Source organism: Lolium perenne, chromosome 7 (genome assembly GCF_019359855.2).
Source record: "Lolium perenne isolate Kyuss_39 chromosome 7, Kyuss_2.0, whole genome shotgun sequence".
Classification (NCBI taxonomy): domain Eukaryota; kingdom Viridiplantae; phylum Streptophyta; class Magnoliopsida; order Poales; family Poaceae; genus Lolium; species Lolium perenne.
In genome coordinates, this window is record NC_067250.2 from 80,277,987 (window position 1) to 80,350,075 (window position 72,089).

At 44.4% G+C, this 72,089-nt stretch overlaps 1 long non-coding RNA gene across 1 annotated transcript; it reads right to left on the minus strand.

The window, feature by feature from the left end:
• Positions 1 to 24,688: 24,688 nt before the first annotated feature.
• Positions 24,689 to 27,222, minus strand: LOC127316905 (uncharacterized). The gene is made up of 3 exons (XR_007860701.2): positions 26,578 to 27,222; positions 25,422 to 26,484; positions 24,689 to 25,344 (listed from the first exon to the last, which is right to left on the minus strand). It is a non-coding gene; the product is annotated as an uncharacterized lncRNA (long non-coding RNA).
• Between the last annotated feature and the right edge of the window lie 44,867 nt (positions 27,223 to 72,089).

The following is a 72,089-nucleotide window of genomic DNA, read 5'->3' on the forward strand; positions in this document are numbered from 1 at the left end:
GGATACATAGATAACCAACTAAAGAGAGATACTTCCACACTGCAAACTATCTTATATGATAACTTCCCTACTCATGATATGACACTACTTGATAATAAAAAGATAAAAGATAATGATGATGTGATACCGCGGCACCCCCCCCCCAAAGCTTGGAACAAACCAAGGGGGTGCTAATACCAATGATGAATTACTCCTTAGGTGGTGATGAATTCTTCCCATCATCAGACTTCCAAGGAAGAGGCTCTCCATCAACAAACGACATCTTGGTCTCCGGAATCCTGAAACTAGCAGCATAGCTTATGTGTTTAAACCTGTTTTCATACTCACGGTTTTGATTCTGAACATCATAGAGTTGAGCTTGGAGTTTGTTGGTAGTGTCATGAAGCGAGAGGATATCGTCCCACAGCTTTGCAGTCTCCTTCTTGTGTCCATCAATAAGTTCAGACACAATTTTGTGGAAGATGTCCACTTCACGCTCAGCCATCTTCTTGTAGTTGAAGACCTCTTGTTCTAATTTCTCCATCCTGTCCTCCAAACTTTCTTCTCCTTCAGGACCTCAGACATCTTCAATCTGCAACTCTCCATCTATGAGCAGCAACTCCTTGGGGTGCATCTTCAGCTCATTCATGTACGGGTTGACGATGTCCTCAAAGAAGTTGTCCTTCGGGGTTCCCGACGAAGACATGCTGGCTCTAGATCCGAAGCAGATCCTGGCAGAAAACAGCTCGAAACAAAACACGACGAGAAAACGATATACCGACCTCCAGGGGTCCGGGGGATTATATAGCAGAAATTTTCACGATAGAAGGAAAGTACCAGGTCGAACCAGAGTCGGAGAGGGACACCAAGGGGCCGTCCTCATAGGGTGGCGCGGCCAGGCTGGGGCCCACGCCGGCCTATGGGGGCACGCCCTCGTGCGCCTCCTCCACTCCGTTTCGATCTCGTAATTTTCATATTTTCCGAAAATAGCAAAAACATTGTTCAGAAAGTTAAACGCGGACTTTTTATTACCAGTACTGTTACCTATTCAAAGTCGAACTCTGCAGAACTGTCAATTTGGCCTTTGATGAAAGCTTCCGGAGTTACCAATTGAATAACATCAACATCTTCATTATAAGAATCACCAGAGATATAATGCTTGAGTCTTTGTCCATTCACCACTTGTGTGGCATCTCCTTACAGAGAACTAATTTTCATTGCCCCTGAACGATACACCTCCACAATGACATATGGTCCTTCCCATTTTAAGAGTAATTTCCCTGCAAAAAATCTGAGACGAGACCGATACAATAGGACTTTATCTCCAACATTAAATTCTCTTTTGATAATTCTTCTATCATGCCATTTCTTAACTTTCTCTTTAAAGAGTTTAGCATTTTCATAAGCTTCACTTCTCCATTCATCTAGAGAACTCAATTGTAGCAATCTCTTCTTACCGGCAAGTTTAGGATCTTTATTTAGTTCTCTTACAGCCCAATAAGCTTTGTGCTCTAGTTCTAAAGGTAAATGACAAGCTTTCCCATCAACCATTTTATAAGGTGACATACCCATGGGATTTTTATAAGCAGTTCTATAAGCCCATAGTGCTTCCTTCAATTTACTAGCCCAGTTCTTTCTAGATTTATTAACAGTCTTTCCCAAGATAGATTTAATTTCTCTATTTGATAATTCTACTTGCCCACTAGTTTGAGGATGATAAGCGGAAGCAATCCTATGATTAATACCATATTTAGCAAGAGTTTTTCTAAAACCACCATGAATAAAATAAGAACCTCCATCAGTCATAATATATCTAGGTACTCCAAACCTAGGAAAAATAATATCTAAAAGCAATCTTAAAGAGGTCTCACCATCATCACTTTTTGTGGGTATGGCTTCCACCCATTTAGTAACATAATCAACAGCGACAAGTATATGAGTGTTACCTTCTGAAGAAGGGAAAGGACCCATGAAGTCAAATCCCCAACAATCGAATGGTTCAATAACAAGAGTATAGTTCATAGGCATTTCATTGCGTCTGGAGATATTACCAACCCTTTGACATTCATCACAAGATAAAATAAACTTTCTTGCATCTTTGAAGAGAGTTGGAAAATAGAAACCTGATTGTAGAACTTTTTGAGCGGTTCTATCTCCGGCGTGATGTCCTCCATAAACACTACCATGACACTTACTCAATATGTCTTGTTGTTCATATTCGGGAACACATCTTCGCATAATACCATCCACTCCTTCTTTATATAAGTGTGGGTCATCCCAAAAATAATGCCTCAAGTCATAAAAGAATTTCCTCCTTTGCTGAGCTGAAAAGGTTGGAGGCAAGTACTTGGAAACAAATAAAGTTAGCATAATCAACATACCAAGGACTATCTCGCGAGCTCACCTTTATTACAGCCAATTGTTTGTTTGGAAAACTATCATTAACAGGAACAGGATCATAAGCAATATTTTCCAATCTAGACAAATTATCAGCAACAGGATTATCAGCACCTTTCCTATCTACAATACGCAAATCAAATTCTTGCAAAAGAAGCACCCATCTAATAAGCCTAGGCTTAGCATCTTTCTTTTCCATAAGGTACCTAATTGCAGCATGATCAGTATGAATTGTGACTTTTGAATCAAAAATATAGGATCTAAACTTGTCACAAGCAAACACTACAACTAATAATTCTTTTTCAGTTGTAGCATAATTTCTTTGAGCAGCATCAAGAGTTTTGCTAGCATAATGAATAACATTCAATTTTTTATCTACTCGCTGTCCAAGAACAGCACCTACAGCAAAATCACTAGCATCACACATAATTTCAAAAGGTAAATTACAATCAGGAGGTTCAACTACATGAGCAGTTGTTAAGGCTTTCTTTAGAGTTTCAAAAGCTTCCTTACAATCATCATCAAAAACAAAAGGTACATCTTTTTGAAGAAGATTAGTAAGAGGCTTTGAAATCTTGGAGAAATCTTTAATAAATCTCCTATAAAACCCAGCATGACCAAGAACACTATGAATACCTTTAATGTCCCTAGGATAGGGCATCTTCTCAATTGCTTCAACTTTAGCTCTATCAACTGTAGGATAACGTTGCATAGAAAACAAAAAATTTCCTACCGCGAACACGCAATCCAAGCCAAGATGCAATCTAGAAGACGGTAGCAACGAGGGGGTATCGAGTCTCACCCTTGAAGAGATTCCAAAGCCTACAAGAGGAGGCTCTTGTTGCTGCGGTAGACGATCACTTGCCGCTTGCAAAAGCGCGTAGAAGATCTTGATCACGATCGGTTCCGGCGCCACGAACGGGCAGCACCTCCGTACTCGGTCACACGTTCGGTTGTTGATGAAGACGACGTCCACCTCCCCGTTCCAGCGGGCAGCGGAAGTAGTAGCTCCTCTTGAATCCGACAGCACGACGGCGTGGTGTCGGTGGCGGTGTAGAAGTCCGGCGGAGCTTCGCTAAGCTATGCGGGCAATATGGAGGTGAAGAGCTTTGGCCAGGGTTTGGGAGGGGGTGGCCGGCCACTCAAGGGGGGCGGCCAGCTTGTGGTCTTGGGGTGGCCGGCCCCCTCCCTTGGCCCCTCATTATATAGGTGGATCCCAAGTGTTGGTGTCCAAGTCTTCGAATAAGACCCGAAACCAAAACCTTCCATAGGAGGGGGAAACCTAGCCCAACTAGGACTCCCACCCAAAGGTGGGATTCCCACCTCCCATGTGGGGGGTGGCCGGCCCCCTATGGTGGAGTCCACTTGGGACTCCACCCCATCTAGGGCTGGCCGGCCATGGAGGTGGAGTCCCATGTGGACTCCACCTTCCTTGGTGGTTTCTTCCGGACTTTTCTAGAACCTTCTAGAACCTTCCATAGAACCTTCCGCGACATTTTATTTCACATAAAATGACATCCTATATATGAATCTTATTCTCCGGACCATTCCGGAACTCCTCGTGATGTCCGGGATTTCATTCGGGACTCCGAACAAATATTCGAACTCCATTCCATAATTCAAGTGCTACCATTTCAACATCCAACTTTAAGTGTGTCACCCTACGGTTCGAGAACTATGCGGACATGGTTGAGTACTCACTCCGACCAATAACCAATAGCGGGATCTGGAGATCCATAATGGCTCCCACATATTCAACGATGACTTTAGTGATCGAATGAACCATTCACATACATTACCAATTCCCTTTGTCTCGCGATATTTTACTTGTCCGAGGTTTGATCTTCGGTATCACTCTATACCTTGTTCAACCTCGTCTCCTGACAAGTACTCTTTACTCGTACCGTGGTATGTGGTCTCTTATGAACTCATTCATATGCTTGCAAGACATTAGACGACATTCCACCGAGAGGGCCCAGAGTATATCTATCCGTCATCGGGATGGACAAATCCCACTGTTGATCCATATGCCTCAACTCATACTTTCCGGATACTTAATCCCACCTTTATAGCCACCCATTTACGCAGTGGTGTTTGGTGTAATCAAAGTACCTTTCCGGTATAAGTGATTTACATGATCTCATGGTCATAAGGACTAGGTAACTATGTATCGAAAGCTTATAGCAAATAACTTAATGACGAGATCTTATGCTACGCTTAATTGGGTGTGTCCATTATATCATTCACACAATGACATAACCTTGTTATTAATAACATCCAATGTTCATGATTATGAAACTAATCATCCATTAATCAACAAGCTAGTTTAAGAGGCATACTAGGGACTTCTTGTTTGTCTACATATCACACATGTACTAATGTTTCGGTTAATACAATTCTAGCATGATATATAAACATTTATCATAAACATAAAGATATAAATAATAACCACTTTATTATTGCCTCTAGGGCATATCTCCTTCAGTCTCCCACTTGCACTAGAGTCAATAATCTAGATTACATTGTAATATACCTAACACCCATGGCATACTGGTGTTGGTCATGCTTTGCCCTAGGGAGAGCTTTAGTCAACGGATCTGCTACATTCAGATCAGTGTGTACTTTGCAAATCTTTACTTCTCCATCTTCGATGTACTCGCGAATCGAGTGGTAACGCAGCTTGATATGCTTCAGCCTCTTGTGTGACCTTGGCTCTTGTGCATTGGCGATGGCACCCATGTTATCACAGTAAATGATTAATGGGTCCAATGCACTAGGAACCACACCGAGCTCTACAATGAACCTCTTCATCCATACCGCTTCGATGAAGCCTCTGAAGCCGCTATGTACTACGATTCTGTTGAAGACTTCGCCACCGTGCACTGCTTCGAGCTTGCCCAGCTTACTGCAGCACCATTCAATATAAACACGTACCCAGATTGTGACTTAGAGTCATCTGGATCAGTGTTCCAACTTGCATCGGTGTAACCGTTTACAACGAGCTCTTGGTCACCTCCATAACAAAGAAACATATCCTTAGTTCTTTTCAAGTACTTCAGGATATTCTTGACCGCTGTCCAGTGTTCCATTCTGGATCACTTTGATATCTGCTAGTCAAACTAACAGCATGTGCTATATCCGGTCTAGTACATAGCATGGCATACATGATAGATCCTACTGCCGAGGCATAGGGGATGTTACACATCCTTTCTCTTTCTTCTGCTGTAGCCGGTCCTTGAGTTTTACTCAATACCTTGCCTGGTAACATAGGTAAGAACCCTTTCTTACTTTCGTCCATTCTAAACTTCTTTAGAATCTTGTCCAGATATGTACTCTGTGATAGCCCTATTAGGCGTCTTGATCTATCTCTATAAATCTTGATGCCTAATATATATGATGCTTCACCAAGGTCTTTCATTGAAAAACTATTATTCAAATAACCCTTAACACTGCTTAATAGTTCTATATCATTCCCGATCAATAATATGTCATCTACATATAATATCAGGAATGCTACAGAGCTCCCACTCACTTTCTTGTAAATACAGGCCTCTCCATGACACTGTATAAACCCGAAGTCTTTGATCACCTTATCAAAACGTCGGTTCCAACTTCTCGATGCTTGCTTCAGTCCATAGATTGAACGCTGAAGTTTGCATACTTTGTTAGCATTTTTAGGATCGACAAAACCTTTGGGTTGTACCATATACAACTCTTCCTCAATGTCTCCATTAAGGAACGCCGTTTTGACATCCATCTGCCAAATCTCATAATCGAAAAATGCAGCTATTGCTAACAAAATCCTCATGATTTTAGCTTCGCTACGGGTGAGAAAGTCTCATCGTAGTCAACTCCTTGAATTTGTCGGAAACCCTTTGCGACAAGTCGAGCTTTATAGACAGTAATATTACCATCAGCATCTGTTTTTCTCTTGAAGATCCATTTATTCTCGACAGCCTTTCGGCTATCAGGTAAGTCTACCAAAGTCCATACTTTGTTATCATACATGGATCCCATTTCGGATTTCATGGCTTCTTGCCATTTGTTGGAATCTGGGCTCATCATCGCTTCTTCATATGTCGCAGGGTCCTCATCATTGTTATCCACAATCATGACATTTAGACAAGGATCATACCAATCAGGAGTGGCACGTTCCCTTGTCGATCTGCGAGGTTCAGTAGTTTCCTCGTTCGAAGTTTCATGATCATTATCATTAGCTTCCTCTGTTGCCGGTGTAGGCGGTACAGGTACAACTTCGAGTACTTGCGCTACTACGATCAACGAGTATAGATTCATCAATCTCATCGAAGTTCTACTTTTCTTCCAGTCACTTCTTTAGTGAGAAATTCTTTCTCAAGAAAGGTTCCGTTCTTAGCAACAAAGATTTTGCCTTCGGATCTGTGATAGAAAGTGTACCCTATAGTTTCCTTAGGGTATCCTATGAAGACGCATTTCTCCGCTTTGGGTTCTAGCTTGTCCGGTTGTAACTTCTTTACATAGGCTTCGCAACCCCAAACATACACGAACGACAGCTTAGGTTTCTTATTAAACCATAATTCATACGGTGTCGTTTCTACGGATTTTGATGGTGCTCTATTTAAAGTGAATGCGGCTGTCTCTAATGCATAACTCCAAAATGATAACGGCAAATCAGTAAGAGACATCATACTACGAACCATATCTAAGAGAGTTCGATTACGACGTTCGGACACACCGTTTCGTTGAGGTGTTCCCGGCGGTGTCAATTGTGAAAGTATTCCGCATTTCTTTAAATGCATGCCAAACTCATAACTCAGATATTCACCTCCACGATCAGATCGTAGAAATTTGATCTTCTTGTTACGTTGATTTTCTACTTCACTTTGAAATTCCTTAAACTTCTCGAAAGTTTCGGATTTATGTTTCATGAAATAGATATACCCATATCTACTCAGATCATCTGTGAAGGTTAGAACATAACGATAACCACCGCGCGATGCTACGCTCATTGGTCCACATACATCGGTATGTATGATTTCCAATAAGTCAGTAGCTCGCTCCATCATACTGAGAAAATGGAGTCTTTGTCATTTTTCCCATTAGACATGCTTCGCCTCTATCAAGTGACTCAAAGTCAAGTGATTCAAGTTATCCATCAGGATCGAGTTTCTTCATGCGTTTCACTCCAATATGACCAAGACGACAGTGCCACATATAAGTAGAATTATCATTAAGTTTAATTCGCTTAGCATCAATGTTATGTATATGTGTATCACTACTATCGAGATCTAATAGAAATAAGCCATTCTTTTGTGGTGCTCGACCATAAAAGATATTATTCATAAAAATAGAACAACCATTATTCTCAGACTTGAATGAATAACCGTCTTGCATTAAACAAGATCCAGATATAATGTTCATGCTCAACGCAGGTACATAATAGCAATTATTTAGGCTTAAAACTAATCCCGAAGGTAGATGTAGAGGAAGTGTGCCGATTGCGATCACATTGACCTTGGATCCGTTTCCAACGCGCATCGTCACTTCATCTTTCAGCGGTTGTCGTTTATTCTTTAGTTCCTGTTTCGAGTTACAAATATGAGCAACCGAACCGTATCAAATACCCAGGTACTAGAACGAGAACCAGTGAAATGAACATCTATAACATGTATATCAAATATACCTTCTTTCTTCTTCTTGACAAGGCCGCTCTTCGATCAGCCGGATACTTGGAGCAATTACGCTTCCGTGTCCCTTCTCCTTGCGTAATAGCACTCGGCATCGGGCTTAGGGCCGTTCTTAGGTTTCATAGGAGGCGTGGCAGCTTTCTTGCCACCCTTCTTGAATTTTCCCTTAGACTTGCCCTGTTTCTTGAAACTTGGTGGTCTTGTTGACCATCAACACTTGGTGCTCTTTCTTGATCTCAATCTCAGCAGCTTTTAGCATGCCAAAGAGTTCAGGTAACTCCTTGTTCATGTTACGCATATTGTAGTTCATCACAAAGTTCTTGTAACTTGGTGGCGGTGATTGAAGGACACGATTAATCCCGATCTGTTAGGAATCACTATTCCCAAGTCACTGAGTTTCTTCGCATGCCCGGTCATGGCGAGCATGTGCTCACTAACGGAGCTGCCTTCTTCCATCATACAGCTGAAGAAATGTTTCGATGCTTCATAGCATTCCACGGCCGCATGAGTCTCGAATATAGCTTTCAGCTCATTCATCAACTCATGAGGATCATGGTGCTCAAAACGTTTTTGAAGATCGGATTCCAGGCTGCACAGGATGGCACACTGAACTTGAGAGTACCGAGTTTTCCGAGTCGCGTAAACAGCTTTTACTTCATCGGATTCATCTTCTGCAGGAGGGTCACCTAGCGGTGCATCAAGCACAAATTGCAGATTTCCGCCAGAGAGGAAGATCCTCACATGACGGAACCAGTCGGTGAAGTTGCTACCGTTGCTCTTAAGTTTCTCTTTCTCTAGGAACTGATTAAAATTGATTGGGGACGCCATCTCTACAACATATATTTGCAATAGTTTAGACTAAGTTTATGACAAATTGAGTTCAAATTTTAATTCAACATAATTAAAAACCTAAGTGAACTCCCACTCAAAACAATATCCCTCGCATTGTCTTAGTGATCACACGAACCAAATCCACCGCACCTAAACCCGATCATCACGAGAAAAGGTGTGATTTCAATGGCGAACACTCATAGTGTTCATCATATCAACCATATGATTCATGCTCTACCTTTCGGTATCACGTGTTCCGAGACCATGTCTGTACATGCTAGGCTCATCAAGGCCACCTTAGTATCCGCATGTGCAAAACTGTCTTGCACCCGTCATATGTACTTATTGAATCTATCACACCCGATCATCACGAGGTGCTTCGAAACGACAAGACTTGGCAACGGTGCTACTAAGGATGAACACTTTATTATCTTGAGATTTTAGTGAGGGATCATCTTATAATGCTACCGTCGCGATCTAAGCAAAATAAGATGCATAAAAAGGATTAACATCACATGCAGTTCATATGTGATATGATATGGCCCTTTTGTTCTTGCGCCTTTGATCTTCATCTCCAAAGCACGGATATGATCTCCATCATCTTCGGGCATGATCTCCATCATCGTCGGCGTAGCGTCAAGGTCAATGGCGCCGTCTTCATGATTATCCTCCATGTAGCAACTATTACAACTACTTTGAAATACTACTCAACATGAAATTTAAAGACAACCATAAGGCTCCTGCCGGTTGCCACAATACAATAATGATCATCTCATACATATTCATCATCACATTATGGCCATATCACATCACCAAACCCTGCAAAAACAAGTTAGACGTCTCTAATTTGGTTTGCATATTTTACGTGGTTTAGGGTTTTCGAGAGAGATCTAATCTACCTACGAACATGAACCACAACGTTGATACTAATGTTTTCAATAGAAGAGTAAATTGAATCTTCACTATAGTAGGAGAGACAGACACCCGCAAAGCCTCTTATGCAATACAAGTTGCATGTCGAACGAGGAACAAGTCTCATGAACGCGGTCATGTAAAGTTAGTCCGAGCCGCTTCATCCCACTATGCCACAAAGATGCAAAGTACTCAAACTAAAGATAACAAGAGCATCAACGCCCACAAACCATTGTGTTCTACTCGTGCAACCATCTATGCATAGACACGGCTCTGATACCACTGTAGGATAACGTTGCATAGAAAACAAAAATTTTCCTACCGCGAACACGCAATCCAAGCCAAGATGCAATCTAGAAGACGGTAGCAACGAGGGGGTATCGAGTCTCACCCTTGAAGAGATTCCAAAGCCTACAAGAGGAGGCTCTTGTTGCTGCGGTAGACGATCACTTGCCGCTTGCAAAAGCGCGTAGAAGATCTTGATCACGATCGGTTCCGGCGCCACGAACGGGCAGCACCTCCGTACTCGGTCACACGTTCGGTTGTTGATGAAGACGACGTCCACCTCCCCGTTCCAGCGGGCAGCGGAAGTAGTAGCTCCTCTTGAATCCGACAGCACGACGGCGTGGTGTCGGTGGCGGTGTAGAAGTCCGGCGGAGCTTCGCTAAGCTATGCGGGCAATATGGAGGTGAAGAGCTTTGGCCAGGGTTTGGGAGGGGGTGGCCGGCCACTCAAGGGGGGCGGCCAGCTTGTGGTCTTGGGGTGGCCGGCCCCCTCCCTTGGCCCCTCATTATATAGGTGGATCCCAAGTGTTGGTGTCCAAGTCTTCGAATAAGACCCGAAACCAAAACCTTCCATAGGAGAGGGAAACCTAGCCCAACTAGGACTCCCACCCAAAGGTGGGATTCCCACCTCCCATGTGGGGGGTGGCCGGCCCCCTATGGTGGAGTCCACTTGGGACTCCACCCCATCTAGGGCTGGCCGGCCATGGAGGTGGAGTCCCATGTGGACTCCACCTTCCTTGGTGGTTTCTTCCGGACTTTTCTAGAACCTTCTAGAACCTTCCATAGAACCTTCCGCGACATTTTATTTCACATAAAATGACATCCTATATATGAATCTTATTCTCCGGACCATTCCGGAACTCCTCGTGATGTCCGGGATCTCATCCGGGACTCCGAACAAATATTCGAACTCCATTCCATAATTCAAGTGCTACCATTTCAACATCCAACTTTAAGTGTGTCACCCTACGGTTCGAGAACTATGCGGACATGGTTGAGTACTCACTCCGACCAATAACCAATAGCGGGATCTGGAGATCCATAATGGCTCCCACATATTCAACGATGACTTTAGTGATCGAATGAACCATTCACATACATTACCAATTCCCTTTGTCTCGCGATATTTTACTTGTCCGAGGTTTGATCTTCGGTATCACTCTATACCTTGTTCAACCTCGTCTCCTGACAAGTACTCTTTACTCGTACCGTGGTATGTGGTCTCTTATGAACTCATTCATATGCTTGCAAGACATTAGACGACATTCCACCGAGAGGGCCCAGAGTATATCTATCCGTCATCGGGATGGACAAATCCCACTGTTGATCCATATGCCTCAACTCATACTTTCCGGATACTTAATCCCACCTTTATAGCCACCCATTTACGCAGTGGTGTTTGGTGTAATCAAAGTACCTTTCCGGTATAAGTGATTTACATGATCTCATGGTCATAAGGACTAGGTAACTATGTATCGAAAGCTTATAGCAAATAACTTAATGACGAGATCTTATGCTACGCTTAATTGGGTGTGTCCATTATATCATTCACACAATGACATAACCTTGTTATTAATAACATCCAATGTTCATGATTATGAAACTAATCATCCATTAATCAACAAGCTAGTTTAAGAGGCATACTAGGGACTTCTTGTTTGTCTACATATCACACATGTACTAATGTTTCGGTTAATACAATTCTAGCATGATATATAAACATTTATCATAAACATAAAGATATAAATAATAACCACTTTATTATTGCCTCTAGGGCATATCTCCTTCATCAACTTCAATACCTCTCTCAGAAATTTTATGTCCCAATACAATTCCTTCATTAACCATAAAGTGGCATTTCTCCCAATTAAGAACAATGTTAGTTTCTTCACATCTCTGCAAAACTTTATCAAGGTTTTGCAAGCAATTATCAAAAGAATTCCCATAGACAGAAAAATCGTCCATGAATACCTCTACAATATTCTCACAAAAGCCATGAAAAATAGCAGACATGCATCTTTGAAAAGTAGCAGGAGCATTACATAAACCAAAAGGCATACGTCTATAAGCATAAGTTCCATAGGGACAAGTGAAAGTGGTTTTCTCTTGATCTTTGGTTTTAACAGCAATTTGTGAGAACCCAGAATAACCATCAAGAAAGCAAAAATGAGTATTTTTAGACAACCTTTCTAACATTTGATCAATAAAGGGTAAAGGGTAATGATCTTTCTTAGTAACCTTATTAACTTTTCGATAATCAATGCACATTCTATACCCTACAACTACTCTTTGAGGGATGAGCTCATCATTATCATTAGGCACAACAGTCATTCCTCCTTTCTTAGGAACACAATGCAGAGGACTAACCCATCTACTATCAGCAATAGGATATATAATACCTGCTTCAAGAAGTTTCAATACCTCATTCCTTACCACATCCTTCATCTTAGGAATTAGACGACGCTGATGTTCAACAACAGGCTTTGCATCATCTTCCATATTGATGGCATGTTGGCAAATAGCGGGAGAAATCCCCTTCAAGTCATCAAGAGTGTAGCCAATAGCTCCTCGGTGTTTCTTCAATATTTCCAATAACCTTTCTTCCTCAAAATCTGAAAGCTTAGAACTAATAATAACAGGATATATTTTATTATCATCAATATGAGCATACTTAAGATTATCAGGCAATGGTTTTAAATCAAAAACAGGATCTTCATTTGGTGGTGGTGTTGTACCTAAATCTTCAACCGGCAAGTCATGTTTAAGAATAGGTTGACGAAGGAAAATTTCATCAAGCTCATTCCTTTCTTCCCTAAAGACTTCACTCTCACTATCCTCCAAATGTTGCTGCAAAGGATTATTAGGAGCAAGAGCAATAGACGCACACTGTTCAACTCTAAAATTATTATTAGGCAAATCAGCTTTATAAGGAGTTTTGGCAAATTTAGAGAAATTAAACTCATAAGATTCACCAGCAAATTTAGTCACAATTTTTTCCTTCTTGCAATCTATAACAGCTCCACAAGTATTTAGAAAAGGTCTACCAAAAATAATAGGACAAGTCTTACTAGCAGCAGAACCAAGTACCAAAAAGTCAGCAGGATATTTAATCTTACCACATAAAACTTCCACATCTCGAACAATACCAATAGGAGAGATAGTTTCTCTATTAGCTAGCCGAATAACCACATCAATATCTTCAAGTTCACAAGAACCAATTTCATGCATGATTTCCGTATAAAGCTCATAAGGTATGGCACTAATACTTGCACCAATGTCGCATAAACCATAATAACAATGATCACCAATTCTAACAGAGAGCATAGGAACACTGGCTTTCCTAGACTTATTAGGATGCGAAACAATATTAGAAGCATCTTCACAGAAAATAATATGACCATATTCTACATTTTCAGTCACAAGATCCTTAACTATTGCAATAGCAGGTTCAACCTTTATTTGTTCTTCAGGTTCTAAAGGTTTCTTTGCACTTTTATTAACCGCACTAGTTATAACAGAATACTCCTTCATTTTAACAAGGAAAGGAGTTTTTTCAATATAAGCTTCAGGAAGGATATGATCAACAGTTTCAATTACAGCACATTTATTTATAGATGAATCAGTTTTATCTTTGTACGGTTCATGATACTTATCAAAATTCTTCCTAGGCAATTCAAAATGAGAGGCAAAAGCTTTATAAAAATTTGCAACAAATTGAGAGTCAAGACCATAAGCAGCACTCATATTACGAAATTTATCAGTATCCATAAAAGTTTCAATGCATTCATAATCATAATTTATACCTGACTCTCTATCTTTGTCGTTCTCCCATCCTTCAGTATTCTCCTGAATCCGATCAAGAAGGTCCCTTTTAAACTCTTCTTTGTTGCATGTAAATGATCCAGAACAAGTAGTATCCAGCAAGGTCTTATCTTGAAAAGAAAGTCTTGCATAGAAATTATCAATGATAATATTACCAGGAAGCTCATGAATGGGGCATTTGAGCATTAAAGACTTCAATCTCCCCCATGCTTGGGCAATACTCTCTCCATCATGAGGCCAGAAATTATATATGCGGTTTCGGTCTTTGTGAATTTCACTTGGAGGATAGAATTTAGAATAAAATAGAGGCACAATATCCTTCCAATCAAGAGAATCCCCATTCTTCAGCAACTTATACCAATGCGCCGCTTTACCAGACAGCGATATAGAGAATAGTTTCTTCCTAACTTCATCCATAGCAATACCTGCACACTTGAATAACCCGCATAATTCATGTAAAAACAGTAAATGATCTCCAGGATGTACTGTTCCATCCCCTTCATAGCGGTTATCCACAACACGTTCAATAATTTTCATAGGTATTTTGTATGGAACCTCTTTCTCACCTGGCACCTCATCCACTACCTTTGTAGTAGTAGTAGATTTTCCAAATAGGAATTCAAGAGAACATCTCTCCATAGTGAATTATAGCAGCAGGCAGAAATAAAATCAGCACGTACAGTAAAGGTTTCCCTTACCAATTCCACTTACCAATAGCGCTTCACTCCCCGGCAACGGCGCCAGAAAATAGTCTTGATGACCCACAAGTATAGGGGGTGTATCGTAGTACTTTCGATAAATAAGAGTGTCGAACCCAACGAGGAGCAGAAGGTGTTGACAAGCAGTTTCGATGAAGGATTCACTGTAAATGCTCACAGACAAGTATTCATGCGGTTTTGATATTGCAGATAAATAAAGTACAAGTAAATAAAATGCGAGAGTAATAGTTGCAGCGAGTGGCCCAATCCTTTTTAGCACAAAGGACAAGCCGGTTTGTTTACTTATAATGACCAAACGTTCTTGAGGACACACGGGAATTTAGTCTAGTGCTTTCGCTTCATATAGCTGATTAATCTTCATTGTTTTGATAAGTGTTGTAGGGTGAACCTATGCTAATGCACCGCCCTTCCTAGGACTAATACATACTTGTGATTATACCCCTTGCAAGCATCCGCAAATACAAGAAAGTAATTAAGATAAATCTAACCACAGCCTTAAACTCTGAGATCCTGCTATCCCTCCTGCATCGATATACCAACGGGGGTTCAGGTTGCTGTCACTCCGGCAACCCCACAATTAGCAAACGAATACAAGATGTATTCCCCTAGGCCCATAAAGGTGAAGTATCATGTAGTCGACGTTCACATGACACCACTAGAAGAATAACACCACAACTTAAATATCATAACATTGAATATTACTCAACATAGTTCACTACTAACATTTAGACTTCACCCATGTTCTCAAGAACTAAACGAACTACTCACGAGACATCATATGGAACATGATCAGAGGTGATATGATGATGAATAACAATCTGAACATAAACCTTGGTTCAATAGTTTCACTCAATAGCATCAATAACAAGGAGTAATCAATACCGGGAGAGTTTCCCCTACCAAACAATCAAGATTCAACCCTAGATGTTACAGCGGTGACGAGGTGCAGCGGTGGAGATGGCGGTGACGATGGCGGAGATGATGGTGATGATGATCCCAATGAAGTCCAGCTCGATGACGGTGACGATGGCGTCGGTTTCCCCCTCCGGGAGGGAATTTCCCCGGCGGATTTCAGCCTGCCGGAGAACTCTTTTCTCTCTGGTGTTTTCCGCCCCGCAGAGGCGGCTGTGTCTCTTCGCGATTATTCTCTGGAGCTTAGGTTTTCGGGGAGAAAAAGTACGCGAAAGAGAGGCGGCCGAAGGGGGCTGTGGGCCCCCTCCCCACAAGGCGACGCGGCCAGGCTAGGGCCCTCGCCGGCCTATGGGGGGGCCCATGGCGGCCCTCCTCGGCTCCTCCTTTTGGCTGGCTCATTCTTTTGGAAGAATAAGATTTTCGGTGTAATTTTCGTCAATTATTGATCTCCAGAAATATTGCATTCTGACGGTGCCTTTTCCAGCAGAATCCTGACTCCGGTGAATGATCCTCCAATAATCATGAAACATGCAAAATAGATGAAATAACATAAGTATCATCTCTAAATATGAAATATATCAATGAATAACAGTAAATTATGATATAAAATAGTGATGCAAAATGGACGTATCACTTGCCACTCTTCTAACCGGTTCTCCACAAGGGCTTGAACAAGACTCCATATGAAATACTCACCAGCAACAAGCCTAATATCTCATACTTCAAGGTGTTCGGGTATAAGTGTTTCTATAAAATCAAAGGAGTTTGTTTATCTAAATTTGCTCCTAAAGCTTTGGAGGGTATATTTGTTGGTTACTGTGCCGAATCTCACACTTATAGAGTCTTTGATATATCTTCCAAGATTATCATCGAATCTTGTAGTGTGAAGTTTGAAGAAAATGATGGCTCCCAAGTGGGGCAAGTTGATTTTTGTGCAGGTGATAAAATACCTCAAGATGCCATAGTAAGAATGGGTGTCGGATTTTTCCGCCCCATTGAGGGACACGGTGTGGTGTCTCGGGAAGGACTATGCTCTACCACAGTGGAGCCCTCATCTTCTCAACATTAACAAACTCCATCTCTTGAAGCTAATGATGCACCAACCCAAGAACAAGAAGAAAACCCTCCCTCTCATGTACAAGATCAAGGACAAGATCAATCAAGGATTCATGATGGATCCGATGAATATCCATTCAATATTCTCCTCTCACCGGATAATGTCCAAGATCAAGCACATGATGTTGATCACTCTCAAGAAATTGAGGAAGCTCAAGTTGAAGGTCAAGACGGGGACCCAAATGATCAAGTTGATCAAGTGATACCTCCAAGGCCAAGAAGAACCAAGGAGGAGATCGAGGCCCGTCGTCTAGCAAGAAGAGATAGGAACTTGGAAATTCTTGGACACACTCATGAAAAGGTCCTAAGTGATGTAAGAGGAAGAGTTTCCACAAGAAGGTAATTGGCTAACTTTAGCAATCATCATGCTTATATCTCCTTATTGGAACCCAAGAAAGTATCTGAAGCCCTTGAAGATTCAGATTGGTTAGAAGCTATGCACGATGAACTCAACAACTTGAAGCGCAATAAAGTATGGACTCTAGTAGAGAAGCCAAAGGAGTGCCGCAATGTTATATGCACTAAATGGATTTTCAAGAACAAGAAAGATGAGTTTGGAAATGTTGTGAGGAACAAGGCAAGATTGGTGGCTCAAGGTTTCTCTCAAATTGGAGGAATTGACTTTGGAGAAACTTATGCTCCCGTGGCTTGCCTTGAGTCCATACGTATCCTTCTTGCTTATGCATCACATCATAACTTTAATTTACAATAAATGGATGTGAAAAGCAGAAACTCAATTCGGCTCCCGGGTGCATATGATCCCTCTAACATAAAAACATATTTCCAAGTGTTAAAAAAATTTGACAAAAAAACTTACATGTACATCTTCATAATATATGTGTATTCGTCAAGTTTCACGAAAAAATGATATTTTTTGTAGTCTAAGCAAAAAAGAGAAAATTTATCTTGTGACAAGTCTTTGTTTCAGCACCGACTTTTGTCTTTTTTACACACGCCACATGACATGTCGATTTTTTATGAAACGACTTTGTGAGCACGTAGCACATGAAGATGTACGTGAAAATTTTTTGTTTCAATTTTTTTGATATTTTAAAATGTGTCTAACATGTATTTTAAAATAAAGGGAGCATACGCTCCCATGTGCCAAAACATCACTCCCTCTGAAAAGTGCATTTCTTAATGGTCCTTTGCATGAAAAGGTGTATGTTAAACAACCCCCGGGGTTTGAGGATCTCGACTTTCCTAACCATGTCTATAAGCTTGATAAAGCACTTTATGGTCTCAAACAAGCTCCTAGAGCTTGGTACAAGGACCTTAAAGAATTATTGATAGACTGTGGATTTGATGTTGGGCTAATCGATCCCACTCTTTTTACTAAGAGGGTCAATGGGGAGCTTTTCGTTTGCCAATTATATGTTGATGATATTATCTTTGGCTCTACTAACAAAGCTTTCAATGATGAATTCTCAAATCTTATGACTGATAGATTTGAGATGTGTATGATGGGAGAGATGAGGTTCTTTCTTGGTTTTGAAATCAAGCAATTGAGAGAAGGGACTTTCATCAATCAAGCAAAATATCTCCAAGACATGCTCAAGAGGTTCAAGATGACGGAGATGAAGGGAGTAGCCACTCCAATGGTTACTAAATGTCATCTTGCACTTGATCCCATTGGTAAAGAGGTGGATCAAAAGGTATATCGCTCCATGATTAGATCTTTGCTTTACCTTTGTGCATCTAGATCGGACATAGTGTTGAGTGTTGGTGTGTGTGCAAGGTATCAAGCTTCTCCTAAGGAGAGTCACATGATGGCTCTCAAAAGAATCTTTCGATATTTAGTTGATACCCCAAGATATGGTCTTTGGTATCCTAAAGGCTCAAGTTTCTTTCTCAATGGATACACCGATGTGGATTGGACGGGAGACAAGGATGATAGGAAATCAACCTCCGGGGCTTACCAATTACTTGGTAGGTCACTGGTGTGTTGATCCTCTAAGAAGCAAAATTGTATATCTCTCTTCACCGCCGAAGCCGAATATGTTACCGCCGCAAGTGGATGCACTCAATTGTTATGCACGCAAGCCGAATATATCCATTTAGCCTTTTTCAAAAAATTAGAATATTTTAGTCATATATTACCAAAAGATAGGAAACTTATGACTCAAATACGATTTGTGATACAACTTACTCAACTATTCAAGGCAAACAAATATTCAATTATTCAATTCACAAGTTTTATCTAATTATATTGAACGCAAATTAGGAAAACAAGAAATAAAAAAGAAAAGAGAATAGAAATTTAAAATACAGGAGGTTTAGTGGCTAAATTTGAGGCTAAATAGGGCTATAGCCGGCTATTATCGATTTTTTCTCATTTAACCTACAACTGGCATAGCCGCAGCAGGAGGTCTCCCGAAAGGCTATAGCCGGGCTATAGCCGGCTATTTAAAACTTTGATTCTCCTCTTGAGTTCTTTAATCGGCTCAGGGAACGACAGGCAGTACTACCGAGATACGAGCATGGCAGAGCGACTGCTTACTTGGCCTGTTTCTGTTGTTTGAGTTCAAGAACCAAGACTGCGTACGAAATTTTCTCGATCGGTGATATTTTCCATCCTATCTCCTTGTCCGCGTTTGATTTCTGGCGCCGTACTGCAGATCGATATCTACATGGCAGATTTCGGCAAACCAAGAGTCGCCAAGGCTGCTTCCCTTCGCCTGTTTCTGTTTGAGTTTACCAACCATGACTGCTTAAGTGCTTCTGCTGCTTGCGCTGTTTTCTTCTGGATCGGTGATCGTTTCCGTTCATCTCCTTCTTGCCCGCGTTTGGTTTCTGGGACTGTACTGCTGCACATATATGATTGCAGATCGTTTTTCCTTGAAGCAAACCAACATCCTGATGCTAATTGTACCACTGATAGCATGATCGATCGTTTTTCCTTGAACCAAATCGGAAGCTGCACTGATTTGATTTCTAGCCAAGGCTGCTTCCGATCCCTTCTGCTGCGCCATATCTTCTTCCTTGTGCTATTTTTCTTCCCAACTCTTCACCGATCTGTGCTTGGAAATTCCCTGCGGATTCATTGTCCACTGATTGTTGATGTTCGTTGTCGTGGTGGCTGTGGCTTTAGGTTTGTGAGGGGGTCATGGAACCATTCGGAGTCTCGGAGAAGCCTTGGTCGCCCTTGTTAGCTGGATTCTTCTCATCCTTGGCTATGCTTTCTCGATCGGTCTCCTCTGCGTCCCTTTGTAAGTTCAAAGCAAGCTCTGTCCCCGTGCATGCGCTACTAGTTCGTTTCTGGTTTCTGAAATCGACATGCCAATCTGTTCCTCTTACGTGCGTATATATATGTTGCAGCATCAGGCTGAAGGAGATCTCCAGGGCAGGGAACCATGTGGATGGCGATCACCTGCCGGTGATGTATCTCATGTCACTCATCAACTCTATGGCATGGTTATCATACGGTTGCTTGGATCCACAGAGCAATGCTGTCGTTATAATTAATCTGGTCGCCTCTGTCGTTCACTTCTCCTACACTGTGTGGTACATCTGCCTTTGCGAGCATGGATCGTGGGGCTTCTCCACTGGTTTTGGACTTGTGGTCGTGCTGCTGTTCTTTGGTATCATGGCTTGCATTCACGCCTTCTTTCCTGCTGTGTTCTGTGGAGGGCGCGACTCTCTTAACACCCCCGTCACGATAACAGCAATCCTCATGTACATTGGTCCCATTCCTGACATGGTTAGCTATGTTTCAACTTGCAGTTTGAGCTCTACCTCAAAACGGAATTCTAATGCTATCACTTGTACCGGATTGTGTTGCATGTAGTTGATGGCCATGTGGAACCACGACGCTGCGAGGATGTCCTTCCCAGTTGTCCTTGCATCATTCGGCAACGCTCTCTTCTGGGGTGAATATGGAAGGTTGCAGCACCTGCAAGCCATTCGGGGAAGCACCTCCCTCGTTGCCTCCAAGATACGTAATGGAAATTGGTGTGCTTCTCGTTACTTTGGTAGTATTATTTTGTTTTCAGAACCTGTCCACATAGTTATTCTGAACTGCTGTGAAGCCTCCACCCCTGCCTAGCCGCATTGCAAATATTGATTGAAACTTTGAAAGCATAGAAATACACCATTCCCTCCTCTCCTTTTAGTCTTGTTACAGTCTTCTCTGATAGTGCAATGCAGTCCTCAAGGCATTGTATACTTGTTTCGTTTTGGCACATGCCTGTGCATGTGATGCCTGTTGGCTCTGCACCTGCGTGTGCTGTCTAAATGGAAGGAGGAGGATACTGATACTTCTAAAATTGCCTTTTCTTTTGTTCTACTTCTTGTATTCCTGTACTTGTAACGCTGCTGGTTGTAGGACCCCAGCTTAACTGACTTGTACTATAAAAAGCAAGTCCAGATGGCACATTCTCAAAAAATGTTGATCCAATGTATCATGTATCCCTGTTCTGTTTCATACTACTCTACCAATATCTTGTTAATTCACGATGTTAACTGCTCAGTTACGGTTCTTGTATAGCTTGTTATTGCTGGTTGGGCAAATAGCCTTGATAAGTGATGTATCTCCATTCCAGCTGATTGGGAAATTGTATTGTTTAAAGTCACATATATATCTTCTTGTTTGTAGATGTCAAACGAATTGGGCATCCTCAGCCCTATCCTTCAGCTCGCCGCCTACCACTGGCTCAAGCGGAACGACATTCCAGCGATATACAGGGAGGAAATACCCCAGCTTTTCCACCAGTTCACCGAGACCTTGAAGTACGGATAGACTCTACTCCGTAGGGACGAGGAGGAGAAGGAAGACGATTAACGGTGAGTGCACTAGATGGGAATCTGTCTGTTCTTTGTTATGCTCATCTGAAGGACAACTCTTGAGGCCCAGAACAGATTCATGCTTAGTTATGTTCTTTGCATGTTTTAATCTTGCGTTGTTCCTTGGCTAAATCAACAAGTGGGTACTCAACTTGTCAATCATGTGGTACCTACTGACATACATTTTGTGATGATGTTCTGCAGCCGAAGAAGTGAATTAGAGATCGAGGGTCAAGAGGAAGGAAGGAAACGTTGAAGCGTTCAGAGTTCAGACTGGAAGTATTAGGATGAGAGATGTTAGGGCATGAACAATGGTTGATAAGACGGTCTTATCTTAATCCCGCCACGTAATCTAGATATAACAAGAAAACATGGTGTACAATGGGTTGTTTTTTAGTCTTATCTCTAGTAATGAGACATCACTAAATAAGTGGTGAGAGAGTTAGCTAAGAGAAGACAAACCTCATTTTCTATTTCTCTCTCCTCCACATCATCAATTATCCTAGATGGCAATGCTAAGATATAACCATTGTACATGCCCTTACAATGCTTTTATTTAATTAGGGATAATGGGGCCTTGTGATTCCTGATGCTAATTATTTAAGTCATGTTCTGTGAGTGGATTATTCTACCTTATTATAGTATGCAACAAGGATGTTGGTTTATCACTGAGTTTTCATGAAATTTGAGGCGCTAGCCTTTTCTGATCTTGCATTGGTCATTCTGTATGTGACTTTGGTACCTATGTTGCTTATGGTAACAGGTCGGTACATATACTTGTACCTACGTTGCTTTGTAGATTGGTCGCTGCACAGATATATATAGCGTCCCGAGAATAGAATAGCCAGGGGCAACTCTCCCGACCCCAACCCTCCCGACCCCAACCCTAGCCGCCTCCCGCCGCCGCCACCGGCAGCGCCGCCGGGGCAAAGACCTCGGGGCGTGGCGGCGGCGGGGGCCTCCCCTCGTGACGCATTGAGGACGGCGGCCATGGAGTCTCTCGCGGCGGCGGCCCTCCCGCCTCCCGGGGCGGCGGTGGTCTGATGAAGATGGAGGGGCGACGGCGGCCCTCCCACCTCCCGCATGGGTGGATGGGGGCGGCGGCCATAGCCTGTGCTGCGGCCTCCCCGCCTCCGATCGCCGGCACGCCGGTGGTGGCTGGTGGTGGCGGACAGCGCCTTTTCCTCCGCCTCTCGCCGGCGAGGGGCGATGATCTTGGGCTTCTCCCGCGGTACGAGGTCGCCCGGGGCAGCAGCCTTGGGTTCGATGGTGGAGGTGGCCTTCTTCTTCGCCGGAGGAGGCCGGCTGGTTGCTGGGGTGGCAGATCACGAGATCCCTCTACCTCGGCGATGAAGATCTAGTCGATGACGAGCTAGCGGCGAAGGGGCTACCGGTGAACACCGAGCCTTGACTTCGTTCTTGGCGGATGATGGCGGCGGCTATTGGCATCGTTCCCCTGCGAAGGCATCATCTTTGTTGGCCTCTCCGTTTGTTCTCGACGAGTTGGGGACTCGCGGCTGTCGGTGAAAACCGTGTCAAGATTGGCGGGCGATGGCGGCGTTAAGCGTCGCTTCCTTCTTGAAGGCATCGTCGTCGCAGTCCGCGGGAACTCACTCGTGCTGCTCCGGGGGAAACCCTAGATCCAGCCAGGATCGGACGATGGCGGCGCTTCCTGCGTCGTGCTACCTCTTGGGGCATCGTTTTTGGAGCAGCGGCTAGATGAAGGTGGTTTTTGGTGGAGTGGTGTTCATATACCACGTTGTCGTCGATGATTCTCAGCAGCGTGGAGCTGCGGAGTATCGAAGACGGGCGAGGATTGCTGGACGCGGGCAGGATGGTGGAGCTGTTTGGTGTTTTGGTGACATCGACGGCAGGCCTGGCATGGTCAATACGTTGATCTCGCTTGGAGATGGGTTCGAGATAGATGGCGGTTGCGAACTCTGCGATGTGTGCAATGGCACACCCTCAGGGTTTTGCTTTTTGGATGATGTGTGTTGGTGTACCGTCAGGGAGTATGGCCTTGTTCATGGTCCCCCCTTCATCGTAGGTATAGCGAGTTGTCGCTAGTAAGGAGGCTTCGAGATTGATCTTTGTATTCCCCTTGTAAGGCATTGCGAATAATTTAATAAAGAAAAAAGCTGTGTGCATCCTTTGGATGCAGAGGCTGGGGCTATGCTCCTTGATCGAAAAAAAAAAGGTCTTGTGCTTGCGGAATTGGTGGAACAAACGGTAACAAAATCCTTAAAACCAGGTGCTCAAGCAGATCAATATATAGCCAAAGCCAAACTGCCCAAGGGCTATCTACCCCCTGCCTTGCGCAACAGCAGAAAGCAGTCAATCTGGCTGTACGCGTCAGAGAGCAAAGCGATGGTCGCCGATATTGAGAACCCCGACGGCGGAGATTATGTCGCTGCCGCTGCAAAGGTGGACGCCAACGCCATGACAGGAAGAAGGTATCCCGACGAGGCGATCTGGTTGACTTGTGCCTTTGTGTGCTGCTACGCGTTGGCACTGCTCTTGTACGTCGAGTACGAGGCGGTTAAGGTCGATCCGACGACGATTACACTCTTCATCAGGGCCAATCTGTGCCTGCTCCTGTTAGTGTGCTTCGCCTTCATTCTCTTCTACCTTATCTGGCACTACTGTTTTGGCACTGGTCCCTTCAAGGAAGAAGAAGCCTAGTCAAGAGGAAGCATGAGGGAAGTCGTCCTAGCTGCTTGTTAGCCTGGTTAAGATTTATTTTTTCTTGAAATAATTGCTCCTGACAGTTCGATCGACCCCTTATTATTGTACTAGCAGAAGTGCCCGTGCGTTGCTACGGTGCGTCATAACGTTAATAAAACTTTAAAAAGAGATTTAAAAACTCTACTAAGAAAAACTGATAATTTACGAAAAACCTAAACATAAAGGATGTGTGTGTACCTTCGTGTGTTTTGCCTACGGGTGCGACTCATACATGGTTTATAGGGGTTTTGGTGGCGAGCCCTGACAACTTGCCAACATGAAAATTATTTTATATAAAAAATGCCAATTCTCACATAATTTTCAGTAAAAAAATAGCTTGCAAAGCAATCTCTAATAAAATAGCACATACATCCAATTAAAAAATTGAAATTTGCATCCACACTGCTGTTTTATTTAACTGTAAATTAAGTTGTCTTCAAAATAGAAAATGAAATGACTCCCAATCTTGTCCGAAGACCATAAAATGAAAGATCCAACGTCAAACTGTTTTTCTTTTTTCTTAACCACATCCTTGCATGGGACACTGAACAAAAGGATTGCCATTTTCCACTGATAAGTTCAGAAAAAGTTCACAATACCACATCGAGGCATTATCGATTTGTTTCACAGCTCTGTAGTCGATTTGAGAACAACACCAGTCAACACTGTACCTCTCCACAAAAATAAAATACATGAATTGCTGCTACTTTATTGTCAACTTAGTTAAGTCTGATTTTCCATCGGCAAATAGCTGTAAGCAAATCAGGATCTTCTAGATAAGAAGGCAGTCCTTGCTCAACCTCAGTACTCTAATAAACGTGGCACATTCAGTTAGCACATTACAGTTAGATATCAGAGCATTGCAGTGCTTTAGTGCTTCCTCCCTATACACATGATCGATTTACGCAAATAATAAGAAGTATAAGCTGCCAAGCTCCAAGTTATCTAGAACGTTTGTCAAGCAAATACATGGATCTTGAGCGTTGAGGTTTGCCAATTACCACAAGATTTCCAGGCCACTGCTTGTTTTCATCAACGGCAAGAGTGGGAGCCGAAATTGGCCTTCTCTAAGAAGAAGACTGACTCCGCTCATCTCCTCTAGTCATCCCTATTTTTTTGGTTCAAGTCCAAGATTTCGGAAAGATCACAACAATAGTAAAATTTATAGTGGAATGCACTCTCCTGAATTCAAGCATAGTTCTGCATCAAATAAAAATATTAACTTTTGAGTTTCCCCTCCTAGAAACACATCAAGATGGAAGTATTCAACACTGTACCTCCCAGCAAAAATAAAAACCATGAAGTGCTGCTCCTTTGTTATCAACTTTAGTTATCTGCAAGTGTGGTTTTCCATTGTCAAATAGATGTAAGCTAATCAGGATCATAATCATGCAGTCCTTACTCAACCTCAGTATACTAATCAACGTGGCATATTCAGTCAGCAAATTAAGCATTCAAATCTTGCAGTCTGCGCACCAATATAGCAAACTACAACACGAGCTTCAAGCATTGATAAAATTCAGCAATGGACACCAGGTACGGTAAACTATGAGGTTTTATCTGATGATAGAAGATGGAGGGCCTCTAGGTTTATGCCTTACAGGTATTTTGCAGATTCAAGCTTGTTATATGATATCAGATTCCTTCCAAAACTTGTTATGCTGCATCAAAAATTTCCAGGTCAATTATAATGATACCTGGATTGGAATAAAATAGTATAGATCGTGTCAGACTCCAGGTCACTTTCAATAATGCCTGGATTTCAAATAAGTCTTCAAACTCTGAAAATCTAGAAAGAAATCAAGTATAATAATTTCCGCTCCGTCAGTAGTCTGATAGCTTCATATTTACACTGCAGCATCTGTTTTCGCGGTTCTAATTGTTCATAGATAAATCATATGAAAGAAGCCAATATATCCATCATAATAATGATGAATTCACGGACAAAGAGTCAACAATGATAATCTGAACAACAATAAGTTGTAGGGGGGAAATATTAGATCTGTATTTGCTGCCCAGATGCCAAAGGCAGGACCACAAGACCTGTACTAATATATGCCTGCAAAAAGGTCAAGGAAATAATCCAGTCCTTCATTTAATTCAGAAAGAAATTGGTCACCCCAATAAAAGCAGGCAAACGAAGAGATCCGCAATTGTCCAGAACCTGAAACACTACCTTCCTGTGAATTTCCGGCATTGCCTAGACTGGCAAATTTGGTGCATAGAGAGAGGCGCGGTTAGCCCTGGTCCTGGACGAATAGCATTGCACAACATCCAGCAGGCATGGCCAGAGCACCGGACTCCAATTCCTTACGCGTCGTATGTTACTGACCAATTCGACTGGCAAATTTGGTGCAGAGCGAGAGAGGCGCAATTAGTCCTTTCAAGCAGAGCTCCTTGGCCACATGAATCGAGTTGACTTCTCGTCGTTACCTGCAGAGGACACCGGGTTGTGGACCAACTCCAGTCTCTAGGACGGCCTTGTCGGAGGGAGGCGAGGACGACGGGCAATATCCTCGGTCGCGAGGCGCTCTGGCTTCAGACGACGAAATCCACGGCGAGCCGGATCTCCTTCACCAGCTGACGGTGCAGCGCGTCTCTAGCCTTCGGCGCCATCTCAGCCGGGTGTGCCAGCACCACCTGCCTGAAGCCGAAGAAGGCCCCGAAAGACAGATGTCGTCGCCCATCGATCTGGACGGACACCGCGGCCATCGATCTGCCCCCAAACAGGGCGGCGAAGCAGGACGGCGGGAGGCCAGAGACGGAAGATCAGGGGATGCCCCAAAGACCAGATCAGAGTTTGAAAGAAATCGGGAAGGATTTGATTTGATCTGCTCGAGTGCTCGTTTGATTGGACGCGTCTTGATCGTGACGTCCTCTTGTGATCTTCCGCCGTGGCCGAGCTTCCACAGCTCGCCGCCCCGATTTCAGGAGCCGATTCCAATCGTATCGACAGCAAGGAAGGGAGGGATAAATTGACGGGACTGTGTATAAGTAGAGGAGAGACCGGGTGTGGCACGAGAGGAGATTGGGTCGAATCAGGGCTGGATCGAATTAGGGTTGAGCATGAACACGGGGTGGTTCGGAAGGGCGGAAATAAACGAACCGGTAGGATGGCAATTGGCAGTAGTATGGGATTTGGTGGGAGGGCAAAACGGTCCAAAAAAAAGCGTTGACGAAACTTTTTGGCAGAAACTTTAGCGTTGACGGACGAAACCAAGAAAACATTAGCTCCTTTATTATTAGGTATAGGTATAGATTTCTTGTTGAATTAATCGCTACAGCGGCTCCTTTATTATATTTTGCCAACACCTGATTGCGCTTGTACTCAAAACTAGCCATCTCAAGAAATTATTGATGGATTTGTTCGGAGGAAGACGCTGCTCTCCTGTTTGGAGCCCAATTAGGTGCTTTCAGTACACTTTTGCTTGCCTTCAGGTAACACAAGCTCTAAGTGGACGAATGTCACGTGGGGATAATTCAGGTGACACGCATAGTGCGGCATCATCGAAACAAATGTCAGTAGAGAAAAGTTATCAGAATCACGGCTTCATAAAAAATAACGAAAGAACATTTGCCAGAGCCGTCTCCCTTGTTCAGCCCCAAAAGAGATCATCTGGGTACCTCGCTGACAACAAGATTTCCTATGCCGTAGTGTTTTGTGTGCTTAGAGCATGTCTAACAGATCCCCTAAACTTCTGCCCCGTATAACATGAGTAGAGGGCCCTGTATTTGATTTCGATCGGCCGAAAACTCGTTCAAGCTAGCAGATCCCGTATCCCTAAACTGTAAAAGGGCATATTCCTAAAATATGCCAAATCATTTTTTTTCTTTTTTTCCTCTTCTTCCTCCTCTACTTCTTCCTCCTCCAGTCCCACTGCCCCTGCCCCGCCCTGGGCGCCGCCCTTGCCCACCGCCACTGGCCGGCCGCCGCCGCCCCTGCCCGCCACAGACCCCGTCGCCACCGCCCGCCACGGACCCCGCCAGCCACCGGCCGTGGGCCGGCCGCCCCTGCCCGCCACAGCCTTGGCCACGGAAGGCGAGAAGACCTGCAGGCAGTGCAGCGCGGCAGTCACGGACGCGCGGCGCTGCGCGGAGGTGGTCGCACGTTTCTCCAGCGGGGCTCCATGGCGGAAGCAATTGCGATTTGTTGAAAGTTCAGCGCGCCACAAGTGGGGGGTTGGCCCTGTATTCAGCTTCCCTCCCCGTACTTGTAGGGGGGCGAGGAGCCACCCCGTAGCCAAAACTGTATATCGGCGGGGCAGAGCTCTACCCCGTATATCGGCGGTTATTTTACGGGGTTGGGCCTTTTAGGGGGTCTGTTAGACATACTCTTAGTTGCTCGGCACCCGAATTGGCATATCCTTGTTGGCGAGCATATCTCTGATTGACTCTTTTTTTTTTGAAAAGGGGATAACCCCTGCATCGATTGATGCCTACATGCCTGGGGAAGTGCCTCCATCATGCTACCACAAACCTTATGATTAAAGGTAGAGAAAAAAAAGGAAAATACACAACTCCTAGCCAAAGATTTCATAAAAGATTTTCACGGGGAACGCTTTCAACATTGCACTCATTCCTATTTAGTTAATATCATGTTCTTTTGTTTATGGATGCCTAGCGGTGCGAAATAAAATGGAAACTTGTAAGTCCATGAAGTTTGTATATATGTTAGAGAAACGCCTGGGCTGTCAATTTAAGCCATGCATCATTCACGGTGGAAATTTATAGCGAACCATAGTGAACATTATTTGAAGCATCTTCAATAAAAACTATACCCATAGTAAATAAAAGGATTGCTGAGACGCTCATTGTCTGTTTGTCTTGTCATTTTGGCATGGGATTGCTCCTAGGTAGGAGTACTTCTATATCATGGGGCAGGAGGTACCCCTTTGGCGTTCTCAATGGTATATGTATACTTACAATGACAAGAAATTATTTGGGACCTAAGTTGAGTAGCATGAGGTTTAGGTACTCGTATTTAAGGGGCACGAGATTTTTGACTTGTGATTTGTCAAGCATATAACTCATATTTTCCCTCACATTAATTTTAACCATTCAAGATGCTTATGGTAGGGGCAATGAGATCTCAAACCTAATGAGTACCATACTTTCTGGAAGGTTTATAAAACTTGTTAATCTTGCTTCCTCTACAAAGAGCCTTTCTTTTACTTTTATGTTGAGTCTTCATCTTCCTACTTATGAACCAATTAAGAGAGCATAGTTGTCATTCTTAGTATAATGTACATAGTCCCAAAATTATTATTGATTGATACATGATTATGATATTACTTGTTCTTAAATTACTTGTATCTAGTTACCCTTTGAACTTTAAAGGGTCATAGCATTTATGTTTTGCTACTTCATAAAGGACATGCTGAGTACCGCTTTGCTATGTTTTATCTATGCTCAAAAAATAAACAGTTGCTTTCAATGCACCATTATTCATGATCCTGTGTTTGAGTTACTTATCATGTTATAACATAGTTGCTAAGTTCTATTGTTAAAATTGTATCTATTATGTCTATGTTTAGAGTACTTTAATCCCAGCTTACAATATTTTACAATAGCTTGATCAAGATTGTGTTGGCTTCATGTCACCTTAAAAATTATTTTGTTATCACTTACCTACTCGAGAACGAGCAGGAGTTAAGCTTGGGGATGCTTGATACGTCGTATCTATATTTTTTTATGCTCCATGCTTGTTTTACACCAAATTATATATGATTTGTTTAAACTTCGTTGCACTTTTATACATTTTTCGGCACTAACCTGTTAACAAGATGCCACAGTGCTAGTTCCATGTTTTCTGATGTTTTGTATTTCAGAAAAGTTGTACAGGAAATATTCTCGGAATTGGACGAAACAAAAGCCGAAGTCAATATTTTACCGTAACAAAGACAAAGTCTAGAGGGGAGACAGAGAAAGGCCACAGGGTGGCCAGACAATGTCATGGTGCGGGCCCAGGCCTGGCTACGCCATGGGCTGGTGTGGCCCCCCTGGCCTCCACCGACCTCGCTGTTGTGGGTATACTTCATGGGTGTACCATCGACAGTTGCAAGATCCGGCAAGCCCGGGTGGCCCATAGACGATGATGGTGGCATGAAGCCCATCGGGCGGCCCAGTTGCTGTAGGTTAAGATGGATGAAGTCCAGCCCAGGAACAAGGGGCCGGATCCACCATGCCGACATTGGAAGTCGGATCCGGTTTAGCCTGTCAGGGGTAGCCGTATCCAGTACGAGATAGATGGAAGGCGGATCCTTGACGTACACGGCAAGACATTGTACCGTAGTTAGACAACTTGTATTCCGACTAGGACTCTCCACGTAAACCCTAGATCCGTGCGCCTTTATAAGCCGGATCCCGGGAGCCCTAGAGGCACAACCACAACTCATTGTAACAATGCGAAAGCGCCCATATAATTCCAGACAAGCAGCAGTAGGCCCTGTCGTCGAGCAGGTGTTCCGAAGCTGGGTAAATTGCGTACCACCGGCCTGAGGACTCTCCGCCCTATGGCCCCTACTTCTTCTCCCCCTCGTGAGGATCGCTCCTCCGAGGTACCGTTGATTAGGCAACGACAGTTGGCGCCCACCGTGGGGCCTACGGCGTCTGGAGGCTGGAACCGGGAGGGTTCTACCTTCGGAGGCATCGGCGAACCATCGCCGTGGGGCGCGTCATGTACGCCGGGAACCTTCCGATCGTCCCTGAGGACGAGTGCTGGATTCCGGCTAAGACAAACCCCGTCAAGCTCCCTATCATCCCGATTGGCGGGATACACATCTTCGTCGGCGAGACCGTCGATTCCGACGGGAACGCACTGGTAAGTAACGCTGAAGCGACCGCCGCTGAGCAGGACGCTATCGCGAAGATCCGATCTGAGATGCAGGAGCTTCCTGAGGAAGATTCCACCTTAGATCTGAAAAATTCAAAACCCACCCAATCCGCCCCTGAGCAGGAAACAACGGTGGAAGACCAATGCAGATCCGTCTGGGTCTCCCAGGTGTTAGAGAAGCAAAGGTGCCACTTCGTGCACTTCCTCGCACATACCGCTGGGACCGCTCCTCCTCAGGAAGAAGTCGGACCCATGCAGGATGAGGCTGCCAGAGCCGACGTCGCCCCGGAACAGCAAGAGGCTGTCGGAGAAAGCAACGCACCAGACCAGTAAGAGGATGCCGGAGACAAAGAAAAATCAATCCTAGGAAACCTAAGCCCAATCTCCGGCGATGCTTGCACTATGGACATGGAGGAGTACAACCGCGCCATGAAGGAGTTGGAGGATGAAGAACAAGCTGAGGCGGAATCCGCTCCGCCCAAGGAGGTCTTCGCAACCATTTGTTGGAGATATGCCCAAGAGGCAATAATAAAATGGTTATTATAATATCTTTGAGTTTATGATAATGTTTACATACCATGCTATAATTGTATTAACCGAAACATTGATACATGTGTGTTATGTGAACAACAAGGAGTCCCTAGTAAGCCTCTTGTATAACTAGCTTGTTGATTAATAGATGATCATCGTTTCATGATCATGAACATTGGATGTTATTAATAACAAGGTTATGTCATTATGTGAATGATATAATGGACACACCCAATTAAGCGTAGCATAAGATCACGTCATTAAGTTATTTGCTATAAGCTTTCGATACATAGTTACCTAATCCTTATGACCATGAGATCATGTAAATCACTTATACCGGAAAGGTACTTTGATTACATCAAACGCCACTGCGTAAATGGGTGGTTATAAAGGTGGGATTAAGTATCCGGAAAGTATGAGTTGAGGCATATGGATCAACAGTGGGATTTGTCCATCCCGATGACGGATAGATATACTCTGGGCCCTCTCGGTGGAATGTCGTCTAATAGCTTGCAAGCATATGAATGGTTCATAAGAGACCACATACCACGGTACGAGTAAAGAGTACTTGTCATGAGACGAGGTTGAACGAGGTATAGAGATATCGATGATCAAACCTCAGACAAGTAAAATATCGCGTGACAAAGGGCATTGGTATCGTATGTGAATGGTTCATTCGATCACTAAGTCATCGTTGAATATGTGGGAGCCATTATGGATCTCCAGATCCCGCTATTGGTTATTGGTCAGAGAGAGATCTCGACCATGTCTACATAGTTCGCGAACCGTAGGGTGACACACTTAAGGTTTGATGTCGTTTAAGTAGATATGGAATAAGGAATGGAGTTCGAAGTTTTGTTCGGAGTCTCGGATGGGATCCAGGACATCACGATGAGGTCCGGAATGGTCCGGAGAATAAGATTCATATATAGGAAGTCATATTCCAAGTTTGGAAATGATCCGGTGCATTTATGGCAGGTTCTAGAAGGTTCTAGAAAAGTCCGGAAGAAATCACCATGGAAAGTGGAGTCCCGAAGGGACTCCACCTAGCATGGCCAGCCAAACCCTAAGGGGTGGAGTCCCAGGTGGACTCCACCATAGGTGGCTGGCCACCCCACCTAAGGGAAAGGTGGGAGTCCCACCTTGGGTAGGACTCCCCCCTTGAGTAGGTTTCCCACCTATGGGAGGTTTTGTTGTTGGGGTCTTATTCGAAGACTTGGACTACAACTCTTGGGGATTTCCACCTATATAATGAGGAGGAGAGGGAGGGGGCAGCCACTCTTGGCCGCACCACCTAGGGCTGCCCATGGCCGGTGCCCTAGCCACCCCCTCTCCCCAAACCCTAGCCTCTCCTCCTCCACCACTTCTCCCGCATACGCTTAGGCGAAGCCCTGCCGGAGATCTCCATCGACACCGCCACCACGCCGCCGTGATGCCGGGATTCCGAGGAGGATCTACTACTTCCGCTGCCCGCTGGAACGGGGAGAAGGACGTCGTCATCAACACCGAATGTGTGACCGAGTACGGAGGTGCTGCCCGATCGTGGCACCGTGATCAAGATCTTCTACGCGCTTTTGCAAGCGGCAAGTGATCGTCTACCGCAGCAATAAGAGCCTACTCTTATAGGCTTTGGAAATCTTCAAGGGTGAGTCTTGATCATCCCCTCGTTGCTCTCGTCTTCTAGATTGCATCTTGGCTTGGATTGCGTTCTCGCGGTAGGAAATTTTTTGTTTTCTATGCAACGAATCCCTACAGTGGTATCAGAGCCGTGTCTATGCATAGATGGTTGCACGAGTAGAACACAATTGTTTTGTGGGCGTTGATGCTTATGTTGTCTTTAGTTCGAGTACTTTGCATCTTTGTGGCATGGTGGGATGAAGCGGCTCGGGCTAACTTTACATGACCGCGTTCATGAGACTTGCTCCACGTTCGACACGCAACTTGTATTGCATAAGTGGCTTTGCGGGTGTCTGTCTCTCCCACCATAGTGAAGATTCAATTTACTCTTTCTATTGACAACACTAGTATCACCGTTGTGGTTCATGTTCATAGGTAGATTAGATCTTACTCGAAAACCCTAAACCACGTAAAATATGCAAACCAAATTAGAGGCGTCTAACTTGTTTTTGCAGGGTTTGGTGATGTGATATGGCCATGATGTGATGATGAATATGTATGAGATGATCATTATTGTATTGTGGCAACCGGCAGGAGCCTTATGGTTGTCTTTATATTTGATGTTGAGTATTATTTCAAAGTAGTTGTAATAGTTGCTACATGCGGTGAACAACCATGAAGACGGCGCCATGAACCTTGACGCTACGCCGACGATGATGGAGATCATGCCCGTTGATGATGGAGATCATGTCCGTGCTTTGGAGATGAAGATCGAAGGCGCAAAGACTAAAGGGCCATATCATATCACATATGAATTGCATGTGATGTTAATCCTTTATGCATCTTATTTTGCTTAGAACACGGCGGTAGCATTATAAGATGATCCCTCACATTAATATCAAGATAATAAAGTGTTCTCCCCTCGTATGCACCGTTGCCAAAGTTCGTCGTTTCAAAGCATCTCGTGATGATCGGATGTGATAGATTCAACGTTCATATACAACGGGTGTAAGCCATGTTGCACACGCGGAATACTTGGGTTTGCTTGACGAGCCTAGCATGTACAGACATGGCCTCGGGACAACGGAAACCGAAAGGTTGAACACGAGTTATATGGAGGATATGATCAACATGTTGATGTTCACCATTGAAGCTACATCATCTCACGTGATGATCGGTTTTGGTGTAGTGGATGTGGATCGTGTACCACTTAACAACTATGAGGGATGTTGTATTAAGTGGGAGTTCATTAGTAATTAGATTAAAACATGAACTAATTATCATAAACATAGTCTGAGTAGTATTTTGAATTAATTTGTAGTATTGGCATCCGTTTTTCTACCAAGCGCTAGTCTTGTAATTGAGATAGAAATACTGTTAAAATCTGACAAGAAACTTTACGGATTGGTACCGTATTGTTAAAGAATCAAGAATTAATTAAGTCCTATTGCAAACTTTTAGTAAACCTCACATTGTTGATTCAAAGAGCTATGGTTTCAATTAGTACCTAAAGTTATCTTGTCTCCGTGAAACTTGAAGTTCAAATCTGTTTGAAAAGTAAGGAGCTAAAAATTTAGTTTTCAGAAATAATCAAGGTATGAGATATATGTGATATCTAAGACCTTATTGCAAGATGATAGAATATAAATTTGGTGAGACTACATAAACTCATAAGTTTTATGGGAATGTATGAAGGTTGAAGACGCCAGGCGTCGCAATCCTTCAACTATTGGGGCACTAATAATATTCGCATATCCATGAAATTATCGTCCTTAGTATGCACCGTTGCTAAGACTCGTCGTTTCAAAGTATCACGTGATGATCGGGTGTGATAGATTCTACGTGTGCATACAACGGGTGCAAGCCAGATTTGCACATGCGAATACCAAGGTTAAAACTTTACGAGCCTAACATGTACAGACATGGTCTCGGAAAGTCGTCATGATATAATGGATAAAATTATGAGTGAAATTGTTCATCATATTACAAAGTTACTAATAGTGAAATCTGAAAAACTTGTCATATGATGATCAACTTCAAAGTAAGAACATCAAGGTTATTGTTATTTGACCAACAAACCTAGAAGTTATTAAAAGTGAAGTGTTTTTCTGAATAATGAGGAAAACTAAAAGAGAAACTGCAAAAGATATTTTGGCAAAAAGAAAAGAAAAGACTAGAAAGTCTAGCTCAGGTGTATATAAATGATATACATGTTATGGTTGTATTCCTAGTTAAATCACACTATGAAATTCTTGGGTATTAGTACTATATTGGTTGGTATGAAGTGTCATACAAAACAATGCAATACAAGAATACAATGGCCTAAGTGACTGACAAGGAATATGATAATGCACGTCTGGAACAAAATAAAATGTTATTATGTTCATCGTTAGCATTCTATCTAGCCCTTAGAATTTACAATAAAGAACTTAATAATTGTTATTTTGCTCTGGTCAAATGAAAACAATGAGTTGTTCAAATTATGACATTACTCCATGTACGATGGATAAGTTATTATAAATCTTAATGGTGAAACACACATACATAACACTGACGCTAAAATGCCATAAGGCAAATGATTTGAATTCCACTTATTTGTGGAACCGCCATTTAGGTCATGTTAGAAAGGAACGCATGAAGGAACTCCATGCAAATGGATTTTTGGAGTCATTTGATTTTTTGAATCGTTTGGCGCTTGCAAATATTTTCTAAAAGAGAAATGACTAAAATACCGTTCATAGGCCAAGAGTTGAACGGGCAACTAACTTAGTGAAAACATACATGATGATGTATGTGGTTCACTGGGCATAGTTGTGTGCGGGAGATTCTTCTACTTCATGAAAACTTCCAACAATGAATTGAGTATATATATGTGGATATATTCGATAAGGAAGAAGTTTGAAACATTTGAATAGCTTCAAATAAATTTCAGCATGAAGTGGAAATCACCGTAATAGAAAAGTCAAATATCTATGATTGGATCATGGTGGAAATTTTTGAATTACGAGTTTTAGCGAACATCTAAGAGAGTCATGAAATTGTTCTACAACTCACATTTCTTGGAGTATCATAATGATGATATAGTATCCGAGAAATGTATCCAAACCTTGTTGGATTAATGATGAAATAAAATATTATGATGCCATTATATTTTTGTGGATTATGCTTTAGTGACTACCGCTTTTACACTAAATAGAGCATCATCATCATGATCCGTTGAAATGACACCATACGAGTTATGGCATAGGTATAAACCCTTATAGTCCTTTCTTTAAATTTTGTTCTAAGAGTTTACAACCAAAATCGGATGAATGTCTTTGTTGGTTATCCCAAAGATTTAATTGGGAATTCTTCCCACGAGACAAAGACAAAAGTGTTTGTCAATGTTTCTTATTTCCGAGAAATTATTTCTAGTGAAGTATTTGAGTGGGAGGACAATATAATTTGATAAGGTTTATGAACCTGAGCATAATGATCAGAGTAGCGCAGCATCGGAATTGGTTCCGGAAGCGACCACGACGATCATGGCTCCCATGACTACAAAGTGTTTTAGCCATGGAGATCAAAGTACATATTGAACCTTGCAGGTATGGTTTACTTTGTGATCAAATAAATGATTTGTGGACAAAGGATTGATTTTGAACAATGATAAACCAACTACAAACAAAGAAGTTATGATGGGCCCTGACTCCGTTAAAATGGCTATACGCCATGAAATCCATGATAGATGAATACTTTTTGAAAGTAAATGGATTTATAAAATTGATGGACTTGGATGGAATATCCATGAATAAGCTTGACTTGTCGAAAAGTTGTTTACGACAAAGTTCAAAGAGTTGACTACGATAAGATTAGATCTTCCGTAGCAATGCTTATAGTCTATGTGGATTATTCTAGTAATCACTACATATTACTTTCATGAGATATGATAGTAGGATGGCAAAATACATTACTTAACAGAAGTGTGTAGTAAAGTTGTATACAAGATACAACCAAGAGTTTTGTTAGTCCGTGGAATACTAGATAGGTATACGAACTTCAAAATAGGTGAAGTAAGTATCGCGGAGTTGGAATCTTCACCAGATGAAATAGTCAAAGAGTTTTTGATTTCATCAGAGACGATGAAGAGGCTTGCATTTGTAAGAAATTAAGTGGGAGCGCTGAGACATATTTATAATACTTATGTAGAAGACATATAGTTGGTTATAAATGATGTAATTATATACTTGATTAAAAGGTTTCATTGAGAAATTAACTTCAATGAAAGGATATGGACTGAAACAAATTTTGTATCAAGATCTATGAAGATAGATTGAAACACATAATATGTTTAAGTCAAAGTACATAGAATGGATATTGAAATAGTTCAATATATAAATATTAAGAAAATGTTCTTGTCATGTGAAGTTTTAACAAGACTTAAGTGTATCTGACACTTGATGAGTAAAAACACATGAGTGATTTAGATCACGAAGAATATGTACAAAATCAGATGTCCTGTGCTCTAAAGAGTTAGGAGCATATACCAGAATGATTCATGTGATGATCATTGAAAAACAGTAAAGAATATCCTTGAGTACTTAAGAAGAACCAAGGATATATATATATAGTTTTGTATGGAGAAATGACAAACAAATCACTGTAAGGTGTTGCAACGATATTTGTTTTGTCACATATGAAAATAAAATTTCAATCTCAAATTAGACTAAGTGTTGTTTAAAAGGTAGCACAATGAGATAGAAGTTGTCTATGTTAGATTTAGATGAGTTCTAAATGTTGTGACGGATTCTACAAACGAAGGCAGATTATGTCATTGTTTTGACAATGACTGAGGATGTTAAAGTCAAGAAGTTCTTTGAGAACTTGGTGTAGTTCCAATAGTGTCAGAACTTTGAAGCTATATGTGTGTGACAATATTAGTGACTTATTTCAGACCAAGGAATTAAGGTTCCACTAGAAGACCAAACATATTTAATGCCGACTCATTTGGAAATGAGTGATGCGTTGAGACGCAAATGAATTGCAAAATACATACGTTTCTGAGCGTGTCAGATCCATTGACTAAAACCTCTCCCGTGAGCAAAACATGATAAAGCACCAGAAGGCCAAGGTGTTATATCTTTACAAATGTAAACTAGATTATTGACTCTAGTGCAAGTGGGAGACTGTTGGAGATATGCCCAAGAGGCAATAATAAAATGGTTATTATAATATCTTTGAGTTTATGATAATGTTTACATACCATGCTATAATTGTATTAACCGAAACATTGATACATGTGTGTTATGTGAACAACAAGGAGTCCCTAGTAAGCCTCTTGTATAACTAGCTTGTTGATTAATAGATGATCATCGTTTCATGATCATGAACATTGGATGTTATTAATAACAAGGTTATGTCATTATGTGAATGATATAATGGACACACCCAATTAAGCGTAGCATAAGATCACGTCATTAAGTTATTTGCTATAAGCTTTCGATACATAGTTACCTAATCCTTATGACCATGAGATCATGTAAATCACTTATACCGGAAAGGTACTTTGATTACATCAAACGCCACTGCGTAAATGGGTGGTTATAAAGGTGGGATTAAGTATCCGGAAAGTATGAGTTGAGGCATATGGATCAACAGTGGGATTTGTCCATCCCGATGACGGATAGATATACTCTGGGCCCTCTCGGTGGAATGTCATCTAATAGCTTGCAAGCATATGAATGGTTCATAAGAGACCACATACCACGGTACGAGTAAAGAGTACTTGTCATGAGACGAGGTTGAACGAGGTATAGAGATATCGATGATCAAACCTCAGACAAGTAAAATATCGCGTGACAAAGGGCATTGGTATCATATGTGAATGGTTCATTCGATCACTAAGTCATCGTTGAATATGTGGGAGCCATTATGGATCTCCAGATCCCGCTATTGGTTATTGGTCGGAGAGAGATCTCGACCATGTCTACATAGTTCGCGAACCGTAGGGTGACACACTTAAGGTTTGATGTCGTTTAAGTAGATATGGAATAAGGAATGGAGTTCGAAGTTTTGTTCGGAGTCTCGGATGGGATCCAGGACATCACGAGGAGGTCCGGAATGGTCCGGAGAATAAGATTCATATATAGGAAGTCATATTCCAAGTTTGGAAATGATCCGGTGCATTTATGGCAGGTTCTAGAAGGTTCTAGAAAAGTTCGGAAGAAATCACCATGGAAAGTGGAGTCCCGAAGGGACTCCACCTAGCATGGCCAGCCAAACCCTAAGGGGTGGAGTCCCAGGTGGACTCCACCATAGGTGGCCGGCCACCCCACCTAAGGGAAAGGTGGGAGTCCCACCTTGGGTAGGACTCCCCCCTTGAGTAGGTTTCCCACCTATGGGAGGTTTTGTTGTTGGGGTCTTATTCGAAGACTTGGACTACAACTCTTGGGGATTTCCACCTATATAATGAGGAGGAGAGGGAGGGGGGCAGCCACTCTTGGCCGCACCACCTAGGGCTGCCCATGGCCGGCGCCCTAGCCACCCCCTCTCCCCAAACCCTAGCCTCTCCTCCTCCACCACTTCTCCCGCATACGCTTAGGCGAAGCCCTGCCGGAGATCTCCATCGACACCGCCACCACGCCGTCGTGCTGCCGGGATTCCGAGGAGGATCTACTACTTCCGCTGCCCGCTGGAACGGGGAGAAGGATGTCGTCATCAACACCGAACGTGTGACCGAGTACGGAGGTGCTGCCCGATCGTGGCACCGTTATCAAGATCTTCTACGCGCTTTTGCAAGCGGCAAGTGATCGTCTACCGCAGCAATAAGAGCCTACTCTTATAGGCTTTGGAAATCTTCAAGGGTGAGTCTTGATCATCCCCTCGTTGCTCCCGTCTTCTAGATTGCATCTTGGCTTGGATTGCGTTCTCGCGGTAGGAAATTTTTTGTTTTCTATGCAATGAATCCCTACACCATTGTTGGGCTAGAGCAAGGAACCGAAGAAGACGTAACCCCCTCCGACCCCATGGAGTCGGGGCCTTCCGAATCCGGGAGCAAGGATTACCTGACCCCGGAAGAGCTCGTGGAGCAAGCAGGCATAGGAGCCTTGATTCACACAAAAGTCCTCAACAAGCCTATAACTCCGGAGGAAGCCGCAGATCCAGTAGCTCTAGAAGCTGCAAGGAAGGAGATGCTGGCTACCGCCAAGAAAATTTCCACCACCGCAGCGGCGATGTTGGAAGAAAGGCAAGAGGCCCGAGAAGTAATGGATGGTTTCCTCAAAAGAGAGCGCGAAGCCGTAGACTCCCTGCAGAAGGCCAAGAAGCTCCGGGAACAATGGGAATCCATGATGAAGGACGCTCACAAGGCAGCAGACAAGATCCGACGGGATGCCATTGGCCCCCGCAAGATCACCTTCGTGACTCCCTCTAATCATCAGCCGCTCACAACTCAAAAGGAAAACATGCAGAAGGCTGCGGAGATTTTGACCCGGAAGAATGAGGAAATCGACATCAACCACCTCCGAACGCTCGTCGCTTCAACAGTGCAGCAGCAGAGCAAGGAAGACACTTCGTGCAAGTTGGAATCTAACCGGGAGTTATGCGTTTCCACTGCGCAGAAGGACTCCCTCGGCAGCATCAAACTTCCCGTGGCCTTCGGCGATGTTAATAATTTCCGCGAAGAGATGATCACGTTTGAGGTTGTGCCGTTCAAAAGCTCCTACCATGTAATCTTTGGCAGGCCCACCTACCAAAAGTTCCACGCAAGGGCATGCTACATCTACAACAAGCTCAAGATTTCGGGTCCTAACGGCATGATAACCGTATCCGGAGACTACAAGAAAGCTCAGGATTACGAGGAGGGCGAAGTCACCTTTGCAGAATCTGTCATCACTGGAGAGGAGCTGCGAGGCTATAGAGCCGCGGTGGATCCGACAGAGATGCATACCACCAAGAAGCATATCTCCGAACAGAAGAACTCGTTCAAGGCCGCGATAGAAACCAGGCAGGTCGACCTCAAGGAAGGCGACAGCTCCAAGCAGGTTTCAGTCGGTGCCGATATGGACCCCAAATAGGAAAGCGCGCTCGTCGAGTTCCTCCGTGCTAACATGGATATCTTCGCATGGCAACCTTCTGACATGTCCGGAGTACCAAGGGAACTCGCCGAGCACTACCTCAACATAAATCCGGGAGCAAAACCGGTGAAGCAAGCTATGCGACGCTTTGGAGATAAGAAGCGCCACGCCATAGGGATGAAATTAGCAAAGTTACTAGAGGCAGGTTTTGTAGTAGAAGTTATCCATACTGATTGGGTCGCAAACCCCGTCCTTGTACCCAAAAAGAATTCTGAAATACTAAGAATGTGCATCGATTACTCTGGCTTGAATAAGCATTGTCCGAAGGATCCGTTCCCCTTGCCGTGCATTGACCAAGTCATTGATTCGATGGCAGGGGCGGAACTTCTGTGTTTTCTTGACGCATATTCCGGGTATCACCAGATCCGGATGAAGAAGTCCGACCAAAAGGCGTCCTTGTTCATCACACCCTTTGGCACTTAATGCTATGTCACCATGCCTTTTGGTTTGAAAAATGCAGGTGCCACCTCCCAACGTACGATGCCTGAAGGACCAAATTGGTCGGAATGTGCATGCCTACGTCGACGACATCGCGGTCATGACCCGGAAAGGATCCGACTTGATCAGATCTCATAGAAACCTTTGATAATCTTCGACGGTACAAGATGATGTTGAATCCGCTGAAGTGCGTCTTTGGCGTGCCAGCCGAAAAACTCCTTGGCTTCATTGTATCTCACAGAGGCATTGAACTTAACCCGGAAAAAATCAGGGCAATCCTATGCATCAAAAGGCCAACTTATCTCAAAAATGTGCAGCGATTAACTGGTTGCGTCACTGCAATCAGTAGATTTGTTAGCCGTCTTGGTGAGAAGGCACTACCTTTATACAAGCTGCTGAAGAAATCAGACAAATTTGTCTGGGATGATGCAGCAGACGCAACACTTCAGGGGTTGAAAGAAATACTCACTTCCCCACCTATTTCGGCGGCACGAGCTGAGTCAGAACCTATGTTCCTCTACTTAGCAGCCACCAACAAGGTCGTCAGCCTAGTTATCATGGTGGAGTGAAAGGAAGAAGGCTACGAGCACGGAGTCCATAGGCCAGTTTACTACATAAGCGAGGTCTTAACGGAATCCAAGCAACGATACCCTCACTTTTAGAAGCTAGTCTATGGAGTTTTCCTAGGCAGCCGAAAGCTGAGGCATTACTTCCAGGAGCATCCCATGACAGTGGTGAGCAAGGCTCCCTTGTCAACCATCATTCACAATTTCGACGCGACAGGGCGTATAGCAAAATGGGGCATTGAATTATCTTCCTTCGATATCAATTACCAAGCCATGACCGTGATCAAATCCTAAGTGTTAACATATTTTATCGCCGATTGGACTAAAACACCAGAGGGCGAGCCTGACCCGGAACCTGAACCATGGATCATGCACTTTGACGGATCCAACAACATCAAGGCTCGGGATCTGGAGTTACCCTGAAGTCACCAACCGGAGAAGAACTGCAATACGTCTTACAGATTCACTTCGAAGCTACAAACAACATGGAGGAATATGAGGCTCTATTACACGGTTTGCGCATCGCTAAGGAAATTGGGATCAAGCACATCATATGCTGCGGAGATTACGACCTGGTGGCACAACAAGTAGTCGGAACCTGGAACACCCGAAACTCCATTATGGCGGCTTACAGAGACGAAGTTGACGAGATCACCAAATGCTTCCTCGGATACGAAGTCAAGTACGTCAGGAGAGATGATAACACGGCGGTAGACATGCTGTCCAAGCTCGGATCCGGTCGGAAACCAATTCCACCCGGAGTTTTTATGGAGCACTTACGGATACCCTCAGTCAAGGGCGCTAACCCGGAAAACCCAGATGTGGCAGTGTCTCCGGCTAAAGAAGTGATGGCTATCATTCTGGCCTGGACACAACCGTTCCTGGTTTACCTCATTGATCGAAAGTTGCCAGAGGACGAGGTCCTTGCACGACAGATCACCAGACGAGCAAGATCCTACACAATCATTGATGGACAGCTCTACAAAAGAAGTGCAAATGGGGTATTTCTCAAATGCGTCTCAAATCAATATGGCATTGAAATCCTCAGAGAGATCCACGCAGGGGACTGCGGGCATCACACCGCTCCCAGATCACTCGTTGCAAAAGCTTTCCGGCTAGGATTTTACCAGTTGACAGCTAAAGAAGATGCTGATAAACTAGTGAAAACTTGCCGAGGTTGTCAGTACTACGCTACTCAACCAAATGCTCCGGCTCAGGAGCTAAAGACCATCCCCATCACTTGGCCGTTCGCGGTCTGGGGGCTAGACATGGTTGGAAAATTGAAAAAGTCATCTCCTGGCGGTTTTGAGTACCTTTTGGTCGCTATTGACAAGTTCAGTAAGTGGATCGAGGCAAAGCCAGTGAGAAAAGCCGACGGTGCTACGACACTCAAATTTGTCTGCAGCCTCGTTACAAGATTCGGCATCCCACACAGCATAATCATAGATAATGGCACGAACTTTGCACAAGGAGAGTTGAAGGATTATTGCAATGACGTAGGGATCTGGCTTGACCTTGCATCTGTGACTCATCCACAATCTAATGGTCAGGTCGAACAAGCCAACGGCTTTATATTAGCCGGAATTAAACCTCACCTTGAAGAACCGCTGCGGCGAGTAGCAGGAGCTTGGGCTGAGGAGTTAGACTCTGTTCTGTGGAGTTTACGAACTACCCCTAACAGATCAACTGGACTTACTCCTTTCTTCCTGGTATATGGATCTGAAGCAGTGCTCCCCTCCGACATCATCCACGATTCACCGCGAGTCTCCGCCTACAATGAAGAAACTGCTGACGAGGCTCGACAGCTATCTGTGGACCTGATCGAAGAAGCTCGTAATTTAGCCGACCAATGTTTCGCCATTTACCAGCAGAAACTCCGACGCTACCATAGTCGTCGAGTTTGGAATCGCTCGTTCATGATAGGGGAATTTGTAATGTCCCAGGTTTAGTGACGATCGAGGGGTAGATTTTAGAAAGGGATGTGCATTGCATAGTAAATTCTGGGGAAATTTCGCGCGTTTAAACAAAAACTGCATCGAAGGGGGACAAGTTTCTCTCTCGACACCTTACAGGGTTAGGGTTTCGAGAGTGCGACAAACTTGCATCTCACTTCACTAGTTTAGGGTTTTGAGAAGAGAGAGGAGAGTTTGCTTGATTGAATTCCAAATGATATGACATGGTTGAATTCAAACCAAGGTTGAATTTGAATTTCAAATTCAAACATTAAATAATTACTTAAATAATTCAATTGAGGAAATTCATTAAGTAAATGATCAATAATAAATAAGATGAACAATTATATTAAAGTAAAGCTCATTAGAGAAAACTTTGAGCTTTATTGATCATCACACACATTACAAGGTCATTACAATATTCATAAGTGAAATAAAAGAATAATACAACACATTACACAAATGGGCAGAATAGAAAAAAGGCAAATAAAGAAAAATTACAAGTTAATAGTCCTAGTCTAAATTCTACAAGGTCATCCTCATTTGATCTTGTATTTGATGAAGTCTTTGTCCATTTTGCTCAATGGATGATCCCCGCACAAAATCACAAAGAAGAACAAATTATGCCAAGTGGCAAAGCCACTTGGCAAAGTTAAAAAGAATGGAAATAGAGGATAATATCAAGTCCGCCGAGCTGATCCTCTCCAAAGCCAAGTTCACAGGATCTGGTTCACACAGACACACAAGCAGCACACACATCAGGTGTGCATGCTCAACACCTGTGCACTTTGCTTGTGCATGTGGCACAACACACACACAGCATCAGTGAGTCACCAAAGTGACCAGAGCCAAGCTGTCGACCAGGGAGAGTATAGCAGCAACATATATAACCTTTTCAGTGCTCAAACCCTAGCCATTTGCTCATCCATCGATAGGCTGAAGGGGTAAGTTACCAAGAACACCAAGAACAGCTTGAACAAGGGGAACAGCCGGTCTTTGTTCCATTTGCTCAATCTCACCATTGAATCAAAACAAGATCACCAGGAGAAGCTGGGCAAGTAAATCAATCACAAGAGCAACCCCGAAGCACTCCTCTACACCAACACACAATCGCGGAGCTGGAGTGAGGTATACCACACTCAAGCCTGAGCAAGTTCATATCTTGCTCATACTTAAGCATACAATGCATCAAGCAATGTATGGGTAGAATACCCTGTGTGTATCATCATCTGGCTACCAGGCCATTTGGTGCAAGCATAGATGGGTAAGACCACTAGGTAAACATCCTATGGGAACAACAGTTATGCAAATCCATGCATAACTAGAGGAATCCAGCCAAGAATGAAACCATAGCTAGCCTAAACCACTCACTAAGCACTTACAGCTAGCTAAGCCATCAGATTATAGACAATTACCTGTCTATATATTTTGTCAACACCAAAAGGTCACTGGAAGTCCAAGACTGGATCAAGCCAGTGAACAATTATTCAATTCCAGCCAGCCAACACAAGCCATGGCAAATCACAGATAGGGGAGCAACCAGGACAGCAACACAGGTGCTGCCAGGGCCACCTCAACCCTAAGCCAGTACAAGAACCTATACCTCATTATCCAATTGGATTCAGTAAAGGGCTAGGGTACACAACTGAAGGTTGGCATCCATCTAGCCCTGACACAATTAATTAGATGATCACAACTGCAGAGCAGCTCACATCACTTATCCACTTCAGAAAAATTCAGGCAACACAGATAAGTGAACAAAGCAAATAAATCAAAGCACCAGGGCTTTGCAGTGATCCAATGGATCAGTGCAGGCAACAGCAGTTGCTTAAGCCAACAACAATACACACCAGGTTAAGCCTGTGTGATACACACACAGCACAGAGTGAGCAACAGTGAACCATAGACCACAAAGAGCAGCTTTTACAAGCAACTGGTGATCATATGATCACCAGAAGCTTGCTAGAGCATGCTACTGCATGCTAGAACTCATTCCAAGTAATTAACACATGAACAGATAATTAAATAACTGAACAATTGCATCACAGATAAGGGCATCAGGCTTTATAATTGTATCCAGAAGCACATCAAAGGCTTGATGAACCAAAGGATCACAATATACAAGAAAAGCACATGTAAATTCATCACTGAATCACACTACTAAGCCAACAGTACAGCTCAATGGATCATAATAATGAATCTGAACTAAAGGAACTAGCTCAGAGGCACTGGCACTTGTTAATATACAAGAATTACCACCACAATCAAGCCAGGGACAAGATTAAGCACAGCAGTAAGCTAAGCACAGCAAAGCATCGAGCAACAGCAGGAGCTACTAAATTACACAGGGCACCACAGCATGCTCATAAGCCCTAATCCATGAATCGCCACAGTGAGCAATTGAGCAAGAACAACACAGCAGCAGCGCATGGTCACGGCAAGCATCTCAACATGGAGATGCAGGCCAGTAGCTGAGCAAGACAACGTAGATGAGGAGAAAAGGAAGCAGAGCAGAGAGGGAGAGAAGGAAGCTACGGGTACTCACCAGGGAAAGGAAGAGCAGAGCTCGGCCATGGCGGCTACGGTGGCACGCGCCGGAGCACGGAGGCGCCTGGCCAAGCCGGGCCATGGTGGTGCCACGACAGTTCGCGGCCACAGGGGCGAACCCACGGCAGCGCCGTGACGCCAGGGACGTCGGCGGCGACGAATCGCCGTGGAACCCCACGGTAGACGAGCAGAGGCGAAGGGGGCGCGACGAGGAAGCGGCGAAACGCAGATCGGCACGGACCAATCGATGCGCCGTCGTGCGGCCGTTCGACTGCGTCCGATCTCGCCGGCGGGGACGGCCGGTGGCGGTCGGAATAATCCGGCGACGGCGAGGCGACCACGGTGTCGCGAGAGAAAGAGGGGAATTAGGGTTTCTGCGCGAGGAGAGGGGAGAGAACAAATGGGCCGACCGAGCCCAAAGGGTGGCTCGGGTGCGACCTAACCCGTTGGGCCACCCTGATAGGTGGGGCCCAAGGGCATTTAGGTCATTTCCTAATTCCAAGAAATACAGAAACTTTGAAATTTTGTAAGAAATGTTAAATAGCTCTAAAAAAATAATTAAAAATATGAAAATAGATCAACATAAAATTCTCTAATTAAATAAAATGTCAAAGAGAATTTTTGAAGACAATTAAGAATGAATCTTAATTTGATGATTTAAATAATAATTTAAATCACACATATTATTTTCAATAATGAAAATAAGTCCATTAATGCATTTGGACTTCAAAAACACCTTGACAACATTTCAAGGTTGCATTTTACCCTAAATCAAGTATTCCCAAATCATTCTTAGTATTAACCTCTTACATGAATTAATAACGATGTCGGAAGGGGGGAACAAACCCTAAAAATGGAATCATGCATAAATTGCTTCTTTAACCATTGCCCTTATCGGACAATGATGCTATTTTTCAGAACAAGAGGACAAGGGTCAGTCCATACCTTCCAACTGCAGAACTTTAGGTGTTGTGCAAGTTCATCACTTGCTCATGTCATTTGAGTATTTTTATCAAATTACTTGCAAAGTATTATGGTTATCACTATTGCACAAAAATCAAAACCACTACTTTCATAACTATGAATATGACTATGTGGTGGGCAATGGAACCATGGATTGTGTTGATATGGTGGAGGTTCCATTGCACGGGCTTATATCCATCTAGGATTAAACAACAAATGTCGCCAGTGATTCTTGTGCCGTAATATCCGTGTTAACCATAAGATCCGGAGTGGGACGGAGTAGTCAAAAGTGTTTCCACCTCTCGTTCATCAACGGATGCGCTTTACCGTAGACACTTGTATCTGTCAGGGCAAGCGGTAGGCTGGGGAAGCCTTAAGTCCCCACGGCATAGTCCGTAGACCTTGTCGCTCGAAGTGCAAGCGGTGGGCTGGGGAAGCCTAAAGTCCCCACGGTATTGTGGTCTATGATGGGTTGCAGCTACCGGCGAAGGAGTTTGGTTAACGAGTCCCAAACTGTTGTTGTGGTCGGGGTCCATCCTTAAGTGGTATAAGAGGACCGACGAGGACCCAGGGTCGGGGTATGCAACAAAGGGTGGGTGTTCGAGGTAGCGGAGGAACATGATTGGCTAGACCTTATACCGGGCCTCACACCTAAGGAAGTGTGGACGGGAAAGCTGCCCGGTTGGCACCAAGGTTAAGATCTCTTATGGGTAAAGCAACACACCTCTGCAGAGCGTAAGAATCGTGACTGTCACTCCTCGTTCCGGGATTGAGGAACTGCGAACGCGGCCGGAAAGGAGCTCCATGAAGTTCTAGTAAACCGGTGAAGGCTGACGGACATAGCTCTTTGAAATAAAAGCAATCTCTTGAAGAAATGTTTATCAAAATTTGCATTGGTATTAGACTTTCTGGTTTAATATCGTAGCTAGTGCATAAAACACCTCTTATCTATAATGAACTTGTTGAGTACGCTCGTACTCATACCACTCTTAAATCCCATGCTTAGATTGTCTGAACCATCTGGAGGAGGACAACGACAACCATGATGGAGCCGAGATCATCGGCTACGAGGAACCAGACCTCTCAGGAGGTGTTGAAGGCGTAGACTACATCATAGTCTACGGATCCGGGGAGGCTTCCGGAGGAGAACAAGCCTAAAGATATCAGGAGGAGTAATAGTCGCCGAGCAGCGCGAACTCTTACTATATAGCTGCTCGAATAAATCCATGTTCAGTTTAATGAGACAATGGTATTGTAAGTTAAGTTGGGTTCGCCTCGAACCCAGGAGTTATCCTCTTAGGACCCAAGAGGAGCTCCAAGACGACTTGTGTATGTATATTGTAATAATATGTGAATGAGTTATGGACCCTGCTATGTTCTGTTGTACTACTCTGAGGGATGTGATATTTGCGGAATGGTACTTCGCGAATGTTATATCAACGACTGGCATACTACAACATGCAAGCAGGCGTGTGGTCACCACAGTTGGTATCAGAGCAAAAGCTTTGACCTTAGGTTGGAACCTAGTAAATGGGACTAAACGTTAGGAGTCAAATAGGATTAGTAAAGAATTCTCTAAAAATATGGTGTATATTCAATTGAGAATACAACAATCATATCTTTTAGTGCGATAATTCTTTATTATCTCTATTATGATGCATTATTACTAATCTTATAATCTTTCTATTTCTACAGCCAACATGGCAAGTTCACGACCGGGAAGAAACGTGAAAGTTATGGATTCCACACTGAACGAATATCGGGGAGGACTTGCTGATATCTTACGAGCCATGTTATTGGAATTTGGGTGTGATCCCCAGATTCCAGTAAAGAAGTACATGTTCTATGATGGACCGGTGTTGGCCAAGTGCAGAGTAGGACTGCGACTTCCCGAATCTTTGGGAATGAGCATAGTCATGCCAGCTGGAGAAGCTAGGACAACCAACACAGCCTATCATATAGCTGTTATGAGAGCCATAACCGACATACGGGAACATAAGACAAAAGAGCTTATGGATTCCGAGTTCTCCCATATTCCCCATAATCAGGAGGAAGAAGATCCCATGCTCAACCACTACAAATACGCCAAATGCAAACCCATAGCAGCGGCAAAATATATGGATAATAGCCGTAACTTCATATCACTACTCTTTCAGCTGAACCATCATCTGATAGGAGCTATTGATACGATGCTAGAGGAATTTACCGAACCCAAGGAAGAGAGTAGGGGGAAAGAACCTATGGAGAATGTAGTGCACACACCAGTTTATTTAGCTGGTGACTACATCAGCTTTGATCCACTTGCACGTGAACCTACACCTGCTACACCTGGGAACTACCTGAATAGTTCCTATGGGGGATACGAAGGCGGAGCGGAATCCGGAAACAACCAGCGTTCCGAGACTCCGATCGAGAATTCTAGGGGTTGGCGTTGGGGTAGTGATACTGGAACCCATAGTACTACTGAGTATTATGATGGAGAGATGAACGATGATGCAACAACCCAGAACCAGAGCTATCCTAGTAATGAAGGAGTGGATGGAGGATATCCGACACAGGTTGAGTCGGGTATGGGTTTTGGTAACCCTTATGGTGGGGCTACAGGAGAGTACACCCGATGGGTGGACTATGATGCACTCAACGATCAGTTTGTGAACACTGATTTCTCCTTAGGGTCATCATCGGATTCGGACTACAAGCCAACGGGGAGACCTTACGTTCCAGGGTCTATCAGGAGGACGACACGTTCGACCGGATGGAAGCCTGGAATGTATCGGGAGTGAAGACCGATTAGAAGTCCACCAAGGGAGGCGTGGCTATAATACACAAGTACCACGTGTATTATGGTTTGTAATATCTGTATAAATTTGTACATATACTTTAATAAGTGAGTTTGCATACTCACATCGACTCGAGTATTGTAATAAGACCACTTATGTATGTATATACAGGGTATATGTTTTGTATGATTTGGATTTGCTTCTTGATTTCCATTGCGTGACTAGTTACGTGCACAAAGTTGAGCTCGGAAAACTTGCGCATGGAGTAATTATGAGTATCACCTTGTGTTGCGTAACTAGGGGGATATGTCGGGAACGTTAGGAAACGAGACGGAAGCGCAGCGCATGGAGCGCGAAGCAAAAGAGAAGGAAGAGGCTGAGGGTGCAGCCATAGATCAGTTTCACCACCACCACCACCCATGACTCAGCAGAACTTTATCCAAGACATGCAACCGGCGGAAGAGAGGCAGCGTGTAACATTGGAGCTGCAGAACAAATTCCTTCAGGATCCGATGCAGAGAATAGGGTGGAGAGACCTGAGAACCAGGGAGTCACATTAGCAGACTTCCAGAACACCAAGCCGATATCTTTCGCATACGCGCCAGAGCCGATGGACGCGGAAGATTGGTTGATGGATACTGAGCGCAAGCTCAACACTGTTGGATGCAATGACCAAGAGAAGGTCCGTTATGCTACCCATCTGCTATGTGGACCTGCCGCATCATGGTGGGACAACATTGTAGCCGTGTATCCGGCAGGAAAGGTATTTACCTGGGAGGAGTTTGCAAGGAAGTTCAGGGAATCCAATGTCCCTGAAAGTATTGTGGAACCGAAGCGTCGAGAGTTTGAGAGTCTCGAGCGAAGGATAAGGCAATCCCGACTTATGTCGTGGAGTTTTCAAAGCTGTCCCGGTATGCTGTTGAGGAAGTCAATACCGAGGACAAGAAGAAGAAGAGATTTACGAGGGGGTTAAGTCCCAGTTCAAGGTACAACATGCGGATGATGAGATCACCGGAATTCCAAGAGTTGGTGGATGCATCCATCACTCTTGAAGATGACTTTAAACAACTGCAAGAAGAGAAGAGGAAGAAGGCCAAGTATGAGCCTAAGAGGTTTGTTAGTAACAAGCCCAATACCAGCTTGAGTTTCAAGCCATGGTATAACAACAACAACAACAACAACAACAGCAATCAGAGGAGGAACCAAGGATATCAGTCTGCAAATCAGATTATATGCCATTCCTGTGGTTTAAAAGGACATGTCATGAAGGATTGTAAGAAACCCAAGATCATATGCTTTGGGTGTCGTCAGGAGGGGCACATGCTGAAGGACTGCCCCAAGAAGAATAGTGGAGGAGGAGGAACTCGAGGAAACACCGGAGGGACTTGGAAGACTAAGAAGCCCTTCGGCAAGCTGAACTGCACTGTCTGGGAGGAGGTGGTCAACTCGACTGTGCGGTGATAGGTACGCTCCAGATACTCACTCATCCTGGCAAAGTACTTTTTGATACTGGTGCAACTACATCATTCATTTCTCAACAATTCATCATCAAACATGGGATTAGTTGCACTAAGTTAGATACACCCATAACCATACTTTCTGCGGGGGGAACGATATTAGTAACCCATGCCAAACAAAAACAAGTCATTATGATCAATAAGTGCGCGTTTGACGCGGACCTGTTCATTTTACCGATGAAGGACATTGATGTCATTCTTGGTATGAACTGGTTAGAAGCTAATGGAGCATTGATCGACTGTGTAAACAAGACGGTGTCATTAAAAAGTCCCGATGGAAATAGAATGATCTACCAAGGCGACAAACATACACAGATTGAAGTGGAGCTACAGCTGAATAGCATGAAGGAGGTGAAGTTAGAAGATATACCTGTAGTAAATGAATTCCAGGATGTGTTTCCTGCGGAATTACCTGGTATGCCACCAGATAGGGAGATAGAATTCACTATCGACCTAATCCCAGGAACAGCTCCGATTGCCAAAGCACCATATAAGATGGGGCCTAAGGAATTGAAAGAACTTAAGGAGCAATTGGATGACTTGGAACAAAAAGGATTCATTCAGGAGAGTGTTTCACCATGGGGATCACCTGTGATCTTCGTAGATAAAAGAGATGGAGGAAGAAGGATGTGCGGAGACTACAGGAATCTAAACAACGTCACAATCAAGAACAAGTATCCACTTCCAAGGATACAAGATCTATTTGATCAGGTTAGAGGAGCGGGAGTCTTTTCCAAGATTGATCTAAGATCGGGTTATCACCAGATAAAGATCAAGAAGGAGGACGTTCCGAAAACTGCCTTTGTCTCAAGGTATGGTCACCATGAATACCTTGTAGTACCTTTTGGATTGACCAATGCCCCAGCAATATTCATGAATCTCATGAATAAGATTTTCATGCCATATCTAGACAAGTTTGTCATCGTATTCATCGATGATATCTTGATATATTCCAAGAGCAAGGCAGAACATGCCGAACATTTGAGGTTAGTGTTGCAAACACTAAGGGAACACCAACTTTATGCCAAATTCAGTAAGTGTGAATTTTGGCTAGATCAAGTGGAATTTCTTGGTCATGTCATTAGCAAGGATGAAATCGCTGTCAACCCGAGCAAGGTAGCAGCAGTTTTAGAATGGGAAGCACCCAAGACTGTCAAGGAAATCCGAGGATTCCTAGGAATGGCAGGATACTATCGGAGATTCATTGAAGGATTCTCTAAGATAGCAGGACCTATGACAAAGTTGCTAAGGAAGAACACACCATTTGTGTGGTCAGAGGAGTGTGAGAAGAGTTTTCAAACTCTGAAGGAGAAACTCACCACAGCACCGGTGTTAGCAGTTCCGGAAGTTGGCAAGGATTACACCGTGTACTGTGACGCATCCAAACATGGATTGGGATGTGTACTCATGCAAGATCGGAAAGTGATATCTTATGGATCGAGACAACTCAGACCTCACGAAGTGAACTATCCAACACATGACTTGGAGTTAGCAGCGGTCGTATTTGCACTTAAAACATGGAGACATTTTCTCTATGGAGCTAAGTGTGAGCTCTATACAGACCATAAAAGCCTCAAATATTTCTTCACTCAGAAGGAACTCAACATGAGGCAGAAAAGATGGCTAGAATTGATCAAGGATTATGATCTGACAATCAATTACACACCAGGGAAGGCTAATGTAGTAGCAGATGCCCTGAGTAGGAAGAGTACTGGGGGAGTGGAACAAGAAATATCACCGGAATTGAGGAAGGAAATAAGCCAAGCCCAAATACAACTTTGGGAGAAGGAAGCCCATGAAGGATTATCGGCGTTGCAAGTAGCCGATGAGTTGAATGTCAACCTGAAGAATGAGATAATGATGGGTCAGTTGGACGATCCATTCATTGTAGAAGAGATGAGGAGAATAGATGAGGGAAGACCATCAGAATTTCACCGTGGAGAATCTGGATCTTTGTGGTTCCAGAAAAGAATTTGCGTTCCGGATATTGCTGAAATTAAGGAAGTAATACTTCGGGAAGCTCATCAAACACCATATTCCATACATCCGGGAAGTACAAAGATGTACATGGATTTAAAGGAACTATTCTGGTGGAATAACATGAAGAGGGAGATAGCGCAATATGTGGCAGAATGCCATACCTGCCAGCGAGTGAAGGCTGAACATCAGAGTCCGGCAGGGAAGTTACAACCTCTACCTATTCCGGAGTGGAAATGGGAGGAGATAGGGATGGATTTCATCACCGGACTACCCATGACTAATAAAAAGAAGGACATGATATGGGTAATCGTGGACCGGTTGACGAAAAGTGCACACTTCTTAGCGGTAAACCAGCAGGATAAAGGAGAGAAACTTATCGATCTTTACATCAAAGAGATCATAAGTAAACATGGAGTACCTAAGAAGATAGTGTCGGATCGAGGATCCGTGTTCACATCAGCATTCTGGAAGCAGCTTCACGAAGCTTTAGGATCCAAGTTAGATTATAGTACCGCGTATCACCCACAAACAGGCGGACAAACTGAGAGAACCAATCAGATCTTAGAAGATATGCTTAGGGATTGTGCCCTAGACTTCGGAGGATCATGGGAGGAGCATCTACCTTTAGCAGAGTTTTCATACAACAATAGTTACCAAAGCAGCATCAAGATGGCACCATTTGAAGCTCTGTATGGAAGAAAGTGTAGATCACCCATTTGTTGGTATGAAGCCGGAGCAAGCAAAGAGTTCAACCCTGATTATGTCAAGGAAAAACAACAAATCATTGACATTATCAGAGACAGGCTCAAGATAGCCAGAGTCGGCAAAAGAGTTACGCCGATCAGAAGAGAAGGACGTGGGAGCCACAAGTTGGAGACATGGTTTATCTTAAGGTAAGCCCGATGAAAGGACTCCAGAGGTTTGGAGTAAAAGGGAAACTCAGTCCTAGATATATAGGACCTTTCAAGATACTGAGTCAGAATCGAGGTTTAGCCTTTGAGTTGGATCTACCGGGAAGGTTAGCTCAAGTTCATAATGTATTCCATGTGTCACAACTTCGGAAATGTTTGAAGACCCCAGATGAACCAATATCACATGAGGAGCTAGAGTTACAACCAGACTTGACGTACATTGAGAAGCCAGCTAAGATTCTCGAAGAGAGCTGGAAGCAACTCAGAAATAAGGCGATCAAGTATTGCAAGATACAATGGAAGCATCATCCCGAGAGGGAGGCCACCTGGGAAAAAGAGGAAGACCTGAGGAAAACATATCCCGAGCTGTTCAGGTATTACAACCACAACTTCGGGACGAAGTTTTCTTTAAGGGGGAAAGGCTGTAATGTCCCAGGTTTAGTGACGATCGAGGGGTAGATTTTAGAAAGGGATGTGCATTGCATAGTAAATTCTGGGGAAATTTCGCGCGTTTAAACAAAAACTGCATCGAAGGGGGACAAGTTTCTCTCTCGACACCTTACAGGGTTAGGGTTTCGAGAGTGCGACAAACTTGCATCTCACTTCACTAGTTTAGGGTTTTGAGAAGAGAGAGGAGAGTTTGCTTGATTGAATTCCAAATGATATGACATGGTTGAATTCAAACCAAGGTTGAATTTGAATTTCAAATTCAAACATTAAATAATTACTTAAATAATTCAATTGAGGAAATTCATTAAGTAAATGATCAATAATAAATAAGATGAACAATTATATTAAAGTAAAGCTCATTAGAGAAAACTTTGAGCTTTATTGATCATCACACACATTACAAGGTCATTACAATATTCATAAGTGAAATAAAAGAATAATACAACACATTACACAAATGGGCAGAATAGAAAAAAGGCAAATAAAGAAAAATTACAAGTTAATAGTCCTAGTCTAAATTCTACAAGGTCATCCTCATTTGATCTTGTATTTGATGAAGTCTTTGTCCATTTTGCTCAATGGATGATCCCTGCACAAAATCACAAAGAAGAACAAATTATGCCAAGTGGCAAAGCCACTTGGCAGGTTAAAAAAAGAATGGAAATAGAGGATAATATCAAGTCTGCCGAGCTGATCCTCTCCAAAGCCAAGTTCACAGGATCTGGTTCACACAGACACACAAGCAGCACACACATCAGGTGTGCATGCTCAACACCCAGGCACTGCTTGTGCATGTGGCACAACACACACACAGCATCAGTGAGTCACCAAAGTGACCAGAGCCAAGCTGTCGACCAGGGAGAGTATAGCAGCAACATATATAACCTTTTCAGTGCTCAAACCCTAGCCATTTGCTCATCCATCGACAGGCTGAAGGGGTAAGTTACCAAGAACACCAAGAACAGCTTGAACAAGGGGAACAGCCAGTGCTGTTCCATTTGCTCAATCTCACCATTGAATCAAAACAAGATCACCAGGAGAAGCAGGGCAAGTAAATCAATCACAAGAGCAACCCAGAAGCAATCCTCTACACCAACAAACAATCTAGGAGCTGGAGTGAGGTATACCACACAAAAGCCTGAGCAAGATCATATCTTGCTCATAATTAAGCATACAATGCATCACTGAAGCACAGAAGGGTAGAATACCCTGTGTGTATCATCATCCTGCTACTGTGCCATTTGGTGCAAGCATAGATGGGTAAGACCACTAGGTAAACATCCTATGGGAACAACAGTTATGCAAATCCATGCATAACTAGAGGAATCCAGCCAAGAATGAAACCATAGCTAGCCTAAACCACTCACTAAGCACTTACAGCTAGCTAAGCCATCAGATTATAGACAATTACCTGTCTATATATTTTGTCAACACCAAAAGGTCACTGGAAGTCCAAGACTGGATCAAGCCAGTGAACAATTATTCAATTCCAGCCAGCCAACACAAGCCATGGCAAATCACAGATAGGGGAGCAACCAGGACAGCAACACAGGTGCTGCCAGGGCCACCTCAACCCTAAGCCAGTACAAGAACCTATACCTCATTATCCAATTGGATTCAGTAAAGGGCTAGGGTACACAACTGAAGGTTGGCATCCATCTAGCCCTGACACAATTAATTAGATGATCACAACTGCAGAGCAGCTCACATCACTTATCCACTTCAGAAAAATTCAGGCAACACAGATAAGTGAACAAAGCAAATACATCAAACCACCAGGCCTTTGCAGTGATCCAAAGGATCAGTGCAGCAACAAAGCAGCTTGCTTAAGCCAACAACAATACACACCAGTTAAGCCTTGTGTGATACACACACAAAGACAGAGTGAGCAACGATGGAACCATAGACCACAAAGAGCAGCTTTTACAAGCAATCGGTGATCATATGATCACCGAGAAGCTTGCTAGAGCATGCTACTGCATGCTAGAACTCATTCCAAGTAATTAACACATGAACAGATAATTAAATAACTGAACAATTGCATCACAGATAAGGGCATCAGGCTTTATAATTGTATCCAGAAGCACATCAAAGGCTTGATGAACCAAAGGATCACAATATACAAGAAAAGCACATGTAAATTCATCACTGAATCACACTACTAAGCCAACAGTACAGCTCAATGGATCATAATAATGAATCTGAACTAAAGGAACTAGCTCAGAGGCACTGGCACTTGTTAATATACAAGAATTACCACCACAATCAAGCCAGGGACAAGATTAAGCACAGCAGTAAGCTAAGCACAGCAAAGCATCGAGCAACAGCAGGAGCTACTAAATTACACAGGGCACCACAGCATGCTCATAAGCCCTAATCCATGAATCGCCACAGTGAGCAATTGAGCAAGAACAACACAAAGAAGAAATAAGCATGGTCACGGCAAGCATCTCAACATGGAGATGCAGGCCAGTAGCTGAGCAAGACAACGTAGATGAGGAGAAAAGGAAGCAGAGCAGAGAGGGAGAGAAGGAAGCTACGGGTACTCACCAGGGAAAGGAAGAGCAGAGCTCGGCCATGGCGGCTACGGCGGCACGCGCCGGAGCACGGAGGCGCCTGGCCAAGCCGGGCCATGGTGGTGCCACGACAGTTCGCGGCCACAGGGGCGAACCCACGGCAGCGCCGTGACGCCAGGGACGTCGGCGGCGACGAATCGCCGTGGAACCCCACGGTAGACGAGCAGAGGCGAAGGGGCGCGACGAGGAAGCGGCGAAACGCAGATCGGCGCGACCAATCGATGCGCCGTCGTGCGGCCGTTCGATCGCGTCCGATCTCGCCCGGCGGGACGGCCGGTGGCGGTCGGAATAATCCGGCGACGGCGAGGCGACCACGGTGTCGCGAGAGAAAGAGGGGAATTAGGGTTTCTGCGCGAGGAGAGGGGAGAGAACAAATGGGCCGACCGAGCCCAAAGGGTGGCTCGGGTGCGACCTAACCCGTTGGGCCACCCTGACAGGTGGGGCCCAAGGGCATTTAGGTCATTTCCTAATTCCAAGAAATACAGAAACTTTGAAATTTTGTAAGAAATGTTAAATAGCTCTAAAAAAATAATTAAAAATATGAAAATAGATCAACATAAAATTCTCTAATTAAATAAAATGTCAAAGAGAATTTTTGAAGACAATTAAGAATGAATCTTAATTTGATGATTTAAATAATAATTTAAATCACACATATTATTTTCAATAATGAAAATAAGTCCATTAATGCATTTGGACTTCAAAAACACCTTGACAACATTTCAAGGTTGCATTTTACCCTAAATCAAGTATTCCCAAATCATTCTTAGTATTAACCTCTTACATGAATTAATAACGATGTCGGAAGGGGGGAACAAACCCTAAAAATGGAATCATGCATAAATTGCTTCTTTAACCATTGCCCTTATCGGACAATGATGCTATTTTTCAGAACAAGAGGACAAGGGTCAGTCCATACCTTCCAACTGCAGAACTTTGCAGTGTTCAGGCAAGTTCATCACTTGCTCATGTCATTTGAGTATTTTTATCAAATTACTTGCAAAGTATTATGGTTATCACTATTGCACAAAAATCAAAACCACTACTTTCATAACTATGAATATGACTATGTGGTGGGCAATGGAACCATGGATTGTGTTGATATGGTGGAGGTTCCATTGCACGGGCTTATATCCATCTAGGATTAAACAACAAATGTCGCCAGTGATTCTTGTGCCGTAATATCCGTGTTAACCATAAGATCCGGAGTGGGACGGAGTAGTCAAAAGTGTTTCCACCTCTCGTTCATCAACGGATGCGCTTTACCGTAGACACTTGTATCTGTCAGGGCAAGCGGTAGGCTGGGGAAGCCTTAAGTCCCCACGGCATAGTCCGTAGACCTTGTCGCTCGAAGTGCAAGCGGTGGGCTGGGGAAGCCTAAAGTCCCCACGGTATTGCGGTCTATGATGGGTTGCAGCTACCGGCGAAGGAGTTTGGTTAACGAGTCCCAAACTGTTGTCGTGGTCGGGGTCCATCCTTAAGTGGTATAAGAGGACCGACGAGGACCCAGGGTCGGGGTATGCAACAAAGGGTGGGTGTTCGAGGTAGCGGAGGAACATGATTGGCTAGACCTTATACCGGGCCTCACACCTAAGGAAGTGTGGACGGGAAAGCTGCCCGGTTGGCACCAAGGTTAAGATCTCTTATGGGTAAAGTAACACACCTCTGCAGAGCGTAAGAACTGTGACCTGTCACTCCCTGTTCCGGGATTGAGGAACTGCGAACGCGGCCGGAAAGGAGCTCCATGAAGTTCTAGTAAACCGGTGAAGGCTGACGGACATAGCTCTTTGAAATAAAAGCAATCTCTTGAAGAAATGTTTAGCAAAATTTGCATTGGTATTAGACTTTCTGGTTTAATATCGTAGCTAGTGCATAAAACACCTCTTATCTATAATGAACTTGTTGAGTACGCTCGTACTCATACCACTCTTAAATCCCATGCTTAGATTGTCTGAACCATCTGGAGGAGGACAACGACAACCATGATGGAGCCGAGATCATCGGCTACGAGGAACCAGACCTCTCAGGAGGTGTTGAAGGCGTAGACTACATCATAGTCTACGGATCCGGGGAGGCTTCCGGAGGAGAACAAGCCTAAAGATATCAGGAGGAGTAATAGTCGCCGAGCAGCGCGAACTCTTACTATATAGCTGCTCGAATAAATCCATGTTCAGTTTAATGAGACAATGGTATTGTAAGTTAAGTTGGGTTCGCCTCGAACCCAGGAGTTATCCTCTTAGGACCCAAGAGGAGCTCCAAGACGACTTGTGTATGTATATTGTAATAATATGTGAATGAGTTATGGACCCTGCTATGTTCTGTTGTACTACTCTGAGGGATGTGATATTTGCGGAATGGTACTTCGCGAATGTTATATCAACGACTGGCATACTACAACATGCAGTGGTATGCAGGGTCACCACAGAATTGGTCCTCCGCCTTCGCCAAGTTAAAGACCATAAGTTGCAATCTCCATGGGAAGGACCTTTCATCATCAGCAAAGTGCTTCACAACGGATCTTACTACCTCGTTGATTTCAGGGAGCTAAAAGACAGACCTGCCAATTGGTACCGGAAACGCAAACGAGAGGATCCCTACGTCATTGCAAGTGAGCAAGCCAGAAAACTTAGAAACTATCACTTGCTTTTCAAACATACGAAACATGCAAATATATATCACAGATAGTAGGATAAGTTTTTTCCGCCCATGCACATTGTTTCATCCCTAGCTACTTAAAAATACTCATGTCTTATTACAAACCCACTCCGGGGTCAAAATGATGCATCTTATTGTTCATTCACAGGATTCACTCGGAGTCATGGTCTTCTTCTTCTGAAGCTTCATACGCGGAGCCTTCACAAGAGTCATCGCCGGTGCCTTCGTTCGAGTGGTTGGCGCTGGATCTGAAACCCTCCTCAACGTCCTCATCTTCTTCGTCGTCCTCCGCTTCGGAAAAACCCTCGGGCAGATCATACTTGTTATACCAGAACGAGTGATTAACTCGCTCGGCGAATAACCGGTCATATCCTTGGGTTTCCGCAAGGGCGACCTTGATGTTGGTACCCTTGGGAACTCCACGCGCAACGCTCGCGAAGTTCATGGCGAGAGGAAGACGCTTGCCAGTCCTTGACGAGCTCCGGCACCATCTTCATGAGCTTGGTCATCCGGTCGATGAGTGTGGTTCCGGCTCTCTTCAAGTTTAGGGACTTGGCGATTCCACGACATGCTTCGAAGAGATCATCGATGGAGTTCCGCGCATCTTCATATGCTTCCGTCCTGCTGAGGGTAGACTCTTTGGTCCACTCGAATCCGAGAGATGCTGCGAAATGGTAGGATCAGTTTCCTCCGCGATTGAGGCATAATCAAATTTGAATTAGCCAGAGAAAAACACGAAGTCCTTACGGAAGATCATTTTATCAATGCTCTCCGCCTCCGCTTCATAAGCCTTATTTTTTGTCACCAAAGTCTTGACTCTCTGGTGGCTCTTCTTAAGTTTATCCGCCATATCTGATATGTCCTGAGCATGCTTCTCCTCAAGTTCCTTTTTCATCTTGGTTTCCTTCTCGGAGGATTCCTTGAGAAATTTCTGAAGAGATTCACGCTCGGCCTTCACGACTTCGAGCTCGGCGGAGATTTCTTTGATGGAGGGGCGGTTGGTAATTTCTTCTAAAAAGGCAGAAAGCATAAACACAAATACAGTTATACACTATATTTGTTCACATCATGACTGCGTTGAAAAGCTTGGGGCTAATCTGGATCCTTACCCTCGTGCTTCTTTACACGGGCCTCCAGGACAGAAATGACCTTCTGGCTATCCGCATAGCTATTGCGCAGCCCTTCAATCTCTGTTTTCTGCTCCAACACAAGGACCCGCAGATCTTCATGCAGTTTCCGAGTGTTCTGAGAAACAGGTAAGAGTTAGCCGAAAATTTAAAATTCTGGGGGCTCGACGCGAAGTTAAAATCCTTGTGCTTGGAGAAATTTTAAATTTTCGCCAGGGTCTACAGTTAAAGCATCGGCTCACACATGTTACCTGGCGCACGTTCTTGTGCTTGGTGAAGAAAATCTTGAGCTCGTCCTCAAGTGTCGACACCATCTGTTGCTCCGCTTCCGGATTCCCCCATACCTCGTCCATCAGATGTGATATTTCCGCATGGCGTTGGGAGAGGGGAATTTTCTGGAGAAACGGAAACAAATGTGGGTGCGTCTGGGGCGTACCAGTCGCACCACTCAATGGCAACTTTTGTTCGGCATCATCAGCAGCAGCAGCTTCAGCCGAGGTAACATCAGGTATTTTAGGCGGAGGGTGGGACGAGGAAGCGCCTTTGTCGGAATCACCCTTGCCGGATTCAACGTTCGGTCCTTCGGGCAGATCATCAAGGTTGATGATGTCCTTGGGATCCAGCATGGCAGATGAAGAGGCTTTAGACGGAACTTCCACCTCCGGTGTAACGGGCATCGTGGCCGGAGACGGTTTGGCCCTCTTCTTGGGGTTCTTAGGGAGCTTGCTTCCGGAAATTTTGCTGCGAACAAGGAAAGGCGTAGCACTTAGCATATGCTGGATTACAGTAGCAAAAGAATTTTAGACGGAAATTGAGCACTGACGAAGACGTCAGGAAAAACTGGTCAATATTGGGCTGGGATTGCTTGCTGGTGTCAATCTGTTTGAGGCGCTTTTTCTCCGCCTCAGCCTTTCGAGTGGCCGCAATGCTTGGCGTTTCGCGGGTACGCTTGGGAGCTGGGCCGGAGTAAGCACCCATCTTTCTCTTGGCAGGAGCCGGAGCTTCAGGGACCTTCGCGTCGGACGCGGCTTCCGGGTCGTTGTTGCCCGTGTGAGGAACCCGCTTTAAAGTTCCGAGATCCTTTTCCTCGAGGGCCTCAAGCTAGACACATGACAAACAAGACAAGAAACATACCGCGATCCCGGAGTCATTGGTGTGGATATCAATCCTGCACACGTGGATCCGAAGATCACGCGGAATGAGGTCGTCGCACCCCGTGTACTGGAACATTAGGAGGTCCCGGTGCTGCAAAGGCTGGATCCGCTTCGTGAACTAGGACATTGTGAGATCCTTCCCTGACAGGCCCTCCTCCGTCAGCTTATAGATCCGCCTTATCGCTCGAGTTAACTGAGGAGACTCGGAAAGATGAGGGCACTGGGACCAGGCTAGAGTCTCGCTGGCGGGGCCGTCCTTGAACTCCGGCAGCACCTTTGAGCTGGCCAGATCGGAGACGTCCTTCAGGTAGAAGAAGCCTCCGGACCAGTACCGCACAGACTCATGGCGGTCTGTGGGCGGGTAGATGTGGCCAGGGCGGAGTTTGAATGTGATACTTCCGCAGGTGGCCAGAGAAGAAGTTTGCGAGACTGTCTCCTTCTTGACGGAAAAAAATATTGGAAGAGAGGAAGGTCCGGGGTTACTCGGAGGTGGCCTTCACACAGCGTTACATGGTTGCTGATGGCCAAGATGTTGTTCGGCGAAATGTTATGAGGTTGTAGCCCGTACGCCTTCAGGATTTCCATGAAGAAGTCGCTGGGCGGAAAGGAGAAGCCTGGCTCGATGAGCGCCTTGGTCACCACCCATTCTCCGGCTTCGGGAGCAGGAGTCAGGGAACCCGGAATCGTACGCCAGGATCCGGGCCTTAATAATCCCTCCGCCTCGAGGGTGCGGAGTTCAGTTTCCGTGGTGGTGCAGGGCCACCACTTTCCCTTGGCTTCGCTGTCATGCGAACGAGCGTTGGATTTCTTGGCGGCTGCTTCTTCCGCCTTCTTTTCCATCTGATCGTCTCCGGCAGTTTCTTCCGGATTCACCGATGTCCCTTCGATATCCTTGCCGGAGTCCTTGGAAGGCTCCAACACGATTGGGACGAAGGGAGGAGGGGCGGAGGATAGGGGTGTGGCCATGACCGGCTCGGACGTTGATGGAGGCGGAGTTGCAGAAGACATCTACGAAAAAATGCGAGTTGACTAACTTTAGCTGGATCCGTTATTTGCACCCTAGTCATCCCTACCAAGAACTGCGAGAAGATAAAGCTCGAAGGCTTACCGGAATGGCTTCCACGGAGGTCGGAGTCGCTGGCGGTGAAGTTTTTGCTGCGGTGGCTCGCCGGACTTAAGAACAGGATGAACTGGACGAACAGCTCGCGGCGTCGCTCGAACTCCGATGATTTTCTGGCGGGTTCTGGTACGGCGGAGGAGGGGCTCGGAGGCGGCGCTGAGACGAGAGGTGAAATGGGGGGTGAATGGGAGATTGGGGTGGACGGTGAGATATTTATAGGCTGAGGGAGGAGATTCGTGCTCTGCACCTATGGTTGGAACGCAAGCGTCGCGCCGTTGGATGGCTGACACGTGTCGAAAACCCTAACCGGTAAAAATGGCTAAGGATAAGTTATCGCTCAATTCGCCCGGAAATAGCGCCAAAATTGGCGGAGCCGTTAGAGCTTTTCGAGATTCTGGGTGACTATATGAAGATTACCTGCCGTTGTCTCAGCAGGGGAGTAACCCGGAGATACATTGTGAAAATGGTGTCGATGGATGAAGTCCCGCGGGATAAAGGTTTCCTTCCGACTTCAACGTTGTAAAAGGAGAAAGACTGAAGTTGGAGTTCTTCAAGTTTCCCCATGTAACCGGGAGACTTGTCGGAAGCCAAGATGGTTCGACAAGGCGGAAACAGGAGGTGAATCTCGGAGAACTCTGGGGGCTACTGTTGTGGGTATACTTCATGGGTGTACCATCGATAGTGCCAAGATCCGGCAAGCCCGGGTGGCCCATAGACGGTGATGGTGGCATGAGGCCCATCGGGCGGTGTCAACACCCGGATTTTTAAGTCCGAATGCCTATTATGTCATACATCGCAATCCCAGGAATATTGTTGTTGCGAGGCATAATAGTTAAGTATCACAGTCATCATTCATTACAAACCATAAGTCTTACAAACTGGAATCACATGATCCATATTACATGAATAGTTGATCTATCGATCAACGAACAAACACAAGTTCATAGTTCAACATAGCGGAAGCGTAAGATACAAGGACTCTCGAGTCCACAGGCCAACGCTTGACGTCGGAAGGCGCTTAGTTGTCGTAGGCATCCTGCTGGTCATCTCCTTGTTCATCTTCATACTCTGGCCATTTGAATAGCCAGGGACAAAGCCGTGAGTACGTTGAGTACTCGCAAACTAATACTAATGTAAGTGCTAGACATTCTGGTAGGGTTTGCTAAGCTCTAGTTTATTTGCATAAAGCTAGTTTTGGTTCACAAAATTTTTAGAAAACTCATTCAAGTGCTAACTAACCCAAGGGGGGGAACATTAGTGTCATTCCCACCATTCAAGTGGTGATTTCAATTCAATTCACCACAAGTCAAATCACCATCACCTTTCAACATCATTTTCAAAGCTATGACATCGGAAACTGTATGGCCTTTCCAACCGTCCGTAACCGTGGACGCGGCTATTCGAATAGGTTTACACTCTGCAGAGGTTGCACACTTGTGCCACAACATTTGATTTCATCCGTCGGGATTTCCCCGAATAATCGTAACACAAAGACGCGGATCATCAACCATAACCTTTCACTTACGAACCCTAGTATGAGCACCTCTCCCCATGAGCTTGGCCTCCCGTGAAGACCAACTGTCAACCCGGGAATCGCACAGGGCTTGGGCCGGACATTCACCTCCTTTCGCATCATATCGTATCGTTTCTTTTGTGGTAGAGGCAGCTTTCGGCATAACCCCGATGACGCTTGTTTAGAGGGAACCCATACTAAGACGCATAAACTTCCAGTTAAGCCCTACCCATAATCAGGTATTGTGGGGGTACTTGAGAATTGGAAAGGTATCGCATTCAAACCAACATCATGTTTTATCAAAAATCACTATCTTCTCTTGGTCATATTCACCTTCAAAAATCATTCAATGGAATGCATCTTCATTCCAAGGTTTCAAAGTCCTTTCAAAATCCCAAAGTCCCATCTAGAGTAGTCAAGTTTAGCTCATTAGCACTAGCTCTAATTCATGAGGGGTGCTACCTTGCTTTGCTTGGAAAGGCTAACTCACTACTCTAACAACCACTTGTATTTTGACCAAAGTTAACTATAAAAAAAAATCCTTTGGAAAACAAGTAAAACTTGGGATGGGTTCACATAAGAAAAGGTAAGACATGGTGCCTTGCCCCAAAGGGGCTTTGCACTTGGCAAGAATAAAAGCTTGCATAGTAATTTAGCTTGCCTTGGTAGTTCTCAAACTGTTCCTCTTCCTCCTCCTGGTAGCAACCTTCTTCTTCGGCGTACTCTCCGGTGCTACCGTCTAAATTTGAATACGAGTATAATTACTCACTAATTCCAGGGCTATTCCACACATCACAAATAAGCACACAAACTATTCTATGCACACACATAAATAAACTAGGGTGCATGGGTTGTGGGATTTAAATAGGATTTGTATTCTATGTAAATGATAGTTTCCATAGGGTTCTTGAGAAATAATTTCCTCTCATTGAAATCTTCTTAAGATTTAATTTCTCCAACAAGCATGGATGAACTCATCTTGACCTAGATCAAATGTTCATCAACATCATCATTTGGTAGAATGATTTAAATGAGGTGGAACACCTCATGCCATTTAAATAACACTATATTTGATTTAAATCTCAAGAAATTCATATAAGAGAGTTTGGAACCAGGGGTCCAAACATCCCATGAATTCATGTGAGACAAGTTTAAATGAAGTGTAAGACTTCACACAATTTAACTTTAACAGTTTTGGATAATATCAACTAGTTAAACTAGTCAAAATATCCCTTCATTAAACCATGGCATGATCATGCAAAGTGACCACACCATTTTATTGCATAAACAATTAGTGTAAGTCAAATGTGAGCTATTAGAGTTGGAAAAAACTTAATATCTATTTTGGTTGATTTTTAAGAATTATTTGAATAGGGAAAAGTCCCTGGCTTGTTATTTTTGTCACATTAATTCTACAAAGAATTTGACCAAGAGGCCAGTGGCATTGGATAGAGAATTTCAGTGGCTTTCCAACAATATCAAATTCACTAAATTTGGTTTAGCCAATTGGAAACTATTTAATTTCAAAGCTTGGGCAGTATTGAAAATGTTTGGAAAAAGTTTAAAACGAATTTGAATTAAACAGGCCGGCGGGAAAAGCTAACGGGCTGAAATGGTTTAAACAGGCCCAAGGCCAGCCCACCACGCGTCTGTGCCCGCGTGGGCTGCCTGACAGGGGGGTCCCGCATGTCAGCGGCGTTTAAAACCCGAAACGGTATGGAGAGGTATGGTGCGTTGGATTAGAATCAAATCGGACGGCACATGGCCATCGTCATCTCCGGCGAGATCCCGACGGTGCGGCGGCGGCAGTAGGGGGTGGGAGAGCTAACCAGTGCTCCAGCGAGGGATGGCAGTGTGCGTGGGGAAGTTGTGGACGACGGCGGAGCTCCTGGTACCGGCGGCTCCTCCAGAACAGCTCCAATCGACGGCGGCGACCTCCGGGTACGGGCGGCGTCGATCTTCGAATTGGAGCAGCTCCGGCGACGATCGAGTGGGTGGAGTGGTGGTGTCGAAGCAGTGAGAGGTGGGGAGTGAGCTGGTGTGCTTGGTTTGGTCCAGGGAACGCTCTATTTATAGGATTGAGCAAGGGGTGCGGGGCAGTGGCAAGGTCGACCATGGCGCGGCTTCTCCGGCGGCGGGTCGAGCTAGGCGTGGTCATGTCGATGCTCTGCGTGTCCAGGCGATGCGTTTGGCGGCGACAGCGCGGTCGGGGGAGGCTTGGTTGGGTCGCATTGCTTCCACGACGGCCGCGGCGCGTACGGGCTGTGGTCGTCGTCTCCGGCAACGGCGGTCATGGGTCTGGGCTGGGCGCGTGTCTGGCGGAGTCGCGGTGTCACTGCGGTGCTCAACGTGTCGAGGAGGGTCCAGGGCGTGCTCGAGGTCGTGGCGCGGCGCGTGGCCGGTGTGTGTCCGCGTCGGGCACACGCGCGACGCGAGCGGCGTCCAGGGCGAGTTTGGGCGCGCGTCGTCCGGCCAATGTCGTCGTCGAGCGCGACCAGGGCGGTGCTAGGGTGGCGTAGGAGAGGCGGTGGCATGCTGTGGCGCAGGGGCCAGGGTTGGGGAAGCAAAGGGAGAGGGGGTGGTGCGGCATGGCCGGCATGTGGCCGGCATGGCCATGCCATGCTTGCTCTCTCTCCCTCCTTAGCTCCACTAGGTTTCATTTAGGGTTAGAGGGGACCAGGGGACACAATGGTGTAGGTTAGGGGAGTTTAGGTGTAGTAGAATCACTATTTGCAATAGTTGCAAATAGTGCCATAATTTGGAATTTGCAAAATATCCAAAATTGGAAAAAGTTCAAAAGGTGAAAGTTTGGGATATGTGAAGGTTGAGATAAGTTGTAATTGACCAGAGATGAATTGAGGTGGTGGTGGAAAAATTGGATTTCAAAAATGGCCCAAAATGGCTAAGTGGAGATTGTTGAACTTATTAAAAAGTTGCAACTTTGGATGAGCATAGCTAGTGATCAGAGATGAATTTGGCAGGGTGGTCTTCATCAAAGTTGTTCACCTTGATGTTGACTTTGAAATGGTGCAAGGAGTTAGCAAAGAATGGTTTGGGAAAATTGAATTGCAGGGGCTCAAAGTGGTGACCAGACTATAATTGGCAGATTTGGTCATCATCACATGTGAGTGGGAAAAGTGTTTGAAATTCATTTGAGTTGTGCAACCCTGGTTCCAAAAGTTGTAATAAGTGTTTAACAACATTATTCAACTAATGGTGAAGACCAAATAGGTCTAGGGTCAAAATTTATAAAAATGCCATAGGGCATCTATAAGGGTTTTTAGGGTTTTGCCTTTTATTTGATTGGTGATCTTCACATGATCACTCTAGGGTTTTAGAGCATATCAATAACAAGTAATAACAATCATCATGGCATATCACTCAAATGCACAAGTCCTATGCAGGGTACTATATGCAAAAGAAAAGTTTTTGTTGGTTTGAAATTTTGTATTTCTGGAATCTTCTAACTTTCTTTTTCATTGAAATTTGGGGTGTTACAAACCCTTCCCCCTTACAAAAGATCTCGTCCCGAGATCAAAAAGAAAGTTAGGTACTAAAGAGATCTGGGTACTCCTTCTTCATGAAGTCTTCGCGTTCCCAGGTGGCTTCTTCCTCGGTATGATTGCTCCATTGGATCTTGAGAAACTTGATGCTTCGGGTGCGGGTGGTTCTGTATGCTTCTTCTAGGATGCGAATCGGCACTTCGCGGTAAGTCAGATCCTTGTTGATATCCACCGATCTGTGATCGATGTTCTTGAACACTTCGGTCTTCTCAGGGACTTCAAGACATTTCCGGAGAAGTGAGATGTGAAAAACGTCGTGCACAGCCGACATTTCTTCAGGCAACTCCAGTTGATAAGATACTTCACCTCGGCGGCTGAGGACTTGGAAAGGTCCCACGTAGCGAGGTGCAAGCTTTCCTTTCAGCTGAAACCTTTGCATCCCTTTCAAGGGGGATACTTTGAGATAGACAAAATCTCCGATCTCAAAGGTCATCTCCCGACGTCTCTTGTCGGCGTAGCTCTTCTGCCTGGATTGCGCAGTCTTGAGGTACTCACGGATCTTGTGAACCTTCTCTTCGGCTTCACGAAGAACGTCTGGGCCGAAAACTTGACTCTCTCCGACTTCTGACCAGTTCAGGGGGTACGGGCACTTCCTTCCGTACAAGGCTTCAAAGGGGGCCATCTGTAGGCTGGCTTGATAACTATTGTTGTATGAGAATTCTGAGTAAGGTAGGTAGTCTTCCCACTTGGATCCGTATTCAAAGACGCATGCTCTAAGCATGTCTTCTAGTATCTGGTTTACTCTCTCGATCTGTCCGTCGGTGCGAGGGTGATAGGCGGTGCTGAAATTTAGGCGAGTGCCTAGTCCTTCATGCACTTTCTCGCGTAACCTTGAGGTGAACCGTGATCCTCTATCCGACACTATCGATTTGGGGGTTCCATGCAAAGCGACTATTCTGGAGATGTAGAGTTCAGCTAACTTGGGGCCTTGATAGGTGGTTTTGACGGCGATGAAATGGGCGACTTTGGTCAATCTATCGACCACTACCCATATGGAATCATTGCCTTTGCTGGATTTGGGCAGTCCGGTGATAAAGTCCATTCCTACGGAGTCCCATTTCCATTCTGGAATCTGAAGGGGTTGCAACAGTCCGGCGGGTCTCTGGTGTTCTGCCTTAACTCGCCGGGCAGATGTCACACTTAGCGATATAGCTACCGATCTCTCTCTTCATTCCGTGCCACCAAAATTGTTCTTTCAGGTCCCGGTACATCTTGGTACCTCCGGGTGGATTGAGTAAAGGGTGTCATGGGCTTCTTGCAGGATGACTTGTTTCAGTCGTAGTCCGATGGTACGCAGAGGCGTTCTTTGTACCAAAGCACTCCGGCTTCGTCAATGGTGAATCCGGGGGCTTTTCCTGCGGCTATCTCTGTTTCTTGATTCCATCAATGCTAGCGTTGTCCTTCGGGGCTTCCTTGATCCGACCAATCAAGGTAGGTTGCGCTTCGATGCTGGCTAGGAATCCTTCACTCACAAGTTCAAGTCTGAACTGTTCAAACTCTTGGTGCAAACTAGGCTGTTCGGTTGCGAGCATGGAGTTCAATCGGCACGGCAATCGACTCAAAGCATCCGCTACCACATTGGCCTTGCCGGGGTGGTAGTGAATCTCCATGTCGTAATCCTTGATCAATTCGATCCATCGGCGTTGTCTCATGTTTAACTCCTTCGGGTGAAAATGTATTTGAGGCTTTTGTGGTCGGAATAAATCTCGCATCGATTACCCATGAGGTAATGACGCCAAACTTTCAAGGCTAAGACCACGGCTGCAAGCTCGAGGTCGTGGGTTGGGTAGTTCTGCTCATGTTGCTTGAGTTGCCTAGAAAGGTAGGATACAACCTTTCCTTCTTGCATAAGCACGCATCCAAGTCCAGTCTTGGAGGCGTCGCAATATACGTCAAAGGGCTTTGCGATATCTGGCATGATCAGGATTGGGGCTGTTGTCAGTCTACTCTTGAGCTGTTGAAAGCTCTCTTCACACTTGTCGGTCCACTCAAACTTTCTGTCCTTTTTCAGCAGTTGGGTCATTGGTCGAGCGATGCTCGAAAAACCTTCTACAAATCTGCGGTAATATCCGGCTAATCCAAGAAAAGCACGGACTTCAGTTTGTGTGGTCGGAGCTTTCCATTCCATAACAGTTTTGATCTTGGCGGGATCTACGGCAATTCCTCCTGCAGACAAGATGTGTCCGAGGAATCCAACTTCTTCCAGCCAAAACTCACACTTGCTAAACTTGGCGTACAACTGGTGCTGTCTCATGGTTTCTAGAACAATCTCCAGATGCTGTTCATGTTCTTCTTCGGACTTGGAGTAGACCAAAATGTCGTCGATGAAAACAACGACAAATTTGTCCAAGAAGTTCATGAAGATCTTATTCATGAGATTCATGAAATAAGCGGGAGCATTGGTCAGTCCAAATGACATGACGTTGTACTCATACAACCCATATCTGGTGGTAAAGGCAGTTTTTGGAATGTCGGTGGCTCGGATTTTCAGTTGGTGGTATCCAGTTCTAAGATCAATTTTCGAGAAAACTCGGGATCCGGTGAGTTGGTCGAACAAGTCTTCGATCTTGGGTAAGGGGTATTTGTTTTTGATGGTGACATCGTTAAGCTTACGATAGTCGGTGCATAAACGATTTGCACCATCCTTCTTGTCGACAAACAAGACGGGGGATCTCCAGGGGGATGCACTTGGTCTGATCAAACCTTTGGCTAACATGTCATCTATTTGCTTCTTCAGCTCCACAAGCTCGGCTGCGTTCATGCTGTAGGCTCTCTCGGGCGATGGGTCCAGTTCCGGGGATTAACTCGATGATAAACTCGATATCCCGGTCCGGGGCATACCGGGTCGCACATCCGGAAACACATCTGGGTAGCGACAAACGACCCTGATTTGATCCAGAGTAGGCTTGGATACACTTTGGTTGCAGGTAAATTTTCTGGGTAGTTTTTCAGAGACGTGCTCAACTACGATTCCGGTGCTGCTAGTCATGGTTATGGCTTTCTTGGCGCAGTCTATCAATCCATTGTGCTTGGACATCC